General features: G+C 37.7%; 5 protein-coding genes across 6 annotated transcripts in view; all 5 read left to right on the plus strand.

Moving 5' to 3' along the window:
* Positions 1-2796: 2796 nt before the first annotated feature.
* Positions 2797-5890, plus strand: LOC108679624. Its single transcript, XM_018168283.2, has 3 exons — positions 2797-3191; positions 3386-3655; positions 4042-5890. Exons 1-3 carry the CDS (start codon positions 2919-2921, stop codon positions 5047-5049), a joined length of 1551 nt encoding a protein of 516 aa, XP_018023772.1. The 5' UTR covers positions 2797-2918; the 3' UTR covers positions 5050-5890.
* A 3805-nt stretch (positions 5891-9695) lies between these two features.
* On the plus strand, positions 9696-12504 carry LOC108679626 (serine/arginine repetitive matrix protein 1). Its single transcript, XM_018168284.2, has 3 exons — positions 9696-10141; positions 10333-10605; positions 10962-12504. Exons 1-3 carry the CDS (start codon positions 9905-9907, stop codon positions 11955-11957), a joined length of 1506 nt encoding a protein of 501 aa, XP_018023773.1. The 5' UTR covers positions 9696-9904; the 3' UTR covers positions 11958-12504.
* An 11741-nt stretch (positions 12505-24245) lies between these two features.
* On the plus strand, positions 24246-29499 carry LOC108679620 (serine/arginine repetitive matrix protein 1-like). Its single transcript, XM_018168279.1, has 5 exons — positions 24246-24309; positions 24823-25019; positions 26151-26267; positions 27293-27502; positions 27640-29499. Exons 1-5 carry the CDS (start codon positions 24246-24248, stop codon positions 28321-28323), a joined length of 1272 nt encoding a protein of 423 aa, XP_018023768.1. The 3' UTR covers positions 28324-29499.
* Positions 29500-32682: 3183 nt separating this feature from the next.
* LOC108679623 lies at positions 32683-51682 on the plus strand. Of its 2 annotated transcripts, none has more exons than XM_047883255.1 (17): positions 32683-32952; positions 34122-34269; positions 34512-34636; positions 35564-35718; positions 36569-36830; positions 37586-37785; positions 38117-38239; positions 38868-38991; positions 39826-39936; positions 41287-41358; positions 42248-42322; positions 42895-43005; positions 43564-43739; positions 44785-44860; positions 45770-45978; positions 46939-47131; positions 48231-51682. In XM_047883255.1, the coding sequence occupies exons 1-17, from the start codon at positions 32836-32838 to the stop codon at positions 49083-49085; spliced, it is 3132 nt and encodes a 1043-aa protein (XP_047739211.1). In that variant the 5' UTR covers positions 32683-32835; the 3' UTR covers positions 49086-51682. The 2 variants fall into 2 exon arrangements, with proteins under 2 accessions (XP_047739211.1, XP_018023771.1); XM_018168282.1 differs by having other exon boundaries at positions 36584-36830.
* A 5566-nt stretch (positions 51683-57248) lies between these two features.
* Positions 57249-72089, plus strand: part of LOC125178750 — a 16567-nt gene continuing 1726 nt past the window's right edge. The window contains exons 1-17 of the mRNA XM_047883254.1: positions 57249-57519; positions 57848-57993; positions 58414-58528; positions 59296-59454; positions 61068-61159; positions 61791-62452; positions 63208-63959; positions 64271-64502; positions 65398-65574; positions 66488-66559; positions 66683-66808; positions 67565-67684; positions 68301-68435; positions 69194-69240; positions 69506-69672; positions 71445-71579; positions 71912-72040. Coding sequence (XP_047739210.1) covers positions 57304-57519; positions 57848-57993; positions 58414-58528; positions 59296-59454; positions 61068-61159; positions 61791-62452; positions 63208-63959; positions 64271-64502; positions 65398-65574; positions 66488-66559; positions 66683-66808; positions 67565-67684; positions 68301-68435; positions 69194-69240; positions 69506-69672; positions 71445-71579; positions 71912-72040 — 3482 coding nt within the window. The 5' untranslated portion in view covers positions 57249-57303. The remainder of the gene's footprint in view (positions 57520-57847; positions 57994-58413; positions 58529-59295; positions 59455-61067; positions 61160-61790; positions 62453-63207; positions 63960-64270; positions 64503-65397; positions 65575-66487; positions 66560-66682; positions 66809-67564; positions 67685-68300; positions 68436-69193; positions 69241-69505; positions 69673-71444; positions 71580-71911; positions 72041-72089) is intronic.

Here is a 72089-nt window from a genome sequence, read left to right on the forward strand (position 1 = left end):
GTCATGTGGTGCATGTTACTCAATGCTAACCCTTGTCATGTGGTGCATGTTGCTCAATGCTAACCCTTGTCATGTGGTGCATGTTGCTCAATGCTAACCCTTGTCATGTGATGCATGTTGCTCAATGCTAACCCTTGTCATGTGGTGCATGTTGCTCAATGCTAACCCTTGTCATGTGGTGCATGTTGCTCAATGCTAACCCTTGTCATGTGGTNTTCTGATATGTTATCTTTTATCAGCAACTGTAGAATTACATTATGGTACTGAGCTCGAACATTTAATTAAAAAGGATTCTATTTATGTGAGGACCATTTTGGGCTGTATAGTTTTGTTTTGGGAATCGTCATCTAGGATTTTTTTTGTGAGAAAATAAATATTGTTTTAAAAGTGAACCAAATTTTTGCAGCCATGTTAAAATTTACTGCCCTCAAAAATGGCATGAATTGTTATACAAATATATTTTGTTGTTGCATCTGCATTTCGAACACCTGTTGACCTATTCAGCAATGCCAGATATTTCAGATCAGTTATATTGTATTTTCCTACTAAAATTCTATTATAGAATTTTTTTCGTAAAAGAGCTTTGATTTTTTACGTAGGCATAATAATTTTGTCCAAATTTCAATGTAACTACATGAATTTTGATATTCAACCTGCGCACAATTTTTCGCGACCACAAAAAATTGAATTCATTTGAGTCGCTTGAGTTTGGTTCATCGTTCCTCGTATAGTTTGATCGTTTTCATGACGTCCACTTGTGTTATTGCAACAAGATTAATGATAAGGAAAAGAACTATACGTTAGTGACGCGATTAGTTCAATATAAGAAGCAAGGATTTACGATATCTTCCTATCTTGCCAGAGGCAAATAACGATTGATTTGTTACGCATTATGAAAAATATGCACCTTGCTCCTGTTGGTTTTTCGTCAAACCGGAAGTTATTTTTAGAAGTTCTTTTATAACATGAGAGACAAATGGCGTTGGGAGTCAGACCAACAGAAACATTTTTTGATCTTATTAACTCAAATTTCTGCAATTTTAAACATTAATTTGATCATATTTACATTTGATTGGTAAAAAGTGCCATGAAACGCTTCAAGCGCTAGCTGCCGACCATCAGGTCGAGATTTATCCTCCTTCAGAGATTTTTAGGGTAAATCCGTGCATAAAGTTGTCTGTGAAAAATTATTTTCAAACGTTAGGCCAGCTTGAAATAATTTTGTTCACATTACACGTATTCAACTATAGTGTCCTTACAAAATCGTTAATATTTTCCTTATGCAGGAGGATTCTATTAATTTGTTTACATTGTATATCATTGACGTGGAATGAATTTAGATCTAAATGACTGGACCACGTGAAACTGTTAATCACGAGTTCATTCCATGGGGAATGTTTCGTTCTACTGCAGCTTCACAACAGACTAATGTTTCCTTCAGTATTGAGAGTGAGGATACAGACTCTTATTAACTTAATTAAATAACGTTCCAACAAATAAATTAAATGCTTTCAAACCTCCTAGTAATTTCAATTAAAAAAGTCAATTAATTTCTGAAAATATTCAAGCCACATACGGCCGAAGCTTAGAAAACAGACATTTTTGGACATAAGAATTAAACGCCTAACCTTTTACAAATGGCATATAAGTATAATTATACAAAAATAAGTATATATGTATAAATATATAATTATATGTATATATGATGCAGGTAGTATATAAGTATAATTATATAAGTATATGTATATATGAATAAGTATAAAAGTATAAGTATATTGAAGTATCCCTGAGAACTAAGTCATCTTGAGAACACAGCATGACGATAATGACTATGAGGCTTCGGAGAAGGCATTGAGAACTGTACACTGTACAGTGTACAGTCAAGATAATGAATGACGTTGTGAAATGGTGACTTATCAACCTCTCATATATATACATATATACGCTACGCCATTTACTTTTTTCATTTTTGTACGCAACGAATGTTTTAGTTTCCTAATAGGAAACTAAAATGAAAAAATACGTATTTTATCTAGTATAATTAATGGGATGCATTGTTACTGAACATAAATAGGTAAAAATTGTTAATAAGAATTTAAAAACAAATTGAGACCTGGGCAGGCGATAACCATCATCAACCAAATCTCTTAATATATCATAGAAGATGATATCACATGAACTACCAACTATAATTTAAGACGAAGACTTAGGACAATTACTTTTCTCGCGACTGAAGACTCGGTAAAAATAATTGTGTTCGACACGCAAATTTTAATTGCAAGACTCTTCTTATATATAGTCATCACCAACAACGTAATTAGGATGATGATAATTGTTATAATAATAATAATAAATAATATTAATATTATTGATAATGTAGTAATAATAATAAAATAATAATAATATAACAATTCCTTGCTCTTGGTTTAATGGTATCAGAAACACGTCCTTCATTGAACCTAATTTATTTCTATCTTTTTGGTTTACATATTTTTTATATTTCCACGTTTAGCGACGGGATGAACCTGCAGGTACAGCGTGGCATGCTAGCAGCGGACGATCATGTCGTCTACGACAGAGATGAGGTCATGTTTCTTCGACAGAGCTGAGGGCGTGTTTCTACGACAGAGATGAATTCTTGTTTCTACGACAGAGATGAGGTCATGTTTCTAAGACAGAGATGAATTCATGTTTCTACGACAGAGATGAGATCATGTTTCTACGACAGAGATGAGGTCATGTTTCTACGACAGAGATGAGGTCATGTTTCTACGACAGAGATGAGGTCATGTACTACTACACCCAGTACTACTACACCCAGTACTACTACAACCGTTGTTACCCCGCGTCCTCCACTCTCCATCCTGTTGGATATCCAGAAAAACCTGGATGCGATTTCAGAGTTTCTTAATAAGTTAATGGAAACATTATTGAATTTCACCCGAAGGTCGAGGATTGTTCGTTCCGTGCCTGACTGTCCGGAAGATGTTGATCAAGTGATGGTGCTGAAAAATGCTACGATTGTGATAGATCAAGTTTCTGCAGAAATCGAAAAGAACATAGTAACCGAAACTCAAGCCATCCTAATGGACAAAGCCAGAGAAGATATAGAGACCATCGAAGCATGTCCTAATGAAAATTTCAAATCAAGTGTCCAAAACGATTCAACTATTCTGACAAACTCTTCTAGAGTGAGTAGCCGATTATGCGAGTAGAATTAACTTTCCAATAAGAATTAATGTTACCGTCAGATTATAATACTATAATAAGTTATATAAACCATCACTAATAAGAAATTATGTTTTAGCATGATGATTCGCAGATTATATTATCGTTAAAATTTATCAGGTATATCCAAAATATACTTAAACTAGTTTTTTTACAGAGCATCGAGAGTGCGCAGAAGGCTGTTGAGGAGAAAAAAGTAGAGCTGGAGAAAGCGGCGTCAGGAGACTCTGGCACAGATAAACCGATTGCAGCGATCGTTGGAGGAACGGTGGGGGGTTTCGTGGCATTGGTTATTATCATAGTTTTCATAGTTAAATGCAAGAAAAAGAAGCAAAATAAATCAAATACATTTTCTGCGACGAGTGCCCCGCGTCAAGAATTGTGGATCAACAAGTCCCCCCCAGAAGACAATAGTCCAAGCACAGAGGTATGTCACAGTCTTGTTTGATTGTAGACTTGAGCAAATTGTGAAGAAAGTATCATGATAAATGCAAGTGAAATAAGTGCCACTTGATTGAATATTTCGCTTTATTTGTCTACCCGTACATTAACTGATGTTAATTATTATGGTGTCGTCAAGAAAGGTAGCTAGGACAAAAAAATCAATTTGATCATGATTAAAAAATGTTACTTTTTCCGATCAGCTCATGATAAATGCTATTATCAGTTCGAAAAGGTGTGTCATGCAACATAGATTGCGTTATTAATCAAATTATAATAGAATAATAAGGAAATGACAAATCTGTACAATTTTCGGTTAGTTTGCCTACTTGGAGCAGAGCTGTACACTAAAATCTGGTTTAAATTTTATAGGAAGCTGCAACCGTGATAACACAACGTGGCGGTAACCTGACGGCAGACCAGCAGGCGAGAAGTGGACAACACGCCCAGGTGCTTTCAACGTTCCAATCTGAAAAAGAAACTAATTTCCCTTCGGTTTTGCCCGACAAAACTGAGCCTCAGTGCCCCACAGTCCATTCTCATGCAGCCAGAGATCCCATCCCGTCAAGATACCCAAATGAAGGCAATACCATCGACCGCCCGGCCGCACTTCCTCGTTTGACTGCCGACGGGAAGCCGATCTGGAACCGGGCATACGATTTCGACACCAAGGAGGAATTTTCACGAACGGATTCCGATTCCTCTCCTAGACCAGCTTACCGTCGACAACCGCCTCATAGAAGCAACAGAGACAGCGATCACTCAGAATACCCTTACCAGCGACGAGCACCTTCGGGTCATGGACGATACCCCAGAAAATATAATTACCCACATCGTCGCTCGCGCTCCAACTACTCTGAATACGACCGTCCTCACCGAGACCAGCAAACTGATCGAGAATATAGCCATCGGCACCAGAGTTTGTCTCCAGCTCGCTATAGTAATCGCTCATCTCGCCCTAACGATCGCCCAACGTCAATGCATCAACGGGATGAGCTGCAGCCAGCGGGACGAATTCCCAGACTTTCTGCCGCGATCGGAGGACAAGATCGGAGCCAACGCCCCAGTCGCCACAGCCCCTCAGGAAAGGAGCCACAGGGTTACGGACGGATTCAGCCAACGACGCACCATTCGAATGGACACAAGTCTGAACGAAACCACCCGCCTTCCGAATACAGGCGTCGGGAACCTGAATATAGACCTCGCACTAGTCACCGTTCTCCGGAGCCCAGACCTTTCTCTTACACCTCTCAAGATGACCGACGACCAGGCAACGACAGGAAATCAAGAATGAAATCGAAGAGCCACATCGAACTCGATAGAGAAATCGCTGTCCGCCGAGAGTTTCGAAGACCTTACAGTTATCAAGACTTAAACTGAGTCTCGCATAAGACTGTTAAATTTTAATAACTATCCGAATTATGAATACGCAGAAATACGGTGTACAAGATTACAAATATCCTTGTCACTGCTAGTGTTAGGGTATAGCATCTGCATGGAAAAATTAAATTCTTCTGAGTATCGTAAAATTATTATAAGGAATATAAAAGATGTTTACAGGTAATACTTGATACTCATGATCAATAATTGTACAAATTCTACCAGAGGTAGTCGATAATAAATAATATCAAATAATATAATCCATATGCATTAGAAGAGGTTCTGTTCGCTCGTTAGCGGAGCAACCATAATGAATGACCAACAGTTATCTTCTTGCAATTTTATTTTTAACATTCTTGATTTGCCTTACTTTTAATTTTTACGAAGTAATCTTGACGAGAAAATACTGTAAAACAATATAAAGTAATCTAGAAATACTTTCGAGGTTCAGCCAGTTAAGTATTATCGAATGAACAGGGAATGCTGCTTATGAGCTTTCAAGATTATATTTATGCTGGTTTGATGCAATCTAAAGAACTTTTTATTTATGTACAATAATACTTATTTAATTCTTTATAGCAATAGAGTTAATTGACTTTTCATTCCTTCCACTCATTTGTGCGTGAGAAATCGCCGAACAATGAAAACAATATTGTTTTTAATTGCGTACGTTTGTTCATTTTTTATACTATGACGGGACAGCAAGCTGATGTACATATCACTGACTAAAATGAATGGGTCGAATTGTTCAAATCTTGGCACACTTTCTGAGAATACGCGTAGTACTGATACACCCTTGGGCCGGGTCAAACCGGGTCAGGTTGACCCACAAAGGGGCAAAAAATTCATCACTATTTTTCTGTGATTTCCGGCGAGAGTTAAATAAACTGCGTTTCTTACGTTGTTCGGAGTGAAATTCATGTTATCTTTGTTAATACCAGCAGATATCAGGGTTGCCCAAGAGCTTTGATCATCGAACAAACTAATCATGTCCGACAGCTTGTCGGTTCGTTATAATCCCGTCTGATAGCGTTTAAGCTGATGTACATATCACTGACTAAAATGAATGGGTCAAATTGTCCAAATCTTGGCACACTTTCTGCGAATACGCGTAGTACTGATACACCTTTGTGCCGGGTCAAACCGGGTCAGGTTGACCCACTCAGGGGCAAAAAATATAACTCAGTACTCACTGCAGTGAGTGACGGAGAGCGCATTTTCTCGTCGACGAAAACTTGAGGTCACGGACAGACGGACGGACAGACGGACGGACGGACATGGCGAGCACAATAGTGCATTTTTTCCATAAATGAGAAAATGCGCTAAAAATGCATCACTATTTTTCGGTGATTTCCGGCGAGAGTCAAATAAACTGCGTTTCTCATGTTGTTCGGAGTGAAATTCACCTGAAATTCATCTTATCTTTGTTAACACAAGCAGATATCAGGGTTGCCCAAGAGCTTTGATCATCGAACAAACTCATCACGAACGACAGCTTGTCGGTTCGTTGTAATCCCGTCTGATAGCGTTCTTAATGAAGTTTATTTAAGAATTAAAGATGAGTTTAACTTACCTCACTCATGTACGGAGCTTCGCGTGCTGATAACGTGTTTCTGTGACGGCTATGAGTATGTTTTACATAGGTTCTAAAATTATTATATGTTGAGTTCGATATCACTGATTTTGATTAATGTTTTATAGCGAAATTTCTTATTATTATCCTTATTATTATTAGTGTTATTAGTGTCTCATTATTATTAGTGTTGCATTGCGATTCATACGGACCTGATCACCGAGATCTCAATTGGAAAATGCACCAGACGTAAAAGGCGTTTCCACATTTACAGACACATATAAATATGTTTAAAAATATGTTCAACATTAGAGAAAGTTTACAATGTTGAAATTCCAATGTAACAGTCTGAAACCATTTTTTCGTAAACATTTAATCCCGAATTCAATTGCATGCTCGTTTTCAATTACCTTAAACTTTGTGCTTCTTATTGATAGCACGTAAGACTGAACTATAGCATAAGTGTTATATTACGAAATATTAACTTATAATCATCTTCACGAGATGAAAACGTTCACTATTCCTTAAAAATAATTTTTTTAATTGCTATAGTTTTGTGAGGTATTTATCGATGAAAAAACATGCGGTTCCTGTGTAACGCACTCAATCGTAATATTGTGCCTGTCCTTCATCTTCTTACTGCAGTAATAGACCGTGGAATTGATATTTAAATTCAAGTTCAATAATTTGAAAATCAATAACGACATCAGAATGTGGTGGCGTCGTCACAGAGTTTATAATACCATATATGTATACTATTTGGTATTTGTTATATATGTACCTGCCATAATACACACAATATAAAATCATTCGCATATAATGTACGAGTTACGAATAACTTGGTTGACACCTGCACTTAAATTAAACTCATTGACATTATTTTACATATATTTAAAACTTCAGTATCTGTTTCGTGGAAAATGTCTTGCAGGTTAATCCATAAGTAAAGATAAAGCTGTCACTTGTGTATGTGAAACTTGATAAGCAAACTTTTTGGAATTTGTAATAAATTTTAGTTCAAGTTGGTTACTGGTCCCTTACTTTTTGGAATTTGTAATAAATTTTAGTTCAAGTTGGTTGCTGGTTCCTTACTTCACATTTCATCCCAGGAATGACGTTAACTTGGCGCCGTAGAGGCGGCCTGTCGCTGTGGCTGCTGCTGGTGGTGATGGCTGTTGCTGTGGCGGCACAAGATGGTACGTTAATCATTAAAAATAACCGGATACCTTTAAATATAACCAGAAATAATTATAGAAAAGTAAAAAGTTTTTTCAAATCTTTTTAATTGCAAAAAAATTGTTAAGATATAGCTGGTTGGCTTTTAGTCAATTTCTCAAATTGGAATGTTCCGAAGTTACGTCAGAAAATAAATGCAGATCATCCTCGTTACTTCACGGGTTTTGGTCTATGACATTGAAATTAAAAGTCGTACAATCGAAAAATATATTTAATAATGGCTGCTCTTGCTAGGTTAGACAAATTTAATCTCTATGTTTCATTAAAGGGGAGCATTTCGGTCGAAGTAAACTCATTTATTTACCAGCAGATCATCATGAAACTTGGTACACATATGTAAAGTAGAAATCAATGACTTTTCTGTTCGTGTTAATTTTTCGAAAAATTAAATAAAACGTGAAATTCATAGAAAACGCCAAAAAAAGAGGTAATGTAAAAATCTGTCTCCTTCTAGGATTTTCAAGCTACAAAATCCAGAGATATTTCATTTGATATGTAACGACCATAACTAAAGATCATCCGTTCATTTTTTCGATTTTTTTTTAGTTTTTCTCTGTTTTAATTTTTTTTATTTTGACCCCTTCCCTCCCATTTTTCAACATATGATCAATACAGAAAAAAAATCGAAAAAAATAACGGATAATTTTTAAAGATTTTTATTACAAATGGAATGGTATATCTCTCAATGCTGTAGCTTGGAAATCACAAGAGGATATAGATTTTAAAGATGGCGTATTTTGGAAATTCTAATTGTTCAGTGGAGTCAGACAAAAAAAATTATTAAAAAAAAAGAAGAAATTGCTGAAAAAATTGCTTGATACTGTGGCCCAAGCTTTCCCATTGCCACTTACTTGTATTGAGGGCTCTATCAAGAGTCTTTAGACTTATTCTTGTCCAGTTTAATGCGAGTAATAAGCTATAAATATGATTTCTGGAATATTAATTTATATGAAATTGTCATTTTAGAAAATTTCGAAACGACCTTAAGCAAAAAGTATTGCATGTACATTAATGACGCTTCGTCATTGAACGCGTCATGTTTGCAGCTTTGAAATTAATACAAGCACATTACTATTAAAGCCAATAATGATCTACAAACACCATTTTCTAATATAAAATTTTAAATATTGTTGGAAAATCGCCATTTTATAATAGTTCAAAACGACCTCACTCAAAAATTATTGCATGTACATCCACGGCTGTTGCCTATAGGCTAATTGAAAGCGTCTTGTTTGCAGCTTTAAATCGAGTACAAACATAGTGCAATTAACTTGAATACTGATCTATAAATACATATTTAATTAACGAAATTTTTACAAAAAATTATTATGAAATGTCCATTTTATAAAAGTTCGAAACTGCCTCACGCAAGAACTAGAGCACGCACTTCCATACGGTTTGCTGCATTGGACGCGCCTTTCCGCAGTTACAAAATGAGCCCAAATATTTGAAAAGAAAAAATGTTCGATTTGACCGAAATGCTCCTCTTATGGCCATTTATCGAATATTGTCCAAAAATTACCATAAATCATAATTAGTATCTCATTAGAAGCTGGATTAATTTATAATTTTAATAATTTTAACATTCATATTGGCATGCAAAATTTTCTATAATAATTTAATAAATGTAAGTTTGGTCACAGGTAACTCAGACGAATGGCTTGACGCAAGCGATGCAACCCTTCTGCTCGGTGCGTTGAACCGACAACAGAGGACACAAGACAATCCGAGAGTTGAAACTGCAACAGGAGAAACTACAAAAAATGAAACTACAACAGATGACACTACAACAGAAGAAACTACAACATCTGCCATTGCGACAGACGAAGCTACAACAGATCCTCAACCACGACAACCAGCCCCTCAACCACGACAACCAGCACCTCAACCACAACAACCAGCACCTCGACTGCCCGCACAACCACAACGCCTCAAGTAACGCGTCCTCCAGTAGAAATTCTGGCAGATATTCAGGAAGACTTGAACTCCATCTCAAAGTCTTTACAAAATCTTAATGACACAATTTTCAATCTAGCTAGAACACGTATGGTTGGTCGGGATGCGTCTGTTTGTCCAAGCATCGATCAAGTGGAGTTGCTGGAAAATGCAACAAGCGTCGTGAATCAAGTGTCTAAAGAAATCAACAATGACAAAATTACCGAAGAGCAAGTCGATAGCATGGAAAAGGCCCGTATAGAAGTAGAGACCATTGAAAAATGTCCTAATGATAATTTTAAAGCAAGTGTTGGGGCAGATCCAAGTATTTTGACCAATGCAACTAAGGTAAGTAAACCTGATATCAGTGAGAGAATGACTATAGAAAATGGAATGCCACGAAGAGCGAATAATTTAAACAAGATAGGTAAAATTTTCATTTCATACAAATTAGAGTGAATCATGGTACCTTGAGTCAATAAATATGAGAAAAATATTCACAGAATAGGAAATAATACTAAAACTATCTACCATTTCAGAGCGTCGAAAGCGCACAGCAGGTCGTTGAGGCGAAAACAGACGAGCTGCAGGCAACGACTTCTGATGAACCTAACCTTGCCTTGATCATAGGGGCGTCTGTGGGGGGTTTTGTGGCATTGGTGATCATCATAGCCATAATAGTTTACTGCGTACGGAAAAACCAAAAGAAGAAGAAGGGCAATCAATCGACTGCGTTAGCTTCGTCAAAGACACCACAACAAGATCTGTGGATCAACAAATCTCCAGCTGAAGATGGTAGTCCCAGCAATGAGGTACGTCACTTACCTGTACGATCTCTGTGACTCGATAAATTTCGGAGGTCATTTTCTCAGTAAATGCAAGTGTTTCATGCTTCATGATTAAGATTGGCATCAATCCTTTTATCAAAGTGATTGAAAACGAACAATTTTACATCATAAAAGCAGCACCTTATAACTGAAATTTTCACTTGATTAGGTTCAGCCGCATCAGGATAAATTGTGTTTTTGACTTTGCAAGTTTAGGCTATCGTAAATGAAAAAACATGCTAATGCTACGAACATGCTAATGCTACGAACACTTAGAATTTTAGGTTAAAAAACTCAATTGCGATCAAGTTTCAAATTGAAATTGTTTTCCAATTTCTCAGAAGGCTACGCCGGAAGTAACAAAAAGCGGTGGTAATTCGAAAGTGGACGAACAGGCTAGAAGCGGGCAGCCGGCCATGGTGCTGACGACATTCCAGACTGTAAAGGAGACTTCCACGACGGGAGCCCATGAACAGACTGTGCCTAAAAACGATTCAGTCAATTCCCAGGCAGTCAAACAACCTTTGCCATCAAGCTACCCAAATGAGGGCAAAATCGTCGACCGCCCCACGGTACTACCTCTTTCAGCTGCCTACGTGAACCGTGCATACGATGTGGATGCCAAGGACGAATCTTCACGAAGTGACACGGATTTCTCTCCTAGACCAGCTCACCGTCGGCCCTCACCCAACAAAAGAAACAGAGACAGCGATTACTCTAGCCGTCCTGACCCCAGACGAGCTCCTAACCATGGACGGTACCCCAGACAATACAACGACCCACATCGTCGCTCGCGCTCCGACTATGATTACGACCGCCCCCACCGAGACCAGCGAACTGATCGGGAATATCGCCATCGGCATCAAAGTTCGTCCCCAGGTCGCTATCAAAGTCGTCCTTCACGGCCCAGAACCCGGCCTACGTCAGTGCGAGAGAGGGACATGAAACAACCATCAGGCCCAATTCCTAGACTACCTTCTACTATGTACGACTCAGACCGACAAGATCGGAGCCAACGCTCTAGTCGCCACAGCACCTTAGAGAGGGCGCCACGGGGTTACGGACGAACTGAGCCAACGACGCGCCATTCGAATGGACACAAGTCTGAACGAAACCACCCACCTTCTGAATACAGGCGACGGGAGCCTGAATATAAATCTCGTACTAGTCACCGTTCACCGGAGCCGAGACCTTTCTCTTACACCTCTCAAGATGACCGACGACCAGGCAACAACACGTCGCTGCAAAGAAAATCCGGAAGCCGCTCCGAACTCGATAAAGAAATCAACATGCGAAAAGAGTTCCGGCGTCCCTACAGTTATCAAGATCTTTATTGATTTCAGTCAGATTTATAAATTGAGCACTGTTTCCTAGAACCAATATCAATCGGAGTAACAGCATTGCCAAATTTCTAAAGCGTCTTCTGTTATACAGTTCACCCAAAAAAGTCAGAGACTGCATTTAACTAATATATATGCATTTAACTAATAAATAAACTTTGAAAAGAAGAAGCACAAAGCTAGAATGCGTTCTAACGTCAAAATCAACCCAAATTTTAAGATTAATATAAAAATGCTCGCATTAGTGCTCCAGATGATTGACGAGAATTATTGGTGAAGCGTGGCCATGAGCAGTTACTGAGGATTTAGATGGCATCAGCCTGCAATAATTTACAAATTAACATTCTTTATGCACAACTTTTATGCATTTTGATTCGAAAATAATGTTAACAAACTATTTTCATGGCTTTTTATTGAATGCTTTAGCGCAAGTGATATATGTAATTATATCTATGTGTAAATCTATAGAATAAATATTAGTTAGATATTAGTCAATATCAGTATGACACTTGATCATTCTTGTTTTAGGAAAAAGTTGTTTTAATATATTTTACTAAAAAACCATACCATCTTAATTCCAAATATTTTAAATCTGTGTATCTGTAATAAATAAAAAAAAAATCAAAGAAAGTTATCGTACACTAATTGCAATACTTGACAATTGATATATATTGAATTAAATATTAATGATTCTCTGTACCTTTTACATGGAAAATAGTTTGTCTTTACCTCTATCATATTAATAATAATAATTTTCATGACCTCTGCCACTGAGCCACAGGTATAATATTGATACTGCGTTCTAGGCGAATCTACACTCATACATACAAATAAAAGTTGTACTCGTCGTGATCGAATTACATTAGCAATAAGTTTAATTGTAATGCATTATCAAGTGTATACTTTCTCTTGGACCTGAAAATTATAGATGTTATTTACGTGTATGCTCAAATGTAAGGAATTCATACAAGCATAACGGCTAACAATTTTATTGAAACTCCAGAAGGTAAACTTCGGCTCCAGCGAAGTAGAATAACGGAACTGCAGAGGATGCAGTTTAGGGAACTGAAAGTAGAAAAAGAGACTTTGCTAAATAAATGCCGGTACTTGAGAGAAAGAGTTTATCAATTATGCTCAGTAATTCCAATTTAGCGGTACAAGACTTGACAGTGAACACATATTCCCAATCTAACCTCAAATGAAATAACGCGTACAGCACAATTAATGTCGCGCTGGCTGCACTGGAGGCACGAAGCACACGGCAAAGAGATGCGCCGTATGAGAATACACCGGAGGTTATACTGTAAATTGACAGTTACAAACCAAGATTAGATTGATGGAATAATTGCTATTGTATCATATGCTATTAATCATTATGAGTATCATGATATATTGATCAAATTATGCAAAGTTAAGAATAAATATTTCGCGACTAACCTTCTAATTTATTACCGCTAGGGTAAATCTAGAAGTGGCTTGAAAGCCGTTTAGAGGTACATAGGTGTTTGCAAGTGCAATTGAGTGCAATGGTTAGTATATTAATAAATGACTTGGTAGACCCAACGTGACTAAATTAATAGGGTTAAAGCGCCACAGGGCGTAAAGTTAATAGGCTCGAAAGCCGGCAATACTGCCAAGTTTAATTAATGCGTCAGAGACGTCTTAAAGTTGGGTCAAACCAAATAGTAACGTGGCATGCATTAATCATGATAAAGGGCCCATAGCATGCATTAAATCAAAAAGATGATAGGAAGTGAAATTGCCCTCTGGTCACTGCGGGCAATACAGTAGCCTAGAACACCATTTGAGTCACCTCCGTTTCACTTAAGCCAGTCAAAAGTAGAGCCCTTAATGCTTCAAAATTTCTCTCGAAATCGATACTTAATCTAACTTAATCTCTAAGGTCTTCATTACAGTAAAACGGAATACAATTTCAATTAAATGGGACATGAATCAGTAAAATTTCTAATACAAATTGAAAAAAATATCAATTATTATTGCTGTTATTAGAACCAGAAAAAGTTTCTTGGCGCCCGCATTTCTTTGGGCAACACTCCTGGTGAAATGTTATACTTATATATTTTATTTGTAATATTGATCTTCTGAATAATAAATCTAAATCTAGCAACCGGTTGTTCTATAATCGTCAGCGTNGGATAATAAATCTAAATCTAGCAATCGCTTGTTCTATAATCGTCAGCGTTGTTGGAATTCAGGAAGATCGTGAGCAGTTTCTTGCAGGTATTACAGTAGAAATAACTTGCGGTCGCCCACTTTATGCGGGTACACGACAGGCTACACCTTGGCTCGGTACAGGCAGCCTCGGCATCGCAGTCTGCTGTGATGTCACTTCGAGTTACTGCTATACATTTACTCCTGATGTTCAAAGAAAAAAGACGATGGTGTTTAAAGAAGTAGTCGATACTAGTTGCGTTTTTTTAGTTTACTTAGATGTGTCTCAATATTTGAATGTGAAAGCCGAGTAATGGAAGTTATTTCGAATGTAGACGTGACTCGGTTTAAGACTTGTGCTTTGATTTTTCAATTCAATTGTCATTGTTGTGGTGCTTTTACAAGATTTCAAATGTTATAAATCGAAATACTTAATTTGTCAAAACGCTAATCCTTTACGAAACAAATGCCAGTAGAAGTGTCATTTAACCTTAGTTTTATTTTCTTAATTAAAATCAAGACTTTTGAGGTCCTGAAATTTGTACATTGTGTTTAATGGATTTTTCCGCGACGTCATTAAATGATTGTCACAGATCAGTCATTAGAAGATGACATCATTGTGTTCGGTAACAGTAATATCAATGCCAGATTTAAGGGCAGAATGTCCCCAAAAATATAGATTATTTGAAAGACATTAATTATGTACAGACTGATACATTCGCGAACTGATCAGCTGTAAAATTCAACACCGTGATATAAATACGAAGAATTCAAGTTTTGTTCACCTACAATCTAGACACAAGTGTATACTTGGTTGTATGCCTCAACGAAACTTTAGTTGAAATACATCGCAAGATTTGACGTCTAGAGAGTTCAATAGAAGCGGGAATAATTTAGCTACACATACGAGCATTTAAATAATAATTTAAATTACTAATAATAACTTGATATCAAGTGTACGTCGAACTTTCTAATCATCGTGACTATGAAATTATATCTAAATTATACTGCAAATTTAAAACAAGCAAATGAACATTTTCGGACCGGTCATTTATTTTTCATAACTTGGTTCGAGAAAGCTAAATTTCTATTTAACTTGAGTAAAAAAATATCGTATCTCTACTGAGATAATAAGAAAAATAAGGTATTTGTTGTAAAATGATTAAACATACAAGAGTCAGTAATTCAAATATGATTTGTTATATTCTGCCATCGTATAGAGCAAGTATTGTGTAGCTTATTATATATAATTTTATTATATATAATATTCTCCTTAGCATTAAGAGTTCGAAGATCGAGCGGTCAATTGCGTGTTCACGATTGATTATAGAGATATCAATGAGAAATAATATCAACAGCCCTGCACGTTTTATATTGTACCAGAAATGAAGTTGAATTGTAGAGGCCGAGGCGACGTGACGTTCTGGCTGCTGCTGGCTGCGATGGCTGCAGTTGTGACGGCATTTGATGGTATGTGAGAAAAACAATGTAACATAATAGAATAATTTGATATGTTATTCAGGTGAATGAATTGTGGTTCAATCGTGATCGTTGAATCTATTTTTTGCTCATACTATAAAATAAATATATTGTAATTGTAAAATTAGGAATAATAATAAAATAATACTAATATTAAAAAATACTAATATCGATTGTAATAATAAATTTCATCAATTATATGGTCATTAATCGATGTTTTCCTATAACCGAACGAGACCAGGCAGTCATTACTTCAGAGGCTTGCAGCGAACACAAGTGTAAATTCCAACGTAACAAAATACTGGAGCAGAAAAAGAATATTCGAAGAAATTTCAAGTTGAACATTTGTTCATTTACATTCCTCTTACTTTACCAGGAGACATCGATCCATGGAGCGGTCCTACTGAGTGGTACGGTTTTCGTCGTTTTTCTTCATTCAACCGAATCTTTATTAAATCGAACTTTGTTCGTCTGCTGTATCACAAGGACCTCCCTTGTCTTTTATTTACTCAATCTAATTTTGTTGCTATTTTTTACTCAAACGAACATGGTTGCTGCCCGTCAGTCAACCGAACTTGGCTACGACGATCGGTTGCTGAAAACCTACGCGATACCCTTGGTCATCGTCAGCCGCCTAATTATGCGCTCTCCCTCTTGTGTTGAAATGTTCCCAACCTTCCTGGTTTCCAGGTTCTTCTGATATCCCTTTATATAATTCATGCTTTGAAAGACTGTTATTGTATAAAACCTTACCAGTATTTCCAGAACGCACTCAGCGCTAGCTTCCTAAAGTTCTACAGAGACCAATTTCGTTCCGAATAATGTATTACAATCCATGGCTCGACGTAACCATAAAGTCCTGTTCCGATGGCATCTCGTACTTGTATTCATGGCCGTATCCCGGCATTTGATTGTTCCACGTTTCTTAGCCATCTTATCCTACTAACTTCTTACAGCTATTTAGCATTATAACATTACGCTAAGAAAAAATTACCTACGATTTATCCAAACTGAAATTTTGACGTTCTTTTTTATTGCAGGATCCTCCGCTGGACAGCAGGAACCGAGCGATCCAACACTCGCAGTCGGAGAGCGCGATAAACAAATGACGATCGAAAATAATCCCAAGGAAGTTTTTACGACAGATATTTCTCATTCAGATCTTACTAAGGCACACAATTCAACGTCAGATGTTTCTATGACAGTTGTTGCTCGGTCAGATGTTGCTACGAACAACGTTACTATGACCGATGGAGATTTTACTACGACAGATGTTATTACTACCAACGTTACTATGACAGATGGTCCTACTGCAGATGTTACTTCGATAGATGTTATTACGACCAAAGTTACTATGATAGATGTTACCACGACAGATGTTACTTCGACGGATTTTGCTATGACCAACGTTACTCTGACAGATTCATCTACGACAGATTTTACTACGGCAGATTCTGTATCACTTACAGATGGAAGATCAACTGGTGCTGTAGGGTCTACGTCAGTGGAAGGGTCTACGATAAATGGAGAATCAAGGCCATACAATGCATCAAATACAAATGAAAGATGCACTAAAGAAAAAAGGTCTGCGACAGATGAATGGACTACGGTAAATAACGAGTCTACAGCAAACAATGAAGAGACCTCGACGTACGAACGGTCAACTACAGTTGAAGCGCCTTCTACCTATGACGGGGCTAAGACGGGGGAAATGTCTACGATAGTTAAAAGATCCACAAGAGACGAACGGTCTCCGACAGAGGAAGTTTTTGCTACAGATGTAGGGTCTACGACAAATGGAGGGTCTGTGACAGAAACCGATGAATTTTATACGACAGTTGAAGGGTCTACAACAGGTGACGAGTCTACGACACAAGGAAGGTCTACGGTTGATGAGACCTCCACAGAACACTCAACCATCTCTACTGATTTAACGTTCACTGAACAAACTGAAACGTCCTACACTCAAGATGAATCATCATCAACAAGCACCGCAATCCCAACCGGTAACTCAGATGAACCGACCACGGCAATGAAAACCTCAGATGAACCGACCATGACACCGAGAACCTCCGATGAACTGACTACTACACCGAGAACCTCAGATGAACCGACTACAACACCGCGAACCTCAGGTGAACCGACCACGACACCAAGAACATCACGTGAGCCAACTTCGCCATCCAGCTCCTCATATGAACAAATTTCGTCAAACAGCAGCTCATTTGGCTCAACTTCATCAACCAGTCCCTCAGTTGAACCAACTTTGCCAACCAGAACCTCAAATGGACAAACCTCGTCAACTGTCAACTCAACCAGAGCAACCACAAGCACACCCACCTCGACTGTTCGCATAACGATCACTACTCTCAAAGAAACGCGACCGCCTGTCGAAATTTTAAAGGTTATTCAGGAAGACTTAGATTCCATTTACAATTCTCTACAGAATTTAAATGGCAGATTTGTTAATCCAACTGAAATTCGGAGGGTTGTTCGCTCTGAGTCTGATTGTTCGAGCCAAGCAGATGCTGATCAGATGATGTTGCTGGATAAAGCTATGAGCGACGTGGATCAAGTTTCTGAAGACATCAAAAAGGACATAATCAACGAGGGGCAAGCTATCAATATGGGCAAAGCCAGTAAAGATGTGAAGATGATTGAAAAATGTCCTAATACAAATTTTATATCAAGTGTTTCGGCTGATCCAAGTATTTTGACCAATGCAACTAAAGTAAGTAAACTTGATAACTACGGGGAATGACTGCGTGAAATAAAAATGGGAATTGTCATAGAATGCACGTATAACAATTTAGTAATAATTAATAAAATATTAAGATACATAAGATAGGAGCAAGACACATAATCTATCTATCCTTTTCAGAGTGTCAAAAGTGCACAGCAGATCATTGCGATCAAAACGGATGAGTTAATGAAAGAGCAACAAAACGATCCAAACCTTGCCGTGATCATTGGACCGTCGGTGGCGGGCTTCATATTGTTGGTGATCATCATTGTCATCATAGTTTATTGCATACGGAAGAAGAAGAAGACGAATGAGCATAAATCAAATAAATTGGCTCTAACGAGTAGTCCGCGGCAAGAAATCTGGATTAACAAGCCTCCATCGCAGGACAGAAGTCCCTGTACAAAGGTATGTTTATGAACTTTGCAGAGAACAAGCACACTATCAATGATCACCATATAATCCTAACGATGGAAAGAAAAGAAAAAATTTCAGAAAAAGCTTGTTGTTGCGCAATGATAATGCAAAGTTGTATTTCGATTTAAAAGTTTTTGGATTTATAATTGTGGGATATATGAAATTTGGAAGCGACGAGAAAGTGTACTCTGGATTATGACCATATAATTGCATGTTCGGAAATATCATAGAAGTGTATGTTACCTGAACTTATCGGATTATAAAGATGTTTTATTATAATAAAATAGAGGTCCTTACTATATTTTAATAAATATGATGAATCTATAATCTTAAATCAAAAATATGATGAATCTTTTATGTTCGTAGAAATCTAAAAAGAATGGTCTAAATTATTTTTTTTTTTCAGAACTATTCTGACATGGTAACACAAGGCGTGATTAACCCAGCGATGGACGAGTCAACTGAAAGCGGGCAGACAGCCAAGGTGCTGTCAACATTCAGGACTGTGCAAGAGACTTTCCCTGCAGGAGTACCTGAGCTAAATGCGCCTAAGAGTAGCCCATCAGTTAATTCCCTAGTATTTACCAATCCTCTCAGGTCTGGATACACAACTGTGGGCAATATTGCTGACTACCCCTCTAAAAACCCCTACTCAGCTGCATACGGGAAGCCTATCGTGAACAGGCAGCACGACTTGGACTCTAGGGAGGAATCTTCCCGAAGTGACACGGATTTTTCGCATAGATCAGCTCACCGTCAACCCGACATCAGTAACAAAGACAGCGACTTCTCCGACTGTCCTGACCACAGACGAGCGACTGGCCAGGGACGATTTCTTGGGAAATATAACGATCCTCATCGTCGTTCGGGCTCCAACTTTTCCGAAACAGGTCGTCACTATAACCGAGACCAGCGACTTGATCGAGAATACCACGACAGTTTCCATAGTTCGTCGCCAGATCGCTATCATAGTAACACTTCTCGTCCTATTCCACGCACAATGTCGATGCAAAAGTGGGACTTAAATCAGCCAATAGGACGAATCCCTCGAATTTCTGTCGTGATGTACGACTCGGACCGACAAAATCGGAGTCGAAGCTCTAGTCGCCACAGCACTCTTGAGAAGACGCCACGGGATTACGGACGAACTGAGCCAACGATGCACCATTCGAGTGAACACAAGAATGAATGGAACCACCCGCCTTCCGAATACAGGCGACGGGAGCCTGAATATAGACCTCGTACTAGTCGCCGTTCACCGGAGCCCAGACCTTTCTCTTACACCTCTCAGGATGACCGACGACCAGGCAACGACAGACCCCAACTTACAGAATCAGGGAGTCGCATCGAACTCGACAAAGAAATCAACATGCGAAGAGAGTTCCGGCGGCCCTACAGTTATCAAGACCTTTACTCTGATTCAAACTAGATTAATCATTTGATCGTTTTACGGGCTTTTCAATGATTCTTGTTAAAGTGCACAATCTACCATAACCCTAAAACCGTTCAAGTTGGAGAATGAAAATATTTCTCTACGACTTTCGACAAATTTTATCCTCAACAACTTATTTACCAGTTGAATTAACTTGCAGAAATCACTCCCTGTTTACTAAAACTTTTAGGCTAAACATAAAGAAATTCCTTCGATTGAATTTCGATTAAAAATTCTTGAGTATTTGTTTGAATCGCCTGTTGATTGGTTGACCGATTACACGGATTAACTGTAACCATGAATACGGTACCTACCACGAAAACGGTATGGGCCTTGATATTTAATGAACAAAACAACCATAAAAATTTTACTGCCTGAAAAAAGTTCCGACATTTCCCTATTACCTTCCCCCTAATTGACTGAAGTGTACGTACGACCAATTATATTGAAGAATGTTTTGTATGCTGTGAAAGACTAAAATAACGTGAAAATATGAATGATTGAATATAAATTTTGTATCCTCTATTTACCTTATCAATCGTTCAACAATATGATTTCTCTCGTAATTCAGAGAATAAATCGCAGCAAAAACAAAAGTTTAAGAGACTTATAGAATAGAATAGAAGTGTAGGCGTTGAAGACATAGGCCCATGGCCTGTTGCTGATTCTTGAACTTTTCGTGACTTGATTCACAAGGGATCCGGCCTTTGGAACCCGATCTTTCCATAGCTGACGATTGATTGAGATAGCTGCTGGACTTATATAATTAGATTATTATCTTCATATCTACATATATTCATGATGATGAATTCCTTTTTCCGGGGTTAATTGTGTATTAGAATAATTCTGAAATTAATATTAACGTCTTCCGACTGTGGTCAATGTATAAATTATGAAAATTATTGCAATTAATTATTGTATGAGCAAAATATTTTCATTCAGTTTTTGTAAATATAAAATATTAATTAAGGCTAAAACTAAAAAAGTTGCATAAAACATTTTACTGAATAGAAGTCCTAGATAAACAAAACAGAACGTTTCGGGCTGATATTGATGATGAACGTTTCGAGCTGATGATGGGCATAGCCCGAAACGTTCTGTTTTGTTTATCTAGGACTTCTATTCAGTAAAATGTAAAATATTAATTATACTATAAAGAAGGCTCACCGTATTCAAATCAGTTTGTATATTCTGCACTCTATTTTTATTTGATTTTCACATATTCTAATTTTCCTGGAATGAATTCACGATTCATTTTATGGTGATTTATGACCGAGATTACTTCCAAGTCAGCAATGCAATGACCTTTCAGAAGTAAGCTATGGCTCGAAGTTCAGCTTCTCACTTCCATGTATTTTACAGCAAACAATTATACGTATACATGTATTGTATATTTTAGGTTTAGTGGATACAATTGCATCCATTGAAGACGCATACCTGTCATAATTTAGTTTTTTGGTGCCTGAAGTTGCTGAAAAAAGTCTAATGTAAATCGCGAAAATTATTCCTTTAAAATTTTGTGATTTATAAGGTTTTATGTTTCCGTGACCATTAACTATTAGTATGTGCGGTCCACGACTGGTTACTTCTTCCACGGAAGTTCACAAAATATGTATAGGTCGTATATTATGATTATGATTACATGTTATGTGTAGATTCTTATGTAGATTACATATTATCTGTAGATTCTTATATCCTCCAAGAAACCATGTTCACGAGAACTTCAAAGATGATCGCAATATCGGCGACTCATCTTGTTTTTTTATTCTGAATGACAATTTATTGCTGCATTCACGATGTTATTTTAATGTTATTAATTTTTGTAATTTTTATAATATTAACAGTAATTTTTGTGCAACTGCGGCCTGCAGCACGATTGACAACTGTGTAGCTCTGACAAACCTGAAGCTTCTAGAATTATGTATAGCAGCTTACATATATGGCAATATATATCATATATATAATTATATATGTAAGATCATGTATGAATTGCCCACGTGTATGTTCAAAGCAAATCATACAAATTTGTACGATCTGGAAACGAGTAGTTTGGTGTAATGACATTCATATTAATTAATAAGTTAATAAGTCACCAGTGCGTACTTAATTGTTGCTGTATCAGGTACATCATTCATTGTCTTAGTCCCGTTTTCCATTAAAAATACATATAAATGTTCATAATTTTTTCGATTCCCTTTTGTTATGCAAAAAGAAAATGAGCGGCATTTAAATAATCATTCAATATATAAATCCTTAATAATTAATCGAGTTTTAATTAAGCATAATTTTCGGTGTGCATTGATCACTCATAATGATAACGATGGGATTTCGCCCATGAACAAAAATGCATCATTGAAATAAGGTTACCTCTAAACAATAGTTAAATCTTTCATTAATTATACGTATTTATTACAGTTTGCCTTATTGTTTGTGAGTAACGAACTCGGGTTAAACATGTGTTCGTTATTTAAAATGGCGGTAACTTTATCAGTGGATTTAATTCCATTCAATTCACGATGTATACTACAGCAATTACATTCCTTCATAAATACTTCATATTTACAGAACTAAATTTCTAGGAGGTTGTAGACATCGAATAGCAATTTGGTCGCGCAACGAGAGTTTGCTTTATCATTGTGATACCACGGAACTGATAAGCCATATCTCGCTGTCATTTATCTTCCTGCCTATGAATCAGACCAATTGTTGCTCTGACTCAACATTGAAGTTGAGTGCGGACAACTGATCAATAAAACCGGGGTTATCTTTGCGATATGAATCGAGTATGAGCACCGTGTAATAGTTCACGACCGTCAGTGCTGCGGGAGAAGCTGCAACAAGTAGACATTATCTAGCCTTTGTTATCCAGACGATAAATTAGAAACTTCCGACACAAAAGTTTGTGAGTATTAATTGTTATACCGCCTTCATGTTTACTTCCGGGGTATAATATTATATCTGTTGCAAGAAGAATGCATTTAAAATCAAGTGCATTGTGTTTTCAATTGACAGTATTTATAATTGTAATATTTATTTAAATAACGATCCATTTGAAAAGTAACTATATATGTTTAACTTTTTGGAATTAAAAATTTTTCATCACTCGCGATGGTTTCGTTTTTATATCCTAGCGGAAATTTAAAAATTGCCTATGCTTTTTGTTGACATAAAACATTATTTTAGCGAAGATTTATTAAATTATTTTCAAGTTAAACCACAAATTTTCAAGAATTAACAAAAACTGTGACGAATTAACGAAATTGTAAAATAAAATAAAGTTTTGTAAAATAAAGTTCGATTATAAAATGATCATACTGAAAAAAACGGTGCAAGATGCATGTTAAAAAATTCCATAAACGTTCTTTCTAAACTATTTTACCTCGCTACCTGATTTAAAAAGCCAACTTTAATCATCTCACTACATATATGTGATTATTATTCATATGTATAGCTAAATTAAATAATTTAATACCTATTTTACCTAATCATCTGCCCGTATAAAACTTATACATTACCATAGGCATATGGTAATTGCCTGCAGGCATAGCAGTAATTTTCCCCACACAACTTACCTAAACCTTATGATGACAACTTACCTAAACATTATGCTAACCATCTTGCTATAAGTGAATGATGAAATGACAGAATGATGAATGAATGATGACACAGAAAATGATTTCGAGTGAAAAGTCAACGGTTCATTGCGTAGACTTGTCTTTCCAGACGTTCTTCAGCAGGCAACGATTCTTGGTGTCAAAATAATATAATTTAATTTGTTTCATTATATACAAATTATTTTTCATCAAAGTTGCATATTATCATCGCGCTGCTTAATTGCACACAGCAATGATTAAGGCAACTGAGAATTAAAATAATTACAGTAATTACCATCATTTAACTTATAACGATTCAGCGCGGGCGGCAACGTCTCAGTAAAATAAAGTTTCTATTAAAAATTGTCATAATTATTATTTATATAGAATATTATAGACGAAATTCTCATATTTTTAGGGCAGAGAGGCGCAGGATGATCTTGTGCAGGATGGGACGGTGGCAGTGCGCGGTGGTCGTGACAGTCGTCCTGCACCTTCTGCACCCGGTCGCAGGTTTCTGCAATTTTATATTAAATATTATATAATATTTAATTTATATATAAATATATAATATTTAATTTCATATAATTTTATATATAAATATTATATATTATAAAAGTGTTTATTGGCGTTAAAATTATTTACGATAAAAATTGAGAATAGTAATTAAGGGATGGTGGGAAATGGGCGCTGCTGTTTAGCATCAAATGCGTAAAACCATTAAAATTAAATCGATAATGTTTAAACTATTTGCGGAAAATTTTATAATAGTGATAAGAGAAGATTGCGGAAACTATTTCTAAGGAAATAGGCAGATCTGATATTTTTTCAACATATGTTTAAAAAAATTTTTAATCTGAGACCCTTAAAATCAAATGCAATTCAATAAGAAGAGGGGGGAGTGAAGTATTGATCTGATCTGCTTTTATAGGACGTGGTTATTTTAAGAAAAATTTTTTAAGTTCTGGATAAATATTCAGTTTCAAATTTTTGTCCATGTTACGAAATTCTGATTTTAAATTATAGGGAGATCTGAACTGGCCATTCTAAACGACATCGATACACGCATCAACAACATCGCCCGTTATCTGGACCTCTTCGAACATGAGGCCACAACAACTTCCACACAAATTGTAACTACTACAGCAGAATCTACTACAGAACCTTCAGTTACTACAGTTACTGCGGAATCTACATCATCTACCGAAAGTACTGAATCCACGGTGACCGGAACTAGTGATTCCAGTATGGCAACAGACAGCTCTACAACAGGTACAGCATCTACAGGTGAAGCTTCAGCAACAGAAACTTCTATTTCCGGAGAAACTTCTACTTCTGAAGTAACGTCTTCTTCTGAATCAACTTCTGTTTCTGGAGAATCTTCTACTTCTGATACAACCACTAAAACTGATGAACCTACAACACCGACAACAACACAAACAACAACAGAAACAACACCAACAACAACACCAACAACAACAGAAACAACAACAACACCAACAACAACAGAAACAACAACAACAACAGAAACAACAACAACAACAACAGAAACAACAACAACAACAACAGAAACAACAACAACACCAACAACAACAACAACAGAAACAACAACAACAACAACACCAACAACAACAACAACACCAACAACAACAACGACGCCGACAGAAGGGGGATTGGCATTAAGGGCGATCAGATCAGCCAAGCTATCACAAAAGGAGAGGCTGGATGTTGCCATACAGACGGTCACAAATGTATCCCTCGAAATTTCTGATGGTACAATCAACGAAGGCCAGGTGAGACTTGTGATACAAGGGCACATATTAACACAGTATAAATTTATGAAATAAAGTCCTTACAATAACTGCTATTGGAAAAAGAAGCTCAACATTGAGTCTTAATATTCGCATAAAATTAATATTCATCCACGCAAAACTCATAAAATTTCCAAAAGTGAACAAATTCATCAGTTGATTTTCATTGAAAAAACCGTAGGTTAAGTGAAATGAAAAAATATAAAATAAAACTGGATATGCTATAATACAAAAAGTTGATATATATCGGACACGATGGCATATTATTTAATAATATAATAAGATTTGATTGTAAATCTGCCGGTATAAAGTACAACAAGCTTGTTAATTATATTGTTCATGATTAAATAGCTACCATTTTCATACAAACTTGGTTAAGATGAGGCTTTGTGACCGACTGAAGTATTGGCGCCCATTTTCATACAAAAGTTTCGTTGTCATCTCAGACGCACAAATTCATTTAGCTGTTATTTTTGCACATGTATACGTTGGCGGCAAGTTCATTGGACAGAAACGCGTTCATTTCGATAATGTAAATTTCAGGTGAAACGAGTACAAGGCGCGGAGAAGGAAGTGATAAGCATCCATGATGATGAACCACATGACGAATTGATCTTAGAAATCCAAAAAGATCCGAGTTTGATGGATGGTTGGCAAACGGTAAGTTGATAAAAATTTGCTTTTTGCGTTTAAGTTATAAAAGTACTGATATCATCAGTGTGCCTAAATCTTAATTATTATCCTTAGGTTGTAATCTTTTTCGATTATACACGGAATTTCACTGTTGATTGTAGTTCTAGTCTCAACATTTTTGTTGAACGTGAGATGCAGCTTTAGCTTTTAAATTCTTGATGAAAATTTTTGTTTTAATCATTGGTAATCAATATGCAATTATAACATATAATGCCTGTATTTACGCATATGAGTGTATAATAGCTGCATTGTGTAAAGTTGACCTGAAAGCCATATACCTTCCTGGTGTTTAGAGATAAACCGGGAAAATTTAAAATTTTCCCATTTTATGAACAAATAGGAAAATTTAGTCTTTAAGAATAATATCGTTGTTTCGTAGATATTTTATTTTATGGAGACGTATGGGATTTTTTGAGCGTCTGTGTCAAGGATATATACTTGACCAAAATGCATCGCAATGAAAAAAATGCATTGCATAAAAAATGCATCGTAATGAAAAAAATGCATTGCATAAAAAATGCATCGCAATAAAAATGCATCTGCTACTGTGATTTAGTTCTGAAAATATGAACAAGCCACAAAAATTTACCATGCTACAATAGGCCAGAGATAAATATAAATGTAAAATATGAATTATGTAAAATCAATATACATTCAACAATAACTGAACATTCGTGCGCTCTGCTGTTTTCTCACATTCTTGACGAGAGAGCTCGCATTTCAATGCATACCGGTGATCTATTTGTACTTATATGAGTATCCTGAAAGCAGAAAATTCTGTCTTAATAACACTTGCGATAAAAACTCGGGTTTAAACCGACAATGTAATGAAAAAATATAACTCAGAACTCACTGCAGTGAGTGACAGAGAGCGCATTTTCTCGCCGACGAAAACGTGAAGTGACGGACGGAAGGACAGACGGACATGGCTAGCACAATAGTGCATTTTTTCCAAAAATGAGAAAATGCGCTAAAAATTATCTGTCTTGCAGCAAGTGAAGGCTTCCGAGGATCTCGTGTCCGCCAAAGCAGATGCTGCCAAAGACACGCAGACGATCATCATCGTGAGCTCGGTGCTGGGTGGCGTGCTTCTTATCGTCAGCGTCGCGTTCATCGGCTACGTAATTCACGTACAGCAATCGAAGAAAAAGAAGCCGAAGCAGCCAAACTTGGCCAACAAGCAGAACGTCGCACTTGAAATGGTAAGTGAATCTGTTATGCTTCACATATAAATTGCAAATGCTAGATAATTTAATCAGCTAGTGGTACATTTCACTATTGAAATAAGCCGAGATGATAGGTAATTTTGTGTTTTATTGATGTGGTATGCTTTCCTCAGACTGAAAGGGGAGAGGAATTGGGCGTGGACAATCTTGCGATGGCTACCAGTGCGCCTTTTGACAATGGGAACAACCGTCCTCCGCCAAGTTCTGCAATACCTGAAGCTGGAAACTTTGCTCCTGAAAGAGACATTCCCAGGCAGTCCATCGCCGGCATCCAGTCCAGCAATGCAGCTGCGGACGCTGATGCCAGGTTGTCCAGATTTGAAGTCAATGGTAAGAAACCAATGTCCACATACGGCTCTCCTTATGATGCTCCAAGGGACCGTTCGCCCCCACCAAGAAGCCAATCGCGCACACGACCTTCGGAATACAGAGATCCTCCACGGGAATCAAGGATGAACGAATACCCACGAGCTTACCCTCCACCATCCAGAGACCACAGGCCACCACCGCCACGTGGCAGCTCGCACCCTCCAAGGAATTCGTCGTCTAACCGTCCACCTTCGCCCTCGAACCGTCGGAGGCATGAGTCCCCGAGGGGCCCATACGATGCCCCGCCACGAGGGTATGCACAACCCAGACCTGCGCCGGAAGATTACCGTGATAGTCGACGACCTCCATCAAACTACCGAAGCAGCAACGACATGGCCAGTCCTAGAGCAGCGCCGCCTTCATCGAAACAGCCTCGTCCTGACAGACGGGATTTCCGTGGACCGTACGGTCCTGAGGATTTGTACTAAAATTTTTTGCTCAGGTTCTAAATTTTGGCTCTTTTTTTCGCCATGAATGTAAGTTCCATTACGAGACTCAATCGGGGGCTCACGTACGTATGGGACTCTATTTGCTTTTTTTATGTATATATATTAACTGAACGACATGCAAAATCACAAATATTTTTAAAATTCAAATTTCTAAATCTTAGTTCTGAACAATGGATCTAATGTTATTAAAATAAATAAATTATTAATTAACATAATTTAAAATTAAATAGGCTTGAGCACATACTTCAAATACTGGTACTAAAATAAGTGGAAGACTATGAAGACTTTGAATTTCGTCGATTTTTGTAATCGGAAAAGTTCCCAGTTTAGGAGCAAAATATTTTAGGTTTTTGATACCATGAAAGTTTTTTGTTAACTTGGCACAAATAGTTATCGTGTGACTGAAAAAGATTTATTCTTCGACATAAACAACCACTATTTTTTCGTGATTCAGAGTGAAATACCCCCAAGCAGTGCAGGCAACTCTAAAAAATGATGTTCCACAATCAATTCATGCGACTTGATTTTTTTATTGATTAGCCACACAATGAGGCTCCCAAAGTTTTTTTCGTGATTTTGTTTGTTTTGTAAACACGAGTGAGTGTTTAAAAAAATCATGCATCATTTAATACCATATTTGAATAGCTGTGGGACCTCGGGCCGGTACACAGAGACCTGCCGGACAGCTGACAGATATATTCCCATATTTTATTTGGAAATAATACTAAACTAATAAAATACTAGAATATCAATATCAAAATACAAATACCTGAATAAAAGTGTTGAAATGGTACAGTAAAGCGCATCTGAGAATGGAAAGAATGTTATTTCTATACAGCATTTGTATTTGCTTCTGTATAGGGAGAATAAGCGGACGGCAATTAAAATTATTATCTTTAATATAATCAATACAATTAGCTTCTGTATAGGCCTATAGGCCTACAGCAGATTGAGTGCCCTATACCTATATCTCATTGCTTTTTCTAAAGTCTCGTGTATATTGTTTTTATCTCTTAATGACGCCTAATTTTATAGGATGTAATGAATCAGTTATTTAAGTGCAACGTTCTCCCTGCCAGTAAATCCGATGTTTGGAATCACCAAATTTTAAATGTACAAGAAAATTCGAACCTCTGATTAAACATTGCTGTCTGACACCTCATTTTCCCTGCCGGCTTCCTTCGTTTGCATATTTTAGAATAGAATAGAAATGAACTGGAGAAATAGGCCCATGGCCTGTTGCCGATTCTTGTACTTTTCGTGACTTGATTCACAAGGGATCCGGCCTTATGAACCCAATCTTTCCATATCTGACGCTTGATTGAGATAACTGCTCGATTTTACTTGGTAAAGTGTCATTGCACCCGAATTATTTGCTAGAATTTGAATAAAAAAGCACCTTACATTCTAAACGGACGTACGTGATCAAGGTTTTACACAGACCCACAAAATGCTTAAGAATTTTTCATAGGTTTGATATTAGTTCGTGAAACTTCAACGCCGGTTTGGGAACACTTCTATGAAATCCATTTCACTTATTTTCACTTTTTCTTTAATATCTCAGCCGTGCAGTGACCAAAACAGCGTGGAATTTCAAATTTCTGTATTAATTTGTCGTTGAGTTTAGCTTGATAATTTTTAGATGCTAATGATTATTAATTATGATTAATCTTAATTCGTATTTCAGTTGCTCTTCTATGGATCGGGTATCATCGAACTTTATTTTGTTATCACGAATGAGCATCGCATTTGTACTACAATTCATTTAAATCGACACGTAACTCACATAAAAAATAAATTACCCGAGATTCTTCGAGTTACTGTTTCTCACCAGGTTAATCTGCAAATAAAGGTTATCCTGCCACTCAGGAGTAAGCCTGCCACTCAGGAGTTAGCCTGCCACTCAGGAATTAGCCTGCCACTCAGGAGTTAGCCTGCCACTCAGGAGTTAGCCTGCCACTAAGGAGTTACCCTGTTACTCACGAGCTGTTAGATTACCACTCAGGAGTTAGCCTGCCACTCAAGAGTTAGCCTGCTACTCAAGAGTTAGCCTGCCACTCATGAGTTACCCTGTTACTCACGAGTTAGCCTGCCACTCATGAGGTAGCCTGCCACTCAGGAGTTAGCCTGCCATTCCTAATTACCTTGCCACCGCATGTAGCCCACAACTTCTCGCACACATCCTCTCGACAACAGCAAAGCTGTTCTGCTTGGTCTCATGGCCTGTCTCCAAGATTAATAACCGAATCAGGGAGTATAAAATATCTCTCAAATTAATGAGCGCAGCTGTATGAAACTTAGCACAAATTGTTCCTGTATAACAACTCGGTCTTATTTGGGATTATCTAGCATTATAAGGCAAATAATTAGGCATAGTTCGAATATTTCTACGATGGACCATAGCTGTTGAAATGACCTAATAGATAAAGTAGCTAGTAAACTTATTGATGGTCATTTGAAATCCATGTGACGTTATTAGCACGGTTTTTCTTAATCGGTGATCTTCTTTGTTTGTTCATATTCTTCTAACATACCTGTAGGTCTTCTACATGATTTGGACTGAGCTTTCTCATTCTCTGTTCCGGATGTACATGTATTATGAAATTTGTAGCATGTGTATAAAAATATTCCAATATTAAATTAATTTTATGGTTTAGCAATTTACTAATTCAAAGACGATACAATAAATTTTCCTCGTTTTCCTCCATTTAAAATCTTGAACTTCATACGTCTGAGAGCTTCCTAATTAACATTGTTCAATGATTCGGGAAATCTGCAACTTTGCTACACTTTTGCAAAACGAATTTTTATCCGACTCATACATTCATAGTTTTGTTTTACTTTTTTGGTCTCCTATTCTCAAAAATTGACTGTGACGCTATTCTTTGAAATCTATCATGCCGACATTCATACATGCCGCATCAAATTTTTCTAGTTATTTGGTTTTACTTCCAAATCAAATTTTTAAAAATATTTTATAAAAATAATGTGTTGATGAAATTTTTATAATATAGTGATGAATATCTGGAAAAAGTAACACTTTGTTTCATTTTTCATGAGTTCTAAAGTTAGATTTTTGAATATAAGTGTTCCAATCTGCGTCCAAGTTGTTGTACGATGTTCATTTTCCGTTTGTATTTTTGTTGTTCTCTGGTAGCCCTAAAGTTGTACCCTATCCGCATTCTACAGCAGCTCCCCAGCGCTTTGGATGTGAATTGTTAACAGCGGTGGTAAACTGTTGCGTTGCGCTGTTTTTATCCCATAGATACTGATCGTGATATAAACACTCGATAGGGAATGTGTTAAAAATTGAGTATCACAAGAACTTCTACTCGTATGATTGTCTGTATATCATATAGGGCTAACTCGTATTTATTGTATAATTGCTTTGCCTTTGGTGTCATTCGATTCGAGTCTCTCCTACTCGCGATGACTGATGACCCGTGACCGTCTGTTGTCAAGCGATATATACGTAGCCTATACCGAGCAATTTTCATGGACACAAGCAGCCTGTTGACTGTTTCAGTTCCTGATATTAAAATTTTCCTAAAGAAAAAGTCATATTTGATTATTTGAAAGACTGTACATACCTAGCTATCATTATCAGTTTTTCACAATCCAATTTTGGAGCTAGCTCTAATTCTCCAAAACATAGGAAGGAAACTAGGAAAGGAAGTAGGAAGGTAGGCTAACATGGCAAATTGAAAACAGGAACATCTTTTTCTGTTAGGGTAATCATTCATAGTGGCAATGGCAAACGACAGATTTTTTTAGAAACGGTTCATTTTTAATTTCCTCATCTACATAGTGGCGAAGCAGTGAGTTTTTTAGACTCTCCCTCAAGTTCATTTTTGAGTCCTATAAGTAGACCAGTAAAGTATCCTGGATACCACTCATCTACTCAAGATTTAAACAAATTTTGTTTTCAAATTGTTTGATGATAATTCTGGTTATGTTTTATTATATCTTGATAACATTCATTTTAGTAAATGCAATGAATCAGTTATTCAAACTTCAAAGCGCAGAGTTGTCTTTGCTCTTTGTCACTGCCAGATGCCAGTAATTAAATCTGAATATTATCTGATGTTTGAAATTGCAAAACTTTTAAATGTAGGTACAAGATTTCTTTGCATCCTAGGTTTCTTAGAATGCAGAAAACATGCCTCCTGCTCCTGGCTCCCAAGAAATTGCTATTAATTCATAAGCTTTGTAAATTGTAATTAAGATTATGAATTAAAATGAATCACTTGAAATAATACTAATTGAATTGTTTCAATTAGTATTGTATTTGTGACTTTTTGATTGAAGTTCAGCATAATCATTGCTTGCACTTTTTTCAGGATTTAGTAAATCATATATTTCAACCATGAGTTCCTACTTTAGCATAAAGTGAGACGTGTTCTTATGTCCTTTGTTTTGTAATGATTAGTTAGATTGATTTGGTGCATAGACTTGTGTGTGTGAGGGCACAGGTACTGGTAAGACTCTTCAATGAGTGAAGGAACCTATTCTGCTGGTGGGCTGAGTCGTGGCTCTTTCAATGGCAGTGCAGCACCAACCAGGCCTCGCAAACGTATCTACGATGCAGAAGTTAGCCTTGATGAAGAGGTGAGACTTTGAGACATTGTTGTAGAAATTTTTAGCTCTTGCTTGGCCTAATATTAAGTTTTTGAATTGAACAGTTGAGGCTTTAGTACCCAGAACTAAGATTTTTTGACTCCATGAGTCCTAAAATTCAGTTACAATGGTGATGTGAGGCTTTCAGACCAAGAACCTGGGAATTTCTTGGACTCCCTGACCTAAACTTTTATTTTTTAGAGTAAAGAGGGGAGATTTTTGGTTTTTGAACTAAGAAATTTATTGTACTTTTCAACCAACATAGTATTTATTAGAGTTGCCCATAGCCTACAGAATGATGTCATTGTGTTATTTTAAAGGTATTTGTGGCCCTAGATTATTATGGACTTGATTCAACCCACAGCTTGAATGAGTGTGAAAGAGAATTTCAATTGCTGGAAAATTCTGTTCTGGATTTTAATTAGCTGTCTATAGGTTGGTTAAGTATTTGAAGTAGAAAAGTTCACAATAAATTACATGTACCTTTTCCTCTATCATAATATGGTTTTGAAGCATTTATAATAGATTGCATTTTATATTACCTATTGAGCCCTAATTTCATTAAGGTGCCATCTGCAATGTTTAAGTCATCTGGAATGTTTTCTATAATATTTTTATAAACCAGTCCGGGCAGTCCCAGCCTGATTACACAAATTTAGACTTAGCATAGCATAATTAATTTTTTTCACAGATTTTGATATGAAAAAATCCAATAGCTTAAAAGTCTATTGTACCAAAAAAACAGCCATGCTTAATTTGTCCTTGTTTGGTCATGACTCTAAATTTTTACAGTGAAGTTATTATTTTTAAAATTATTTGATGAAAAAAATGTCCTGTAAAATATGTCTAATATTTTCATTGGTGGTATTTTTGCTTCTTGTAGATTTTGTTTCATTGGTTTGTTGAAAATTTATTAGGTTCATAGGTGTAAATTCATTTCCTACAATTTCTCATTTGATATTGAGCATGTTTTTGAGTTATACATTTTTAGGCATTATGGATTTCTCCATATTTGCAGCTTAATTTCAATACTGACTTGAAATTTTTCATACAAACTTCTTATTGCTTTGAAATTGGTCATATATTTGCATGTCGCCTCATGAGATTTATTCATAAACTTTTAATATATTCTATTACATTTTACATGATTGACTGTTAAGGTGGTGACGCGTCGTGCCGTGCACTACTCAGGCTACGAGAGCTTCAAGGACATTGCCCCCTACAAGAAGGCTGAACGCATGGCCCGGTACTCACGTCCTCGACAGGAGGGACCTTCTGCATCGGGTGTTGGTGTGCCGCTTCAGTCAGGTGCTGCACAAAAAACAATTGCTTTTTGTTGTCATTTATAGTAGGTTAAGAATTCTATATATAATACCTTAATCTTATGGCATTTGAATTCATTATGGGGTTTATGGTATCTCAGGACTCCTGCAAGTCCTCCATGATACAAGAGCTCATGACTTATTCTGTTACAGGTAGCGGGGTTACAGGGTCTCAAGACCCCTGCAAGTCCCCCATGATGCAAGAGCTCATGACTTATTCTGTTACAGGTAGCGGGGTTACAGGGTCTCAGGACCCCTGCAAGTCCCCCATGATGGAGGATGAAGACATCAACCAAGGTCTGGCTGACAACTTTGAGGACTCACTCTGTGGACTTGGCACTGATGTGTCTTCAGTGAGTGTTGCCTAATTCACCAATGTTCCCATGAGTTTGTTGCACTCATTATAATTCTTCTGTGTGTTGATTCGGAATTAAAAAATTATGTTGAATTAAAGTGGTGTTATCAAGGACCATAAAAAAATGCAATATGTGTTTAGGAGAAGAAAAAACATTTTAAACTCATTACATAGTAAAGAAGACTCTGATATAGGCATTCACTTGTTCAATTATCTATAACCTTCACAAATTGTAATGCCATTATCAACTACTGTCAACTTTGCTGTTCAAAGTTATAGGTTGATGGACCTGATAGCACCATTCACTATCACTGACAGGTGCTGCCTGCAAGTCAAACAAAACTGTACATTTCATGCAATTATTTGCCAATAACCAATTTATTTGTTCATTATGTGTTAGTTGGGTGTGTTACAGATTGTTTATAATCTGATAATAATATGATATTTTGATTTGTTTTGAATATAGTGAGATGTAAATGGTTCATATTCATCCACTTCCTATGATTATTATTTATGACAATTTATTTGTTATTTATGTTAGATTTTTAGGAGTATAGCAATAGTATATTTTGTGAGTTTTTTTAGAATTAGTTATTATTTATTAGACTTAGTTATTAACATTGTGCTTGTTATTTAGATTTGTGAGTAAGAACAAATTGTCATGAATATTTTGCAGTCAAAGTAAGTACGATGCAAAGTTCATTATCTTGCCTTTTACAAAGCGTCTTATGTAACAAAGTCCAAAAGTTCTGCAATCAAAATATGATGCAAAATTATTTCTGAAGCCTAACGCCAAAACTCTTATAAATAAAAGTATTTTATGCCTAATACCAAATATCATGTATTCCGCAGTTGAAATATGTTTATAATTTTCATCATGCCTTTCATCAAGACTCACTAGTAAAGTATAGCATAAAACCCGCAGTCGAAATACAACATGCGTGAGGCACTGCACGCTCTGCCGTCCGTGGCGACAACCATCAAGCAGGAGTCCATCTCGCTGCGCTTGGAGAACATCTCAACCACCGTGACTGGCCCCGCAATGTATGAAGACTCCAACAGCATTGACCGCATTCTCAAGTTAGTATATGGGCAAGAAGAAACGTGTAGTAAGTGATCCATTTGTAAAAATCCACGTGTAGTAAGTGATTCATTAGTAAAAATCCACATGTAGTAAGTGATCCATTAGTAAGAATCAACATGTAGTAAGAGATCCATTAGCAAAAATCCACATGTAAGTGATTCATTAGTAAAAATTCACATGTAGTAAGTGATCCATTTGTAAAAATCCACATGTAGTGAGTGATCCATTAGTAAAAATCCACATGTCGTAAGTGATCCATTAGTAAGAATCAACATGTAGTAAGAGATCCATTAGCAAAAATCCACATGTAGTAAGTGATTCATTAGTAAAAATTCACATGTAGTAAGTGATCCATTTGTAAAAATCCACATGTAGTAAGAGATCCATTAGCAAAAATCCACTTGTAGAAAGTGATCCATTAGTAAAAATCGGCATGTAGTAAGTGATCTATTTAGTAAAAATCCACATGTAGCAAGAAATTTTATGTCAAAGAGAATCAACATGTAATAAATACTACTGCATAAATAAAACTCATATGTAAGAAATGCTACATCAATTCGATTCAGCATGCAGTAAATGCTACATCAATAAGAATCAACGTAGGAAATGCTTTTTTTTAACTTGGCTTGCCATTGTTCTTAATGCCACCGATGTCCACTTTATTTTAACGTAAATTCATTTCATTTGAAATCATTTTTCCCCTGCTTGTGGTGGCCATGAATCAATAATGTAGCTGTTTCTTGCATTTCTATCACTTTATTTTGACTATATATACCTATTAAAGACGTGAGGACTTATACCAGCTAGAGGAATTGTAACATTTCTTGTCTGTAAATGATGGTACAGTTCGTTTGCGGGCAGGTTGCTTACGAATGACGGTCTGCAAGACGGCGTAGGTACAAACTTACCTCAATACCTGGCCCACTCTGCACACCAAGGGCATACCTCCAGCACCTTCTCGCCCTCGCCCTCCGAGGACGCCCTTGGACCTCCTTCCCCTTCCCCTGGAGCTTCACATGGACTCCAGTATGGAGGATCTCAGATCTCCTCTGCTAAGCTCCAGTCAAGCCATTCGTCACCTGAACTTGAACAGAAGTCGCATGAGCAGGTATGGATGGGGCAAGCCTTTATATCAGCCCTTATTTCTTGTTATTTCCTGCCATGGGCCGTACTTCTACCTATAACTTACTCAAGTACACATAGCGTCCTATGTAGCGGCTGGTTTCTCGTCTGTGATTGGTGGGTTCAACTTGAAAGCCGTCAGCAATTGGTTGACATAATTACGAACTCGTAACTTCTTTAGATAGTACCTATTGCCCCTGAGTTGCATTACGATTCTATTCAGCTTCTTATATAAGTGATTAATGATGTTCAGTCGTCTAGAATGTCCATCAGAATATTTTATACACAAGTCACGGAATGTTGTCACCAATCTGTGTTTAGCTTAGAGCATTTAAAATTAGCTCTTTTACAATTGTTCATATGTTCAGGTATCCGTGATACTTGGCTTGTTGGGCACTTGCATAGTAAACGGTGATTCAAGAATTTATTTTTGTGATAGGATGGCAAGGGTTTCCAGCGTTTTTCCTGCTTGGAATGGGAACTAAAATCGGTAGTTTTTGGTACCACCACAAGTGTTCTCGTATTTTTACTGCTCAGAACAACAAAATACCAAAATTTTTTTTTTTTGTTGGACTCCGAGTGTTCTCAGTTTTTTAAGCTTAGATCAACAACTAAAAAAGTTAATTTTTTAAGACTACAAATGTCCTCAGTTTTTTTAGTGCTCAGAACGAGCATAAAAACGGCACGAAATTTTGTTTCTCGGAACGAAGACTAAGTATGACTTTCGTTTTGCCGGACCAGGTGATCCTTGCGCTGAACCATCACAGCTCAGCGCTGCTCCGCGAGGACCCAATCGTGTCTGGGGAAATAGATTGTGATGCCAGGGATGCTGGAGGCTCAAGCAGCGTTGGTGGTGATGCCGGGGACGACCTCAGCCTGGGCTATGACGATGCGTACAGCCTTCCTGACAAGCATGACTTGCAAGTCTATGACGATAACAGGTATGCTCGAGGTTTGCCTTGTTTGAAATCAATGTACTATTTCAACTTCAATGCCAGCTTGGATTGTACTATTTCAACTTCAATGCCAGCTTCGATTTCATCTTTGATGCCAACTTGGATTTCATCTTTAATGAATTCTGTTCAAGAAAATTTCGCAGCATGCTGTGCTATCACATTATTATAAAATTTCGGGTGACGTACCTATATATTTTTCCTTGACGGTTGAATGTTCTTTGCTATGTTTGCAGAAGATGCTTAGGTTGCTGTAATGCCTTGTAGGGATTCTGTTTTAAAGTTCTAAATACTTTATTAATTTAGTATTTTTATGAAGGTTTCAGTACATCCTGAGTGTCCCCACATCGACGGCTGTGAAGAGAAGCGAAGACACGCTCTCCTACCTCAACCAGGGACAGCCTTACGAGATCAAAATCAAGAAACTCGGCGACATCACCAAGTGAGTCCCTGTGATCTTACCTTATTTGTTTTGTACAATGGCAGGTTTTATTGACTTTGTGGCTGTACGGGTTTAAGATAGAAATCGGACATTTTTTAATTTTATTTCGTCTATTGGCAAATGGCTATATAGTTTAGTTCTAGTGTTCATGATAATTTTAAATAGAATTAGTCTGCATGTTCCTTGCGTCCTCTAAACCAGTGTTATTGCTGGACTAATAGTTAAGTTCCTAAGTTGCTATAGAACTTCATTGTTAACGTAGTTTCGCTAGTTAACTATTTTCTAAGTGAGCTAGGTATGCATTTATTTATAGCTGTGCTGCTACTTCATTGTCAATAGAGCAACTAGAGCAGCCCATTCCCCAGAGCTTTCCTAGTTACACTCACATGAACGGATGACGCTAGCCATCGCGTCTCCCTGACTTGCTTATGTTAACTTTACTGAACAAGCACGGAATTTATTCCTACTTTGATTATGTTGTGCCAGTTTCATGCGCTGCCGCGTGTGAAAGTCAGTGCCACAACCACGCGTTTGAAGAATGCAGCCGCTCATAACTTTAACTTGAATGTTAAATGGCTGTCAATTATGCGTGCAGATCGCATTCTAATGTACAATTTTCAACATGCAGATGTGTTGGCAAGAAGTTCACTTCGTTCATCCGTATTTGCTTCCACGAGCGTCGCTTCCAGTTCATCGAGAAGGAACAGCTCACGCAATGGCATCAACTGCGGCCAAATGAACGGATCATTGAGGTAGGTAGTGTTTTTCTGCCGAGATAGTGTTCTACTCTTCTACCTCAATGGACGTATTATTGAGGTAGAAATCTGCCTACCCGATAGTTTTCTCACAATATACCTGAAATTCACGATTAAAATACAATTTGATTTTTTTAGTTAACAGCTCCCTCATATTTTTTTATTTGTGATTAAAATTTAGCTTAATTTTGGGAGATAACAGTTCACCGACATGTATTCTGGGGACATCATCTGAATTATTAAAATGAGATTTGTTTTATGAAAATACATGGCGTATCTTCTTCTAGAATTTTACTGTTTATGATTGAATTTAGCTTAATTTTTGGAGATGACAATTCCCTCGCCTGTATTCTGGGTCAATATTCAGAAGTGTCCAGACGAAATTGATCTTAGAAAATCGTACTAAAAATAGAAATTACCATTACAATAAAATCGTACTAAAAATAGAAATTACCATTACAAATATTACCTACTTAAGAGACTTGAGTTTTCGTCTTGACCAATGCACCTATTCAAAATTAGTCTTAAACCACAGCTTAAAATTAGTCTTACCACATCTTGCGTATCAAGATTAACTTTGCTTGTTTCCTCCAAGCAAATGACGTTAATTACTAGTTAATTTTTCTTTAAACTTTATTTCAACGTCAGACGCCAAGTGTTTTTTCTACGTAATTCAGATATGGTTAAGAGACAGAAACAATATACAGGATAATATCTATCGGTATATTAAAAAAGTTTCGGTAAATTATATAAAATGTAAAAGTCATGAATAAATATGGACGTGTAAAATATGGATTGTGTAAAAATATTATTAATATCAATTATGGTCAGATTGACGTGCCTCTGAGCTACGGGATCAGCGAAGTGCAGCAGAGCAAGCACGGCCAGGCTGTGGTGCGCTTCGACTGGGACCCCAACAAGGACGTCGCCGCCTACATTAAGGTCGCCAGTCTTTAATAGTTAAACAGCGCTGGCCGCCTACATTAAGGTCGCCAGTCTTTAATAGTTAAACAGGGCACTGGCCCTGTCTCTTATACACATCTAGATGTGTATAAGAGACAGGAGTAAGATGATATCTGAATGCACTGAGTAAGATGATATCTGAACGCACTGAGTAAGATGATATCTGAACGCACTGAGTAAGATGATATCTGAATGCACTGAGTAAGATGATATCTGAACGCACTGAGTAAGATGATGTCTGAACGCACTGAGTAAGATGATGTCTGAACCAGGGTTGGCAATGATTAAATCAAAATGATTAAATCACTTGATTTTTTTATAAAAAAATCATGATTTTTTTGATTTTTTCGATTTTTTTGATTTTTTTTATTTTTTCATATATTTAAAAATATTGAGTGGTAGTCTTTAATTTATATTGAGGTATTGTTATTCATGGTTTAGTATAAATGTACTATGATAACAGCGCTGGCCGCCTACATTAAGGTCGCCAGTCTTTAATAGTTAAACAGCGCTGACCGCCTACATTAAGGTCGCCAGTCTTTAATAATTAAACAAGGCACTGACCGCCTACATTAAGGTCGCCAGTCTTTAATAATCAAACAAGGCACTGGCCGCCTACATTAAGGTCGCCAGTCTTTTATAATTAAACAAGGCACTGACCGCCTACATTAAGGTCGCCAGTCTTTAATAATTAAACAAGGCACTGGCCGCCTACATTAAGGTCGCCAGTCTTTACTGATAAATGTGTTATGAAATTGTTCTAATTAAAGATTAAAATCGGCAGTCGTGATATACCTAAGCAGTAAGGTGAGAAATGGAGAAACAAAACCTAGTGTGGTCATTGTTGAAATAATCTGGACCTTCGTTTTAAATTTCTCAACAAGCCTTCCATTCTATTTGTTTAATATGGACTGCGTTCATTCCAGTGGTGACATGGGCTGGTATTTGGATCATTGCATGAATTTACAGCATTTGAACTAAATTTACCTATGACTATTTACCACTGTGCATCTTTTATAAAAAGTCTGTAATTTTTTCATACGAAGCAACATATAATACGTATTACCAATCAAAAATGATCATGAAAATATAATTTTAAAACATGATGTATAGGTATCGTCCATCATTCTGATATTTACAGATTGTAAGGCAGTCATTATTCATCATAATTTTTGACCCAAGTAATGTAATGATGTTACCGTGACCCACTAAATGAAATGATGTTACCGTGACCCAAGTAATGTAATGATGTTACCGTGACCCAAGGTAACCACAAGTAATGATGCTGATAATTCTATAATGTAACCACAAAATAATTCTACTGAGCAGGTGAACTGCATCAGCACTGAGTTCACTCAGAGGAAGCATGGCGGCGAGAAAGGTGTCCCGTTCCGGATACAGGTACAAAAATGGGCCATGAAATGGTATTTGTAATGTCTGTATCATGACTTTTGAGATATGGTGACGTGGATACGTGGATATAGTGACGTGGATATGTGGATATAGTGACGTTGATATGTGAATAACAATATGGTGACGTGGATATGTGGATAACAGAATATAGTGACGTTGATATGTGAATAACAATATGGTGACGTGGATATGTGGATAACAGAATATAGTGACGTGGATATGTGGATAAAGGAATATAGTGACGTGGCTACGTGGTTAACAGCATATAGTGACGTCATTATTATGTCATCAGTGTCGCAGATAGTGTGAAGGCATGCATAAAACCTTGCTCAATATCCTAGCAAATGTCACCCAAAAGTATTAATTATGTGCATATGAGATATTAGGCTCTTTTTAAGCTAAGATAAGCTAAAAAAGAAAAATGCACAATTTACCTATATTGGTTTTGACGTGAAATTGAGGTGATGTACTTTTCACTTTTGTGTGGGTCATTGCAACAAATTTTAGGCCCGGCAAAATAGCGTATCACTACTACGGTGCAATCTGCTCGTGCTCTGGGCAAGAAAATGTGTCACTATTTGAACATTATGACGCATTCATTCTTCTGAGTACTTGCAGAAATAGCCGATGTTAATAAACGCTAATACTGTGCAATAATACTGGCATACAATAATCAGCGGAAATACTTTGCTTCTTATTAGCATCAGGTTCTTTAATATCCTGCCTTGGTGTATGTATTCTCATTCAGCAACAGTGATGAGCTTTTCATAGTATAATAAATTGGTAAGGTCCTGTCGTTTTTCAGTAATTAGTTGTTGAATTCATTTTAAACTTTTATGTTTCTCAATGGAATTATTGAACTCGTGAAATTTTGCAGATTGAGACTTGTGCCAACATCGGAGGACAAATGCAGCGTCTCAACGTATGTGGCTGCCAAGTGAAGGTTTTCAAGGTGGGCAAAACGTTTGTACATAAGTAACGTTCTCGCGTAAAAATTTATAGTTTTTTACTTGCATTTTAAAAACTGTTATAAGTAACGTTTTTGCGTTCAAACACAGTTTTATTTACTTGTATGATAAAAACTGTTATACTGTAACGTTTTTGCATTCAAACGAAACTCGACGTTGTTTATTACTATTTATTTTCGTTGTCGACTTGAGGACATGTTGCTAATGATTCCATGCTAAAAAACGTAAAATACGGACCAGGTTGTCTCTATAGAAATGTGGTACTAATAAAACCTCTCATATGCACACGTAGCGCCCTAAGCACACATCGCGGCTTAAGTAAAAGTAGCGGCCTAAGTGCACGTAGCGGCCGATTTTTCGTCTGTAATTAGTAGGTTTAGCTTGAAAAGCCGTCAGTGATTGACGGAGTAATAACCTTTCAACAATTTGTGAGAACCAGGCCTCTTTGAAGTCCAGGTTCCAACGATCGTATTAGAGTCAGTTTCTCCTTAATAAATATAGTGAATATGCAACTATTTTAAATTATGTAGGAAATAATAGTGTAATGTTTTCGCAGCTGAAAGGTGCAGACCGCAAGCACAAACAAGACAGGGACAAGATCTCCAAACTGCCGCTCGAGGAAAGGGAGAAGTTCCAGGAGTCGTGCGAGTGCACCATCTTGACCACCGTGAGTCATTTATATAAAAAATTGTTAAGTAAACTGTACAATGATTATTTTATTGCTGATTACCAGTTCATCAATTTATATTGCCTACCATCTTTCGATCATTGTACTCTTTCTGAGAGCTAACATACTCGCACTAATATTGTTCTCAGTAAACTCCTCCTGTGTATCCTTAATAGGCATAAACTTAGAAAAATTTTCGTATTCCTCATAAGATTTCACACATCAAACTCGATCAATTGCATGCTATCATTCAACCTTTGTAGCCTTCTTGAGTGCAAATCTAATATTACCAATATTTTTCTCAGTATACTCCTCCTGTGTCTGCTTAATAAGCATAAACTTACAAAGTATTTCGTATTCTTCATAAGATTTTGCACAACAAACTCGATGAATTGCATGCTATCATTCGACCTTTGTTAGCCTTCTTGAGTGCAAATCTAATATCACCAATATTGTTCTCATTATACTCCTCCTGTGTATCCTTAATAAACATAAACTTAGAAAGTTTTTAGTATTCTTCATAAGATTTCGCACATCAAACTCGACGATTGTTTGCAGTACATCGGCGACGCCATCTACGCTCCTGAGGAGCGCTGGTGCTCATCTCCAGAGTCGGGGGCGGGGAGCGGTCCAGAGCTGCGTCAGGAGGCTGCCCCTGGCATCGTGTGCTCCTCGGGCAGCATCGCCGTCAGCAGCACTCCCGTGACGTCAGCCACCACGTCTCCTGTGCAGCAGTTAGTTCCTGAACTCGTCGGATGGTTGAGGGGTTCTGGGCTGGCTACGGCTGAAGGGTACAGTCAGTTCTGCGCAGACTGTGGCTGAAGGGTACAGTCGGTAGTTCTGAGGCTGTGGCTGAAGGGTACAGTCAATAGTTTTGGGCAGGCTGTGGCTGAAGGGTACAGTCAATAGTTTTGGGCAGGCTGTGGCTGAATTAGTTCTGGGCAGGCTGTGGCTGAAGGGTACAGTCAGTAGTTCTGGGCAGGCTGCGGCTGAAGGGTACATTCAGTAGTTCTGGGCAGGCTGTGTCAGAATGGTGGCAAAGTCAATTTCTTTCAAATGGGCCAGCCGCTGATATGGATTAAGTCTTAATGAACCAATCCCTCCTTGTTCAGTGAATCCTGTCTGTTTAATACGACCCCAGTGTGCCTGCTGACTGGTCATTTGAAGAGGCTATTAGTAGTTTAGTACAACAATGATCGCGTCGTGATGGTGTCTAATAAAATCAGATCTATTATATAGATAATTTTATAGATGCTTGCAGCCTCTACGGACTAACAGTGGCTGACAATACATCCTTGATACGTGTGAGAGGAGCCTCGGGCTGCTGTTGATCGAATCCAATTAAAGCACTTCGATAAAATTGAGTTGGAAGTTGCTTTCTTTACCGGAATTCATCTTTAACGCCCATGTTAAACCTATCATTTCACTTTAATATAAACTTGTGAGAAAAGAGGGAATAATGTCAAGGTTGAGCAAAGTCAATATGTAAAATTCACTGAAGACCGCCAAAACTTTTCCTGTACCTCTCGGTTTCTAAGTATAATTGAATCTAAAAGATACTACATATAAATCCAGCTTTCTCTCTTTTGTTATTTTATTTGTAAATGTGCGCAACATAACAATTATCTACTTCTGAACGCAATGCTCCGCCAGCATATTTGTGAACAGTATTGCACTTTACATGGCCGTTTTTGCAGAGAATTTCATGCTAACTGACATGTTGCATCTGATCCCCTAAGCCTGACATGTTGCCTGCATCTGATCCGTTTTGTGTTTCAGGAGGAAACTTCTCGCCTGTGTTGGCATCCCTGCTTACAGTGGCAACCCTGCAGCCACTGACTTCATCGAATCTCATGTTAGTGACTTTTACCTTAAATCTAATTTTAATGAATACCGGTATATTGTATAATAATCATGCGTGTGATTCGTTGATTTGAATCGCGTATAAACGGTATAATTGCATATTTGATTCGAATGTTATACGACAGAATATTTTATTCGAATTTCAATTTTCCCAAATCTTTGATGTAAATCTCGTGAAAGTGAATTGAGAACAAATAAGCCTCCTGAGCTCTTGCTTATTATTTGATTTTCTTGCTACTTGACTGCGTGTGTCTCGCGTTGTGTGGGACCGTGTGAAACCATTCAAAGATACCAGTTTATTTAGGGAAGAATTATGAGTGCATTAATTATGGACTCAAACATTGAGAAAATTATTCCCCGTTATTATAAGTCATATCATGCGAGTCCTCAACCATAACCATAAATTATAAAAGATCAGTTGTAAATATATGTCCATGTTGCAGTTAAGCTATGAGGAGTTGAGGGTTTCACTCTTCTATTGAAGTCTATCTGAAACTGGATCTTGAATTTTCCGAGTATATATAGAATATGCATAAATTCATATTTAATTTTATCATCTGTGACTGAGCATAATAATCTTTAATAAATATTAAAATCACTTGTTTGCTTAAATCGCAAGTTAACCAGGAATTTAAAAGCAAAAACAATACCACAAAAATTCACCATATCTTTATAAGAGAAAACGTTTCGGAGTTCAGCTCCATCATCAGACTCACAAAATTCAGTTCTAGAAGAATTTCAGTAGTAGAAACACAAATACAATCAATTAGTAAAGTAAAAGGCACTGATAGGTTTTAAATTATTATAAATGCACATTTAATTTTATCATCTGTGACTGAGCATAATAATATTTATAAAATATATACCAGTATATTTTATTGACTAATTACCTCTGTTCCAGGTCCCCGGTAGCGTGCTAAACAGCGCGCTAGAAGGCGACGAGTCCGCCGTGCAGATCCAAGTGTGGCTGAAGCATCACCGCTTCTCGAACCTCGCGGCCACCTTCGCTAACTTCACCGCCACGGACATCCTACGTCTGTCACGCTCTGAGATCATTGAGATCTGCGGCCTGGCCGACGGGATACGACTTTTTAACGCCCTTCATGCTAAGTACGTTGCTGGGCTTTAGGGTTCTTCATGCTAAGTACGTTGCTGGTCTTTAATGTCCATGTTAAGTACGTGGTTGGTCTTTAGCGCCCTTCACGCTAAGTACGTGGCTGGTCTTTAGTGCCATTCACGCTAAGTAGGTTGCTGGTTTACAGTGCTAGATACGTAGCTTCTATGTTACGCCCCACACGCATCAGGCGCTGCTGATTAATCACTCTGCCCGTACCATGCTCTTCAAATCCCCTCTATCATTAATGTTCGTGATCTGTACTCGTTATCATTGTGCAATTTACCTGATTACTATTACAAATTGCCCTTGCAGTTACCTGTAGAATTGTACTGCCAAAACTAATGAACAGTTCCGGTATTGCCTATTCTAATAGATGGTTTTATTAGGGCCAATGTGCAAACGTACGGCTTCATTACTGCCAGTACTAATGTTCTGTTCTATTGCTACCAATATACTAGCGACCTATTTTTAACAGGAACGTTGTGCCGCGGCTGTACTTGGGCACTAATGGACGCCTGTGCTAAGGGACGGTCATATTACTATCAATTTTCTAATTATGGCTTGTTTTTAACAGGAACTTAGTGCCGCGGCTGTAAATGTACACTTATAATGCTTGTGCTAAATGACTGTTTTATTACTGCCAATATTCTAATGTAAGGTTTCTAACAGGAGTGTAGTGCCGCGGTTGTACATGTGCACTAATAGATACCTGTAATTATAATGGCTTTATTACTGCCAATATGCTAATGGCCTGTTTCTAACAGGAGCGTGGTGCCGCGTCTGTATATATGCACTAATAGATACCTGTACTAATAACGGTTTTATTACTGCAATATACTAATGGCTTGTTTTTAACAGGAGCATGGTGCCGCGGCTGTACATGTGCACTAATAGATACCTGTAATTATAATGGCTTTATTACTGCCAATATGCTAATGGCCTGTTATTAACAGGAGCGTAGTGCCGCGACTGACGCTGTACATCTGCTCGGAGGGCGAGACGGTGTACAGTGCGCTGTACCTGGAACGAGCAACGTACAAGGAGCTCGTGAGGAAGCTGGCCTCCCTCTTCTCCCTCGAGCCGTGCGCCGTGCAGGACGTAGTCTGGCAGGGACCTTCAGGCATACACGTCAAGCTCAATGATGAGGTGCCTAGGCCATCATGTACTGAACGCGCTGAATGAGTTGTTGTTGTTGTGGTTGTTCCCCGGTCTCATTTTTAGAATAGACCCCCCCTCGCGCAAGTACGACACCACCGACAGGGGGTCGCTCCAAAGCTGTAGGGTCGAGGTTATGTTGTGGTGTTGTCTGAGGTCCTGCCAGAGCGGACATTCCAGAAGAATGTGAGTGATTGTGTGGAGAGCTCTCTGGCAGGATAGGCAGGTGCCTGTGTGTGCTTGGCCGATTCTGTTTGCGTATGTTTACAGTGAAGGGTGGTGGCCGCAGCGCAGCCTGGCTAGGTGTACTCTCTCTAGTCTAGAGAGCTGGGTTTCTGTGCTGCTTATGTCAGGTGGTGGGTGTCCAAAGACTTTGTTGTTGCCTTGAATAAGATGATATCTGAACTCACTGGATGAAATTATATCTGAACGCACTGAATAAGATGATTGCTGAACGCCCTGAATAAGATGATATCTGAACGCACTGAGTTAGATGATATCTGAATGCACTGAGTAAGATGATATCTGAACGCACTGAGCAAGATGATGTCTGAACACCCTAAGTAAGATGATGTCTGAATTGAGTAAGATGATGTCTGAATGCACTAAATAAGCTTTAACCTGAATTGATTGGGCCCCCTCGATTGACCGAAGTCCGATCTACGCTATACTATCTGGCAGAGCTGAATGATGTATAAAATGCTAAAGCCATTTAATGTATCCTCTGATAACGCGGAATGATGTGTTAATCTCAGATCTGATGATGTAGGAAAGTTATTGATCCCATGGGATTTCATTTTTAATTTCAGGGATCTAAAAATAAGTCCTTCTTTGCGGACATTCACAGCGTTAATATAAAATTATGTCGAAACCTAAATCCATGTTATCTAAAGTCAAGAATTCAATTTTGTTATTTGTTTTAGCTCTATTGATATTTCCTTGTTCATGTTTCCTTAGCATTTGTTTGAATAATTTTAAATTTTACTAAATTCCAACTTTATTGCCCTTTTTATGAATTTTCCTTTGTATAAATCAACGGTTAGCATCGATTGCAATTTATCCTATTTTCTCAAGTTTATTTTGTGTTCAGGTTGTCCGTAACTTCCAAGATGAGTGCCTCCTGATGTGTTCTGCTGTACTTTCTTCGCCGTCATCTCCACCATCGCCAGACTCCAAGGCCTTCTCCCTCTCCTACACTCTCGTCCTCAGAACTCAACCTCGTCCATTTGAGGGTCCGACCCCTCGACCTGCCCTCTACGAGACACCTTCGTCCCGCACTTCCCTCTTTGAGACATCCACTCCTCGCACCTCCCATTTCGAATGCGTTGCACCGCGACCCGCTCATTTCGATACACCTGAATCAACCACCCTATCTTCCAAGTGTGAGGGCATGGTTTTGCGTCCACTGAGCTTTGACTTGACGGTGTCCCGCTCTCCCGTCTTTTGTGCTACTACATCGAGCACCGGCAGCCGCCCCATCTCGGCCAGTTCGCAAGATTTCAACACGCCTGTTCGACAACCATTTCCGCATCTGACGAGCCATGTCCCGCCTCAGTCTACAACTTCGTCGCAGGAGCGACCTTACAACTTCTCGACGCCAGGACTGACCACCACCACCACCACGTGCACTCCATCGTCTTCTTCGTGTGAGCCTGTGCCACTCTCGATGAGTAACAATGCCCGTATGCAGCAAAGCTCTACATCATCGTCGTCGTCGTCGTCTGAACGACACGTGTACCATCTCTCACCGCCAAGCACGTCTTGTTCTCGTCAGTCACCCATCCCTTGCTCCCTTGGTAATGGAACAAGTCTCTCACACGCTCTTCAGCCGCTGCATAACTCCCTGCCATGTTCGTCATCTGCGGTCTATTTGTCCAGCTCCAGTAGCTGCAGCAACAGCTCTGTGCCACCACATCATGTCAATACATCGCACTTCCACAGCTAATCACAGTCTAACTCTTATCCGTCCTTTTTTTTTATTTCGCATGCATCTGCGAACAAAAATTGTGATACGTTTTCATTTTTATCAGACGTTGGACTATTTCACTTTTTTTGCTAGGTGCTATACCGATGATCTTATATTCTTGACGATGCTTTTTATTTATTTATGACCACCAATCACTATATATGGTATTTTTAAACGAGTCTCCTAAATTTCATAACCTCTTTCTTTAAAAAAAAGATAGATGCTTTACAAGATGTTTTGTATCGACATTAAGTGTTTATAGATTAAAGATGAAGCGCGAGAGTAATATCTAAATATTTTTGTAATTTATTGCTAATGACGAACTCTCATAATTTATAGTCTCTGAAAAAGACACAAATTCTGGATATGTCCTTTCATCCGGTCCCAAAATTCGCGTATAGGCTTACTTGGCATGCTTGTGATGGCTGTAATTGTGCGCTACTACTGACGCTAGGATGTCTTGTCTCACTCACTACTCTTATTCTATTGACTGTAGGCACAATATATAATTGTCCACAAGCATCCGATAGCTATGCCGGTACATAAAATACATAAGTTTCTCCTTATACCGGTACATTTCTAACGTTCATAGTCTTTTTTAGCCTTTACTTTTTGATGGTCGATAAAACACTATTGAACTATCTCGCATGCAGATGCAAGCAGCAATCTATCACTAATGTTGTAGTCGTAAAGATAATGTGCGAAATGAAGCTGAACTTGGTACTGTTTTGCCTTGCTTTTCATGTCATTATATTGCAGATGTTCGTTTTAGTTCAAGTATTCTGATTTATCCGGTTTATTTATCTGTTTGTAATTTATATTCAGCCATTGATGGGCATGTACGCTGGGTACCAGTCCTAGAAATTTGATGCGGTTGAGGCAATCTAGTGACATTAATTACCAGTACTACTTTTGATTAAACGTCGGATTTAGTTTCATTGAATGCAACGTCAGTTTGTCGACCAACACAAGACATGTGAAGTATATTCTGTGTAGCTTGAGTGCTAAATATGCCAGGACCGCGAGTGTTTTGTTGCTGCAATAATGTTTGTCTCCCAGCCTCTGTGTTAAAAATACTTGTGTTAAACTAAATGGGGAACGGAAATTAGTAAGCAAAATAAGAAATTTGTAAGGTTGGTGTCCTGCTATGTTGCGAGCCTCTCAGTAGGCGTTCGTGTATTTTAGCGAAGTTAATTTTAAGAAACATATTTGAAGGTCTAGCTTCGGATCACGAGAAGCTCCCGTCGCCTCCTCTCCTGTGCTATCTGAGCACAGGTCTAGCGAGAGTTGCTGAGGTTTAGAGAATTTCTAAATTAGATGTCATTTGTAAAAGATTCGTCGTAGCAAAGAGATGTTGCTCAGTGAGCATCAGCAATAACAGATGCCAAGTCAGAACAATAATGTTATGGGGAAATCTTGCCACGTTATGATCTCCTGGATTATTTAGTGTCAACTTCTGTATGACGAGGCGTAGCTTGCCATTAGCCTTTCTGGAGTGCAAAGCTCCTCGCAGCAGACTAAAATGTAATCAGCGACTGGAATTAAGGGGAGTTTAATCCGTCCTAAATCTAGTATTTGACTGATATCTATTTACCTATATTTTTTTCCTCCGTAACAGTTTAAATTGTTCATAATCTCTGACGATCCAAGTTGAAGTGAGATTCGGGTTCATTTATTCAAAGATGAATTTTATATTGCTTCTGCTTGGATCTTGCTTATAATGTGTGCCACAAAATGCTGGCCTTGTATCCTTGTTATGCTTGCTTTTCTCAACATGAGAAACTGAAAGTAATTCGCAGTAATGTGGGATTTCAGGCTGAGTTCTACAAAATAAACCTTCAGTTTCCTGAGCTGTGAGAGCGTTGACCTGCCTTGCAGAGGTGGACGCAAAATTTGTTGTAGTTTATCCACCGGCGATGGCCTCTGAAGTGTTCATAATTAAGATGTTGCTGGTACTTTAATAATGTTCGCATCTCAGCCACTCAGCGCGGATTACAGCAATAAGAAGAGTGGACATGAGTGCATTTATGTTGCTTCACCCAGTATAATTATAATCATGTTTACGCTATACCAGGAGCAGCGCCTTCATGTGTCACAACATTTATGGTTCTGTGTGCCACCTTAATCTTACAGTGTTCAGCATTGTTCTTATTTGTTAGAACTAAGTTATGTCCTAGATTTAAAGTCGTGTCAGACATTCGGTTAGGCTGAAAACTATGAAATATTCCGCCAAGTACAAAACAAAGTGTCCGTTTAGACGCTCCTGCTCTGCAAAAATTTATTCGAGCACTCACATTTTATTTGCTTCAGTTTATATCTGTACGTCGACTGTCGATGTATTAGAATGAACTGAGTTGTTAGCGCCGTCACTTGATAGTTTATAATTCAAAGTTGTAATGTGCCACTCTTGCTATCCGGTAATGTGTTACTTAATTTTGTAGAAAAACAGCTGATCGCATTACACTTGTAACTGGGCCTTGTTAAACGTTAGTGGTTAAACACACGAATTCCTCGTCCTCTGTACGGAACTGTACGCTGATTTTTCAATGTTATTGAGTTCATTGCTTGCGGGTCTGTGCCGGTTTTAGCGTGCGGTCGGACGGGACGTGGACTTGAACTCAACTATTTTTTGGGCAGTGGGCAGTGGGCTGATTGGTACATTAGTACATTATTGGTACATTGGGGGCTGATGTACATTAGTGTATTAGTGTCAAGTAATGTACATTGTGTCAAGTAATGTACATTGTGTCAAGTAATGTACATTAGTGATGTACATTGTGGGCTGATTGGTACATAGCCATTGGGCAGTGGGCTGATTGGTACATAGCCATTGGGCAGTGGGCTGATTGGTACATAGCCATTGGGCAGTGGGCTGATTGGTACATGGCAGTAAATAACGCTCTGTCAAGTATCGTCTAATTTTGTGTTCTAAATTTGATGAGTATCGACGGAATCCACTTGATGCACTTCGATAGGTGTCATGTAAATTTTGATAGCATCAACACCGGCGCGGTTTTTGTGGGAACAAATTTACTGCATTGACAACATTTTCGTATCTTGGCCTTCCTCGCAAACTTGTTCAGTTGCGATATTTATTCTTTCTGAGAGCCCCAATGTTGCCTCTGATGTTCATTGCCGCTATAAAATCTGAACGAAATTGGATTTCTCAATTTCGCGCCTTCATTCCAGTTACTGCCGAGACAAACGTGTCCGTTGAAACACAGGCGTTTGAATCCTTGTATACATTTGATTTACTGATGGGAAGAGGCTCACAAACAAGTGAACGTTTTTCATGTTCATTTTGGAGTATCGGGTGTCGGTGCTAGATAAGCTGGCGTTTTTTTCAAATTATGATTAATATAGTTGCCGGGCAGGACCTGGGATCGTGTTGCCATTTTGCGAAGCCTAGTATAGAGGCGAATATACTTAAGTCGTAGGCGTTTGATTGATTAGTTTTGCCTCTTTCTATAATTTAATATGAATATCCTCTTTTCAATGATCAAATGGATGACCGAGTTTGCAAAGAGACGAAAAATTGCTTCCAATTCTTATAATTGTTATAAAAATTTCTTAACAACGGATATTGTCGTCTGTTCAGCAGTAGTCTCCTTGCTGAAACCGTCTGTAGCTGATCGTACAACAGCCGAGTGTGGCAAAACACGATGAATAATTTTCATGTTCTCAATCGCCTCCATGTTTCCGAGTCGTTTGGAATTAATATCGCCCTAAACTCTCTTTTCAAATGCCTGTCTCTCATTATTTATAATTTATTTGATTAATTTAGATTACAAAAGTTCTACAGTATGTTATTAGAAGGTTAATTTCCATTAGATTTATTAAATATGTTACAACGAAGCAAAAAGTTACACTTCAAAATTGCTTTTTGACTGCCGTGAAAGCAAATCTATTGCTCTGATTGTTACCATTACACAGGTTCTAGTACAGCTCTGATCGAACCACTCTTTAGGTCTTGTTGCTACGGTGAATGCTTAAAACACTGATGACTGTATTGAATAAAACTTGGAAATTTTACGTATTCTAAAGCTACATTACATGACAAACTATTGCATCATTTTAATGCCATGAAAATGATCTAACGACTAAAGTTTATGCTAGGATAATCTGCCATATTTCGAAAAATACACTTTCCAGTAATTTACGCCCTGTTCTAAAAGTCTGAGTTTGACGGAACCTGTTGCGTGTAATGCAGAGTATGGATTTTCATCATTTCAATTTGCCTTGACCATAGCAGTGCTCTGACTTGCATGCCTTCCGTGCATTCGAGCGCACTTTTATCTAGTTCTTCTTTGCCTCCTTGACCCGTGTAAGATGATTATTTGTCCTATCTCTTGTTAGATCTCACGACCTATGCGTTTCTTTTTTATGTACGATAGTTGGTAATTACATCGTTCAGATTTATGTATTAGTTCGTTATCTTAGGGGGTCTCGCATACTGTAATGAACATTGCCGAATTTCTTATGCGTGTGGATTTAAAGTGTTAAAATTCCAATTAAACATGTAATGAAGACATCGATTAACCCTGTTGTTCGCGTTTATATTACTCTTGTGTCGAGTTTAGGCCTAATCCAATTATCTAAGATCAACGATCCTATTGTGTGCCTCTATCTCGACCAAGCTCGGCAGTATTCAACTGGACGCCTTCAGCTGAGCTGCATCATCGTGTTCAGCCCTATCAGAGGCATCAAACGCTCGTCCTTTACTGACTGTTTAATGCCTACTTACTCTTAGTAGTAGCGGGGCATCTTTACGTACGCTACAGTTGCGTAAAGGAAAGTTACATACGCTACATTGATGATGAACGTTATGAGAACATTGCAAGATGGTTACTACTTTAGACGGTATGCCGTTGCTTGCCACAAGGGTAGTTACGCCTTAGTAAATCCAGTGATCCTACTTTTTGTTAATCGATACGAATGATTTATATCTCGTATATATAAATATACTATTGTTATTGATAGATAGGTACTGTAAATATATTTTCACATGCACACATATGAGTTTTATTTCTGGCTACTGTCTAGAACCTGATGATGCATTAGCCTGAATACCTGTCGATGATCATAATCTTGGATTTTATCCCATATCACAATCGATTAATTTCTTCGTATTGTAGTATCGATTCGTCAAGCGTGATAAACTCTCTGTCTTCCTAGGGGCATTATTTATGTGCTCAGTACATGGAGATCAATGGTACTGAACTGTTAATTCCGAATTGTATGGTTGGATTATGCGAAGAAAGTTCCCTACTTCTATGGTTTTGATCTAGTAAGGGTGGCCGACGTCTCCTGTAGGCGACCTCTGTTTCGAGTGCCTTCGTTTCCACTGCTGTCAACCTGTCTCTCCTTCGTTCTATCCTTCTCCCATTTGCTAATAATATTCATTTATTGCAACTACTGCGAGCGAGCAATTTTTATCTTTTACCACCTTCTGATAACTTATTATTCTTGACTACGTGAATTAATTTGCGTTATACGTGACCTTCGTCCTATTTTGTCATGCTTAATTCGATATTGGTTCATTCATGGGTTCATTAATTAGCGAACTGGAAAACTTTAGATTAAATGAATAAATGAATTTTTCAATCATCTACGATATTACGGCAACATCAAAGGTGGTTGGTTGGTAATTATTTTTGAGTCCTGTGCTCGTTTAGTCATGTACTAGTGTACTAGTGAAGTACTAGTTTAACCATGCGTTTAGTATTTGGTTGAAAAATTTAACATTTTTCTGAACGTAATGAAATATGTAGGAACGGCTCGGTCCGGTTTTCAACGAGTGCCTCCTGTCACTTTTTACTAGAGCCTTTACTTCAGGCTTAGCGGCGGTCGGCCGCGTTACACTTATCCCGATTTCTAATACGCACTGCACAGAGATTAAACCGCTACTAACTTTGCACAACTAATAAAATTTGTAGGGAAATTAAATTGATCGTTGATTGTGCGACTCTTTTTTTCATCAGTTAGAGCTTGGCCTGTTGCCGTGCCCGTGCTCAGCGTGCTGCGCCTGGCGGCCTGCAGCGGTCACCACTCACCGGTGCAGGCTGCAGCGACGCATGTACGAAAAATTTAGTACGTCTGTCGGCGTGTAGGGCCGCCCGGCCGTAGGACGGTAGGGGTACCTAGTGAAATTTCCACTTGGGCCTGGTAGTAGTATCCATGATACTTTGCAGACCTTGCTTGCCTACTTACAGGAGCAATAGGATAGGAGTAGGAAAGTAGGACTCAAAAAAGAACTTGAGGATGAGTCTAAAAAACTCCCTGTTTTGCCACTATGCGTGGCGGCGGAGTTTGGAAATTGGATTATGCAAATGCAAGAGTAATGTAATGTAAAATGCATAGCTATAAAACAAAAAATTTATATGTGTCCATTGTCCAAGTCCAACTGTCTGGCAGACTGGCACTGGCAGTTGGCGCCAGTAGTGCAGTGCTGCAGGGCGCAGTACATCCACACTTCCACAGGGCCTCAAGTTCATTTTTGAGTCCTATAAGTAGACCAGCAAGAGCAAAGTATCATGGATACCAGCATTATCATTCATAAGAAACTGGTTTAAATCTTGAATAAATGAGGAAATTAAAAATAAACTGATTCTAAAAAATCTTTGGAGTTTGGTTTGCCACTATGGTAGAGGAGGTCAGGAGGAAATTGAAAATTAACCAATTCTAAAAAATTTATGGTTTGTCATTTTGCCTTACAGTAGTAGACAAAAGATAAGACATGACTTCTGGATGGGATTCTTATGAATAATAGTTGAAATAGTCAAGAAAAAAGCCGGGCTGCTTTTTTAAAATGCATGAACATTGAACAATGAGCATAAACTCTAGTATGGAATATATCTACTTGGCAGAAGGTGGTGTAACGCGGTGGTAGGGTTGGTATTTCGATACGTTTTCTTATATTGACATGAGAATATATTACCTATACAGAATTCCACACTGCTAAGTAGACCAGTAAAATATCATTGACGACAGCATTAGGTATCATACATAAGAAATTGGTTCAAATCTTGAGTAAGTTGAGTAAAGGAGGTCAGGAGGAAATTGAAAATTAACTAATTCTAAAAAATTTATGGTTTGTCATTTTGCCTTACAGTTGTAGACAAAAGATAAGACATGACTACTGGATGGGATTCTTATGAATGATAGTTAAAATAGCCAAGAAAAAGGCCTGGCTGCATAGTGGCAAAGCAGAGACTTTTTTAGACTCTCCATCAAGTTCATTTTCGAGTCCTATAAGTAGACCAGGAAAGTATCCTGGATACCAGCCTTATCATACATAAGAAATTGGTTTAAATCTTACGTAAATGAGGAAATGAAAAATGAACTGATTCTAAAAAATCTCTGGTTTGTCACTATGCCTGGCTGCTTTTTTAAAATGCATGAACATTGAACAATGAGCATAAACTTATGGTCAGATGGGGTAAGTTGGTAAGACAGGACCAAAATCACTAACAAGCCTGTAGCATCTATACCATGAATAACTAAAAAACCCTAAACCTATCACATTCATCAAGTGAGTAGACTGTAGAGGACTGCTATTTTTTTAAATAAATTTTTAATATGGCAAATATTTTTTTTTTGCTCCAGACCTTACCTTAGTAGAGGTACTTTTCCAAAATTGCACTTTTCACACTTTTTTCAGGAGTTTTTTAGTGATAGTAAATGTATTATTTCTTAATTAGCTTTATACGTAATAGATAGTAAAAATGTTGAAGTTTATGCCACTATTTTTAGTTTTGCAATATTTTGATTAGTTTAGCTGCTACAACATTTCTACAAAATGGGAGATGCTCATTCTGATTTACCCCGCCCGTTCCTTATTACCCCGTTTGATGGTAGGTAGTGAGTTTTGAAGTTGACTGTCATCAGTGTGTCAGTCAGAAAGATGCTTAAATACAACTTGGCAGTATTAAACTGCCTGGAATGTGCCTGAAGTGCAGTGGCAACTGGACTACTTGTATATATTATTTGTCTGCTTGAATCACAAGTTCACCAATGATATAAAAGTGAGTTGAATACCAAGATAGATATGATGAATTTACTCTGCACTTTCATAGCTTTTAAATACTTGGCAAATGGAGAGTCACATTTTTGAAAGAGATTAAAATTATTTTCAAATTTTCAGAATGCCAAATGTTTAATTTGCTCACATGAATCAATCTAAATTACCAATTGCAAGATGAGGCAGTGCAAAGAGTGCACAGAGTCTCCTTCTTTGCCTCTTCATCCCCAATTTTCTCCAAATCCCCCACCCCCTACTCTTCCCCTCTATCCGCAAAATGTCAGACTCAAATGGGGTGAATATCTCAACAACATTTGGCTTAAGGAGGCCAGCCAAGCTGTTGTGCTCAGAGAGACAACTCTGCCCCTCTACGAGAGACTTCTTGCTAATAAGGTTAGTTAAGATTAATAGTTAATAATAAGTAAAAATAATTAATAAGCTCATTTATCAGGTTTAAACATGGTTTCAAAGCTCAACAAACCTGGCAGCTAGACACATAAGAAATTTGAAATTTGTCAACTGATTTCTTGTGACAATTTTTTCTTTCTAAAATACTTGTTTTGGTTAATATAAATTTTTAAAAATTATTATTCATTTGGACTTAAGTATAAATTCCCTGATCGGTCAACATCTTTACGGATTAGCTCAAGATAAGACTGCCTTATATTTTTTAGTTGTAACATATCATATATCCTCCATTTTCATCTATTGTTCTCAACAGGAAGTGCAAGTTCTCCTGCAAGGAGGCTACAACAGCCTTGTGCTGGCAAATTCTTCACTGCCAGACTATGAGCCTAAACCACCGTCTGCTGCACAGCAACTTCATCATGTAGATACCTTGCTTGCTGCTCAGGGACAAATGGCAAGGTAACCAATTTATTTTACTTCTTATATACCAATTTACTTGAGGTAGAGAGATTATTTAAAAATCAGATTCAATATTGTATTCTTTTAAAATTTACCACTTGCAATGGTCAGGTTACCTAATTATTTCATTTACTTATAAATTCTCTTAAGGAAGAGAGATTTTCCTATTGAAAACAGATTTTTAATGCTCATTTTATACATATATCATTCATGGTTTATTGTTCTTCTAGAATTGTAATACATTTTTATATATTTTCATTTTCTTATGTATGTGATGCTCTTCAATAAATCAATGACCACCCATACAGATGTTAACATATGTTCCAATAATTTGCAAGCTAGTGCCTCACTGGTAAACTGCACAATATTTTATCTCTTTTAGTAGTTTATCATATTTTAATTAATATCTGCTATGATCAGGTCATCTTCTGCCAAGCCACATTTCTCTACACTGCTGCATAAGAGGCTACTGTTGCTTCAGAGATATTTCCATGCTTTAGCTCGGGTCTACCACGCTCCTGATCTGCCTATTGCAGTGAGTCCTAAAATTACACAGCCAATTTGTTCATTATGTATTATGTACCCTCAAAAAAATGAGTGAAACTTTGTCCAAAATGCAATACACTTTTTGCTATTACATGGGTCATCCTGTTTAGCCTGGCAAAATGAGCATATCAGAGCTAAATGTGCTTTCTGCTTGTGATGGTGGTAAGAGAGTGTGTTTCTATTTGGACAATATAACCCATTCAATATCCTGAGTGTATCTGGTTATCTAAGATGCTTCACACTCTGGTTCTATGCAGTATAACTATCTTCATAGTTACAAAGTAATATGTGCCGATATGGAACTTTGGAACTAAGTGAAATAACTTTTATTGTGACATTTTTCCATCTTAAAATAAGAATAGTTAGCAATAATTTTCATGATTTGATTAATTTAGGATGATGCTAAGAACAATTTTCATGTTTTAATTCATTAGGACGATGCTAAGAATAATTTTCAGGTTTTGATTCATTTAGGGTGATGCTAAAAACAATTTTCTTTTTGATTCATTTAGGACGATGCTAAGAACAATTTTCATGTTTGATTCATTTAGGACGATGCTAAAAACAATTTTCTATTTGATTCATTTAGGACGATGCTAAAAACAATTTTCTATTTGATTCATTTAGGATAATGCTAAGAATAACTTTTATATTCTGATTCATTTAGGATGATGCTAAGAATAATTTTTATATTTTGATTCATTTAGCATGATGCTAAGAACAATTTTAATGTTTTGATTCGTTTTCTGTACTTAGAATCATCAGAGTTCATCCCCTGATGATGTGGGCTCCTCGACCCGCCCTGCGGGCTCATTCGCAGGCTGCATAGACCCTGCGTCGCTACCTGCTGCCCGCATCACCAGCTCTAATGTGTATAATTCAGGCTCCAGAATGCCATCATCGCAGNACTTGGTCGTTAGTTAACTGATTCTTTTTCCACTGAATAATGTAAAGAATTGACCCAATTACTCATAATGTTTTTTTTATATTCATTTAATATAATATATAGTATAATATATGCAAATATATATTTTATTTATAACATTTTATTACCTTGTCAGTCATTACATTAGCATTTTTTCTTTCCTCATCAATTTGTATAATCACCTTACTTGAGGAACATGTGTAGATTGTGTTCCGGGTGCTGTATTACTATTATCCTTGTCTCCTTGCTTTAGATCGATCATTTATCCAGCCATTCCCATTCATTTATCCATTTCCATTATGCCACTCATTTATATTTGTTAACTGGTATACTTTTATAGTTTCATGTATTGATTTATTTCTATTAATGTACTCATTTCAATGCATTCTCTCATTTACATACACTTCCCCTCACCCAACTTATTGAAAAATTTCCATTGACACACCCCCATTTAATTTCATAACCCTTTTCTATTGACTCGTTCATTTCATATTTATTCGCCGATTTCCATTCATTGAATCATTCATTTCCTATTCATCCTTCAATTTCCATCCATTGGCTCATTCATTTCCAATTCACCCACAGATTTTCATTCATTGACTCGTTCATTTCCAATTCACCCTCAGATTTTCATTCATTGACTCATTTATTCAGCGATTTTCATTCATTGACTCATTCATTTCCAATTCACCCACAGATTTTCATTCATTGACTCATTCATTCAGCGATTTTCATTCATTGACTCATTCATTTCCAATTCACCCACAGATTTTCATTCATTGACTCATTCATTCAGCGATTTTCATTCATTGACTCATTCATTTCCAATTCACCCACAGATTTTCATTCATTGACTCATTCATTCAGCGATTTTCATTCATTGACTCATTCATTTCCAATTCACCCACAGATTTTCATTCATTGACTCATTCATTCAGCGATTTTCATTCATTGACTCATTCATTTCCAATTCACCCACAGATTTTCATTCATTGACTNGTGCTGAACTGCTCGCATTCTATTGTCTTCTATTACATAAATAATGAATAAATTACTGATATTTGACAACATGTGCACAGGTCGTCGTCTGAGTGCTGAACTGCTCGCATTCTATTGTCTTCTATTACATAAATAATGAATAAATTACTGATATTTGACAACATGTGCACAGGTCGTCGTCTGAGTGCTGAACTGCTCGCATTCTATTGTCTTCTATCACATAAATAATGAATAAATTACTGATATTTGACAACATGTGCACAGGTCGTCGTCTGAGTGCTGAACTGCTCGCATTCTATTGTCTTCTATCGCATAAATAATGAATAAATTACTGATATTTGACAACATCTGCGCAGGTCGTCGTCTGAGTGCTGAACTGCTCGCATTCTATTGTCTTCTATCACATAAATAATGAATAAATTATTCATATCTGACAACATGTGCGCAGGTCGTCGTCTGAGTGCTGAACTACTGGCATTCTATTGTCTTCTATTACATAAATAATGAATAAATTACTGATATTTGACAACATGTGCACAGGTCGTCGTCTGAGTGCTGAACTGCTCGCATTCTATTGTCNTACACATCTAGATGTGTATAAGAGACCAGCATAGCCCTGCAGAGAGGATCGCTGCGTTACTTGCTGCATTGGATGCATCTTGCGCTCACACCTTCCCCAGCACATCAACAACAAGGGTTAGAGCTTCTTGCCAACACAACCGCTGTTGATTTACTGATGATGAATAGCTAGATCTTTGTAGTTTTACGCTAAATGAATGAACGCTGTTGTTTTATGGTTATTAAAAACTAGAACTTTGTAGTTTTATGCTAAACAAATTAGCGCTGTTGTTTTATGGTTATGACAAACTAGAACTTCGTAGTTTTATGTTAAACAAATTAGCGCTGTTGTTTTATGGTCATGACAAACTAGAACTTCGCAGTTTTATGCTAAATGAATGAACGCTGTTGTTGTATGGTTATGACAAAATAGAACTTTGCAGTTTTATGCTAAATTAATTAGCGCTGTTGTTTTATGGTTATGATAAACTAGAACTTGGTAGTTTTATGCTAAATGAATTTGCGCTGTTGTTTTATGGTTATGACAAACTAGAACTTGGTAGTTTTATGCTAAATGAATTAGTGCTGTTGTTTTATGGTTATGACAAACTGGAACTTTGTAGTTTTATGATAAAATCATTAGTGTTATTGTTGTGACGACAAAGTAGAGCTCTGCTGTTCTAAGCTATAAACATAGTCGTTAATTTTATTGTGGTTTTTAAATATAACTCAGCAATCTTATTCTTAAGCTATAAACATTTTCTTGCAGAGCCACAACAATCAACCGTGCATTTCTGGAAGATGCCATTTCCTTCATAGACTCCGTAGGCTCAGTACCGAAGCATAAAACTACAGATCACAAACCTACGGAGACTGTGAACGCTGCAGAAGAGGTGGCGGCCGCTGCTGCTTCCTATTCTGCAGCGACTGACAACCGACACGAGCCTTCTACATCGTCAGGAACATCTTTTGATGTTCAGAAGTTTGCAGCTGCCGCGGTGTCGCAAGTAAATCGTCTTAGAAGAGACCCAAATGAGGGACTAGGTGCTGCTTATACAGCTGGTGGAGAAGGATATTCCAGCTATCTCATTCAACAAGCTGTTAAACATCTGGCTTCCGTGTCACAACATAAACCTGCAGGTCACAATCAAGCTGAAATTAATCTCCATTTGAACAGAGCAACTGGTTATGATAATAAAACCTGCTCTGATAAATCAAAAACACCTGTTGTATCTCTACAAAGCCCCACTCAACCAGAAACTTCTGCCCAAACTTCTGTTGCTGCAGAGACTGCTAAACACGAGTCAACAGATGGTAGATCCTCGAAGCTGCTGTCACTCCTGTTATCCAAGAGTCAACAGAAAGAAGACGAGCTGTTATCGCTACATGAAGCTGCCATGATGCTTATGCAACGAATCTGCGCCCTATCATGTGAGTATTATTTATTATTTATAATATATATTATTATATTTTTATTCATTAACGACTTTCCAAAAATACTTTATGTTTTCAGCCAGTCTACTGGATTTTTGAATTATTTTGGTAGATTTTAGATGCAATTTATCGATTGTAAAACCTACAAAATATACGACTGTTGGTGTCAAATTTTGATTTAATTTAGCGATTTTTTACGCTTGCAAAACATCTCACTTTAGTTTAAACGTGTTGTGTAACAGTGTATTTTGTTTTGAGAACTTATTTCACTGTAGTTATCAATAAAAGCTTTAAATGATGTATTCCGGGGCAGAATTCTTAACACCACTATGGTTACTTTGTAGCTGAGCATGTTGGTGATCTAACTAATGTTGTGGCACCGTGTTTGGCCCCACATTAGTGGCCCAGCCGAGGGTGCTGACAGCCAGCCATCACAGTTAGGCTTTGCTAGAGTTATGGGGCCTTACTGTACAAAATAGTTATGAGTTCGTTACTACATCAGCCAATCAATGATGTCTTTCCAGGCTTGACCCACCAATCACAGACGATAAATTGTCAGTTAGGTATTCCTGAGCGAGTATTGATAGTACGACCTCTGTTGTATTAAGAGCTGTTGGATTGTTTTCACATTGAATATGTTAGCGACTTCATATGTTTTCTCGTAATCTGTTTTCTCGTAATCTCATGGAATTTTTCACGTTTATGTTGGGTCTCCTCATCATGTATGTAACGCGTCTTGTCATATCTTACAGTGGAATACACTGCCGCTTGCTGCGAAGAGACCGTAGAAGTTCCCTCAAACTCGGCAGTGACTAAGACAGGAAATTCTGCAGTCGACGAAAGCGGGATCATAATTCAGGATAAAGCTCCTCATTGCAGTGACACATCCGATGACTCCATGGTTCCAACCCAGGCTCCAACCATCAGTGTCTGCATGGACTCCAGAGAAGCTCTTGCAGACGCGAGAGCATCTCAATGTCTTCTGGACTCAGGAGCATCACAGCCTCTTGCAGACTCAGAAGAATGGCAAGCTCTCGAAAACTCAGGACCATCACAGGCTCTTGAAGACTCTGGACCATCACGAGCTCTTGAAGACTCTGGACCATCACAAGCTCTTGAAGACTCGAGAGCTTACACATTAGAGGAAGAGGTCGCGGCTTATCTTGCAGTGGAATTACCAAGCTTCAGCTCAATGGCTGAAGCTTGGACTGGCCTAAAACGTAGAAGTGAAATACGACGTTACAGATCCTCCGTTTGTTCGTCTAGCTTAAGAAACGTGTCCCTCTCCGACGTGGATACTGAGAGCTCAACCTCGGCCCGTGGCATGAATACTGATAGCAAAATGAATACTGATGGGGAAATGAATAGTGATGGCAAAATGAATACTGATGGGGAAATGGTAGTGTATGTGTGGGGCAGCAACTCCTCTCACCAGCTCGCCGAGGGGAACCACGAAAAAGTTATTCAGCCTAAACTCACCTCCGCATTTGGAACAATCAAGCAGGTAAACCTCAAGTATTTGTAAAATAATAAATTCGTTTCATTTTATATTTTCAATACACATAAATTGAATTAATTTGAATTTTTGACCCTATTTGAAAGGAAGGAAGAGGACCTCTTAATTAAAAAATATAACTCAGTACGATACTCACTGCAGTGAGTGACAGAGAGCGCATTTTCTCCTCCACGAAAACGCGAAATCACGGACGGACATGGCGAGCACAATAGTGCATTTTTTCCATAAATGAGAAAATGCGCTAAAAAGTGAGCTGAATTGCTGCTCATTTGCACTCCTCACACCCCTTCCTCCTACAGGCAGAGGCAGGGCACTACTGCACGTTCCTGGTGGGGGAGACCGGCCAGGTGCAGGCGTGTGGTAAGGGCAGCTATGGCAGACTAGGTCTTGGTGACTCAAATAACCAGACCACACCGCGACCCTTGGTCTTCCCAGACCACGCCAAGATAGCATCAGTGTCTTCAAGCAACGGCAGCGATGGGCACACGCTCGCCCTGTCCAAGGACGGGGCGGTCTATTCCTGGGGAGACGGTTAGTCTGCTTAACTGTACGGTCTGCACGTGGGGAGACGGTTAGTCTGCTTAACTGTAAGGTCTGCACGTGGGGAGACGGTTAGTCTGCTTAACTGTAAGGTCTGCACGTGGGGAGACGGTTAGTCTGCTTAACTGTGTGGTCTGCACGTGCACTGTTAGAAAAAACGGCGAAAAAACGGTCCCACTGGCGTTCTAGTGGCCGGTCGCCCCGTGAAAATAAACAGTTTCGCCGATTCTATCCGATGTTTTACGGATTTCTAGTGTTAAATTAGAATAAAAACGGTGACACGGTGTTTCTTTTCACGTGCCGACCGGCCACTGAAACGCCGGTTATACCGTTAACGGTAATTTTTCTAACAGTGTGGGGAGACGGTTAGTCTGCTTAACTGTCAGGTCTGCACTTGATGAGACCGTTAGTCTGATCGGCTGTAAACTAAATAATATTAGGCAATACTTAACATAAAAAAAACAGTAGTATAGTGTACTGTAGCATAGTAAATAAATTTGTAAACGAATACGGTAAGCTGGATCACGGTAACACGGTTACGGTGAACATTATATTTAGAATTATTATTTTTTTTATCTAATAATATCATCGAAAATAAATTTCCAGGCGACTACGGCAAGCCAAGTCAAGATGTAGATAGTATTAAAATGAATATTGTAATTATGTGTGTTAGCAATATTAACATGATATAATAGCAATGTTAAAAATAAATATAAGTTATTATATTCTAGTAATGCACAGTAGTTGAATTTGCAGGCGACTATAGCAAGCTAGGTCACGATGAAGGGAGTAATAAAATGAATATTGTAGTTATGTATATTAGGGTAATATTAAACATAAATATAAGTTATTATGTTCTAATAATGCATAGTAATTGAATTTGCAGGTGACTATGGGAAGCTGGGTCACGGTAACACAGTTACGGTGAAGGTACCACGTCTGGTGGGTGGCCCACTGAGCGGGCGTGTGGTTGTCTGCGTGTCTGCAGGCTACAGACACTCTGCCTGCGTCACGCGTGACGGCGAGCTCTACACCTGGGGCGAGGGAGACTATGGCAGACTCGGTCTGTTATCCTCAATCTCTTGGTTTAGAACGAAAACTTCATAATCAGTATTAATATATAGTTAGTACACACCCTGTGTTAAATATTTTTACAACGCTCCTGATTGTCGTGCTTAAACTTATTAAAATACGACATTAGTTGACATTTGGTGGTTAAAGTACAGAAGAATAAATTAGAACGAAAATTCATTATAATCAGTATTACTATGTATAGTTAGTAAAATTTACCTTGTGTTGAATATTTAAATTACCTACAGAAGAATAAATTAGAACGAACGTTAATTATAATCAATATTAATATGTAGTTCGTACACACCTTGTGTTATATATTTAAAGTACAGAAGAATAAAATAACGAGACTGCTGCTGCTAAATATTTTTTCTAATGAACAAGTATTATGATCGGTATGTAAACCTACATATTTAGTGCATTCGCTGTTCAATGAATTCAAAGTCAAGAAGAATAAAATAACAGAGGTGATCGATCTCAAATCTCGATTAGAACGATAAAATATTATCACATAACATGTACAATTTAATAACATGTAAAATTGAAATAACATTGAAAATTCATATAAGATGTAAAATTTATTTAACATGTAAAATTCATACTACAAGTAAAATGTATATAACGTGTAAAATTCATATAACTTATTATAACATGTAAAATGTATATAACATGTAAAATGTATATAACATGTAAAATACATATAACATGTAAAATGTAGATAACATGTAAAATTCATATACGAGTAGACTAACATGACCAAACAATGATGAATTGACGACACATGTTGGTGCAGGACACGGTGACTGCTGCAGCAGGTATACATTGTTATAGCAGGCCAATGTTATATATGATATTATATATATTATATAAGTATACACTAACATGACCATGCACTGATGGTACAGGACACGGTGACTGCTGCAGCAGGTATGGCCCCACGCCCGTGAGAGGTCTCAGCGCCGTCAGCAGCGTCGTCTGTGGCAGCACGCACACCCTCGCCCTGTCTGCTGNAAATGTTGTTTTCATCAATTATGTTGTGTCAATTATCTTACAACAGATACTATTGACTGCACAATTAATTGACATTCTCTGTTCTACAGTTGCAGAACGCAGTAAGGCTGGCGCTGTTAGTGGCACGGACGCCCTTGTGGAGCTCGGTGTCCAGGCTGGTCTTGCCTTGCTGTTCTCGCTCCTGGAGGAGGGCTGGCGGCAGCAGAAGGCGACTGGTTGGTGTTACCTACGAGACTTTGGTCCTCAATATTTTGGATTCTTATTAATATTTGCATTTGTAGAGCATTTTCTCGTTTATGTAAAAAATATAACTCAGTTCTCACTGCAGCGAGTGACAGAGCGCATTTCCTCGTAGACGAAAACGTGGTCACGGACGGACGGACGGACGGACATGACGAGCACTATAGCGCCTTTTTCCATAAATGATAAAATGCGCTAAAAAGGCGCTATTGTATACTCGTCATGTCCGTCTGTTTGCCCGTGACTTCACGTTTTCGTCGACGAGAAAATGTGCTCTCTGTCACTCACTGCAGTGAGTACTGAGTTATATTTTTTTTATTTACGTCCTTTTTATTTGTATTCTTATTAAGAATGTATTCTGTTGTTTCCTTATTACATGTGCGTTCCTTTTTTCTCTTGATTGAGATGGTTATTGTCTTGAACATATAAAAAGTTGCTTAATTTTCTTTTTCAAATCGAGATTTATCAGTTGTAATGAAAACTACGATTGTCTTGTGATTCAGAATGCATTGAAATTCCTTTATCTCTTAATATACTTGTACAATATTTTGGATGTAACAGTTTCATGAGCATAACCGCCAGTGTCCCGGAGAGCAATGGAACATAACTACGGCAAACTCCTCGAACAAACATTGAAATGTATTTAATTGGCATTATTTATTTATGGGAAAAATCATTGTAATTTATTCAATTGGCATCATTTATTTACGGGAAAATCATTGTGTGTGCAGGAGTGTGGAAGTGCAGCGCTGCTACAGCGTCACTTGCAGCAAGTGTTCGATGTGAGCTGCCGGCTGCTGGCCCTCACCACCAACCTCATCACTGGGGCGAGGGAGACTATGGCAGACTCGGTCTGTTATCCTCAATCTCTTGGTTTAGAACTAAATTTTATTATAATCAGTACTAGTATTTAGTTAATACACACTTTGTTTTATATATATTTAAAATCCAAAAGAAATAAGGAGACTGCTGATGCTAAATATTTTTTCTAACGAAAAAATTATTACGATTAGCATGAATTCAATGCATTAGTTGTTTATAAATTTAAAGAATAGAAGAATAAAATACGGAGGGGTCGATTCCAAATCTCTATTCTAACAATAAAATATTATCACATAACATGTAAAATTTAATAACATGTAAACTTTATATAACGTGTAAAATTCTAATACCATGTAAAATATATAGAACATCTACAATTTGTATAACATGTAAAATGTATGACATGTAAAATTCATATAACATGTATAAATTATATAACATGTATAATTCATATAACATGTAAAAGTTATATAACCTGTAAAATTCATGTAAAATGTAAAATTCATATTACATGTAAAATTCTCACTACATGTAAAATGTTTATTACATCTTAAATTCATACTACATGTAAAATGTTTATAACATGTATAATTCATATAAGAGTATATTAGAACGAGCATACAATGACGACACATGTTGGTGCAGGGCACGGTGACTGCTGCAGCAGGTATGGCCCCACGCCCGTGAGAGGACTCAGCGCCGTCAGCAGCGTCGTCTGTGGCAGCACGCACACCCTCGCCCTGTCTGCTGACGGACGAACCGTCTGGTCATTTGGGTCCGGTGAGTCCTGTGTCTGTAGTGTGATATTTTAATGTTTTTAATTTATAATAATAATGTATGGTTCCCCTGTAATACAATATTTTAATATTTTCAATTTATAATAATAATGTATGGTTCCCCTGTAATGCAATATTTTTATGTTTATCATTTATAATAATAAAAATATATTGTTCCCCTGTAATGCGATATTTTAATGTTTTTAAATTATAATAATAATATTTTGGTTTCGGTGAATCTTGTGTCTATAAATCAATATTTTAATATTTTTTCTTGTGTCTATAAAGCAATATTTTAATATTTTTTATTTATAATAATAATAATAATAATAATATATTGGTCCCTTTGGTTTGGGTGCGTCCTATTTGCCTATAATGCTGTAAAATATTAATTTTTAGTTATACGTTAATAATCATGTTTGACATACGGTACATTAGAAGCTTTTAATAATCCGTCATCATTGTTCGTACGAACTTCCAGAATTCCATTATATTAAATGCTGCAGTGAATAACGATTGCGCTGTTTGAATCTTGCACTCAAAGAGATGAGAGATTTAATTCGTCCAGAAAGCGCACCCATTTTGGCCCGGAAAAAAGGTCCCATCAGTGCTACATACAGAAAGTGTGTCGCTATTTAGACACTCTGACCCATTAATTTCATTGAGTGCAGGCGATCAAGGGAAGCTGGGGCACGGTGACAGCAAAAAATCTTACCGTGTCACTATTTGGACACTCTGACTCACTTATTTCATTGAGTGCAGGAGATCAAGGGAAGCTGGGGCACGGCGACAGCAATAAATCTTACCGTGTCACTATTTGGACACTTTGACTCACTTATTTCATTGAGTGCAGGCGATCAAGGGAAGCTGGGGCACGGCGACAGCAAAAAATCTTACCGTGTCACTATTTGGACACTTTGACTCACTTATTTCATTGAGTGCAGGCGATCAAGGGAAGCTGGGGCACGGCGACAGCAATAAATCTTACCGTNGGTTTCAGTATTCACTATTGCAACCCTATTGGGGAATGGTTTCAGTATTCACTATCACAACCCCATTGGGGACCGGTTTCAGGTGTGGTCGTGGGGCAACGGACCGTGTCTGGGGCTGGGCATCTTAGAAACCCTGGTGCCGCGGCCCATCGTGCAGCTCAAACCTCACCGCATCGTGGACATCGCGGCTGGAGACTCGCATGTGCTTGCGCTCTCTCACGACTCTCAGGTTATTATTATTTATAATCAGTTTGATAACTAACTCATTGGGATAATTGATAAAAATCTCACGACTCTAAGGTTATTAATATTTATCATTTTGCTAAAACATTGAGATAATTGATGAAAATCTCACGACTCTCAGGTTATTAATATTTATCATCAGTTTGATAACAAACACATTGGGATAATTGATGAAAATCTCACGGCTATCATGGGTCCATTATTCGAATTTACATTCCACGTGTTGGCTAGAGGATGAAATCTGAGGACTCCCATCCGACTCCTGGATTACATTTCTTAGCTAAATGATCTCATGACACCTCAGATGGTCATTCATTATCATACTTGTACGCACGTAATCATAGATTTTCACCGCATAATCATACTTATAAGCCACATGATCATACTTTTACGCCAATAAATCATACTTAAGCTCTACATAATCATACTTTTACGCCAAATAATACTTATAAGCCACATGGTCCTGCTCATACTCCACATAATCCTACATACACATCTCAAATTCCTACTCATACGCCACATAATCACATAATCCTACTCATACGCCACATAATCCTACCCACACGCCACCTAACCCTACTAACACGCCACATAATCCTACCCACACGCCACCTAACCCTACTAACACGCCACATAATCCTACCCACACGCCACTGTCGTGGTTGACAGGGCCTTTGTTAGCCAAGTGCTTTTCAGCGCCTTTTCTCATTTATGGGAAAAATATACTATTGTGCTCGCCATGACCGTCCGTCTGTCTGTCCGTCCGTGACTTCACGTTTTCGCCGACGAGAAAATGCGCTCTGTCACTCACTGCAGTGAGTACTGAGTTATATTTTTTTAGAAAAGTGCGCGTGTTTAAAAAGTGTGCATGTTAGAAAAAATGCATCTGTTTAGGTATTGAATTTGTTTAGAAAAGTGCATATGATCAAAAGTGCTTATGTTTAGAAGGTGAATTTGTTTAGAAAAAGGCGTATGTTTAAAAAGTGAATTTGTTACACAAAAGTGAATTTATAAGAAAATTGCTTTTTAAAAAGGTGAATTGATTAGATTTTTTCTCATCTTTACTGCGTTTGGTAAAGAAGGTGTGCATCTGTTTAAAAAGTTTATTTTTTTAAAGTTCACTTGATCCTAATTGCATTTGTTTGAAAAATGTTTTTATAATTCCATTTTTAGCAAGAAGTCGTGATCCCGTCCATCCCTAGTTCAGCTTTGACTTTTTACGATAACTTTTAATTATTGATTTGAAGTTATACTGGTACTATGTACGAAAGAAAAAAAAATTTTATTTACTAGCATAGTTGAATAGTGAGTTTTGGGTCCACATTCCAATGTTTCATCTCTGTTTTTAATTCTGTATGCTGACGATAATTAGCGAAAAGCCTTTTTTTATAGAATCATGAACTTGAAATTTGAATTGCATCACATTTTATTTTCTGCGCTCATCTCTGATTTGTGGTTCTTATTCAAGCTTCAATATAGAAGAGCCTGTTATTTATCGCACTATGAACTTGCATTTCGAACACAAAATTTAGACTGCAGCACAGATACCGTCCTGTCTTACTTCATGATTTCTTATTTGAACTTAGCTTTATATTTATCAAAACAATGAAGATTTCCTTTGCATTTCAGGCGTCTAATGTCCTGCCATCGGCCGTTCTGCGTAGACCTGGACTGCATCACATTTACCGCGCTGTCTTCCTTCATGATTTCTTATTCAAACTTCAATGGAGAATAGCTTTGTATTCATCAAAACAATGAATATTTCCATTGCATTTCAGGCGCCTAATGTCCTGTCACCGGCCGTTCTGCGTAGACTTGGACTGCAGCACGTTTTCCTTGCTGCGTTCGTTCCTGAGCACCTACTGCAAGTTCGGTCCTCTACCTCAGCCTCAGCCTCCCTTCACTTCCATCCAGTGAGTGATACTCTTTTATACGTTTTTCAGGCTTTAAAGATAGAAAGATTTGAATGACAGTCAAGTCCTCAAGTTTTAAGGTTTTAAGATTTTACTGGTTTTAAATTTTTTAATTTTTTAAAATTTTAAATGTTTTATAATTTTAAACGTTATCAAATTTGAAAGGTTTTAAAGTTTGAAAGGTTTTACAATTTTAAGGTTTTAAAATTTTAAAGGTTTTAGAATTTTGAGGGTTTTAAAATTGTAAAGGTTATACAATTTTAAAGGCTTTCAAGTTTTGAAGTTTTTAGATGGTTGTTTTAAACTATTTAATTAAAAGTTGTTAATCGCAGGAGACAGCAGGAGTTCGTGTCGCTGGTGCTGCAGCTGCTCAACAGTCACTTGTCCCTCGCCCTCACCGCCGGCAAGACGCATCACTTGCTCGGCTCTGAAGCATCGCTTCTACGACAGCTCCTCTACAGGTGGGATTATTACGTGTCTTGCATGATTTATGCCAAAGCAAATATAGGA

Source organism: Hyalella azteca, unplaced genomic scaffold (assembly GCF_000764305.2).
Source record: "Hyalella azteca isolate HAZT.00-mixed unplaced genomic scaffold, Hazt_2.0.2 contig12391, whole genome shotgun sequence".
Classification (NCBI taxonomy): Eukaryota; Metazoa; Arthropoda; class Malacostraca; order Amphipoda; family Hyalellidae; genus Hyalella; species Hyalella azteca.

What these genes read in the sequence shown, in the direction of transcription:
- LOC108679624 (XM_018168283.2), top strand. Translation starts at nt 2,919, where the DNA reads ATGGAAACATTATTGAATTTCACCCGAAGGTCGAGGATTGTTCGTTCC. An exon ending in TTCTGACAAACTCTTCTAGA is followed by an intron (nt 3,192 to 3,385) that starts GTGAGTAGCCGA and finishes GTTTTTTTACAG; the next exon opens with AGCATCGAGAGTGCGCAGAA. An exon ending in ACAATAGTCCAAGCACAGAG is followed by an intron (nt 3,656 to 4,041) that starts GTATGTCACAGT and finishes TAAATTTTATAG; the next exon opens with GAAGCTGCAACCGTGATAAC.
- LOC108679626 (XM_018168284.2), top strand. Translation starts at nt 9,905, where the DNA reads ATGGTTGGTCGGGATGCGTCTGTTTGTCCAAGCATCGATCAAGTGGAG. An exon ending in TTTTGACCAATGCAACTAAG is followed by an intron (nt 10,142 to 10,332) that starts GTAAGTAAACCT and finishes CTACCATTTCAG; the next exon opens with AGCGTCGAAAGCGCACAGCA. An exon ending in ATGGTAGTCCCAGCAATGAG is followed by an intron (nt 10,606 to 10,961) that starts GTACGTCACTTA and finishes CCAATTTCTCAG; the next exon opens with AAGGCTACGCCGGAAGTAAC.
- LOC108679620 (XM_018168279.1), top strand. Translation starts at nt 24,246, where the DNA reads ATGGGACGGTGGCAGTGCGCGGTGGTCGTGACAGTCGTCCTGCACCTT. An exon ending in CCGAAAGTACTGAATCCACG is followed by an intron (nt 25,020 to 26,150) that starts GTGACCGGAACT and finishes TGTAAATTTCAG; the next exon opens with GTGAAACGAGTACAAGGCGC. An exon ending in AGAACGTCGCACTTGAAATG is followed by an intron (nt 27,503 to 27,639) that starts GTAAGTGAATCT and finishes TGCTTTCCTCAG; the next exon opens with ACTGAAAGGGGAGAGGAATT.
- LOC108679623 (XM_047883255.1), top strand. Translation starts at nt 32,836, where the DNA reads ATGAGTGAAGGAACCTATTCTGCTGGTGGGCTGAGTCGTGGCTCTTTC. An exon ending in AACAGAAGTCGCATGAGCAG is followed by an intron (nt 36,831 to 37,585) that starts GTATGGATGGGG and finishes TTGCCGGACCAG; the next exon opens with GTGATCCTTGCGCTGAACCA. An exon ending in GTGTCCCGTTCCGGATACAG is followed by an intron (nt 41,359 to 42,247) that starts GTACAAAAATGG and finishes GAAATTTTGCAG; the next exon opens with ATTGAGACTTGTGCCAACAT.